The 72,089-nt window shown below is 33.8% G+C and overlaps 6 protein-coding genes and 1 pseudogene across 7 annotated transcripts; 5 read left to right on the forward strand and 2 right to left on the reverse strand.

Moving 5' to 3' along the window:
* The first annotated feature begins 25,611 nt into the window (after positions 1-25,611).
* LOC122593261 (scarecrow-like protein 33) lies at positions 25,612-29,095 on the forward strand. 2 transcript variants are annotated; one of them, XM_043765648.1, is made up of 3 exons: positions 25,612-25,675; positions 26,236-28,552; positions 28,692-29,095. In XM_043765648.1, the coding sequence occupies exon 2, from the start codon at positions 26,241-26,243 to the stop codon at positions 28,473-28,475; it is 2,235 nt and encodes a 744-aa protein (XP_043621583.1). In that variant the 5' UTR covers positions 25,612-25,675; positions 26,236-26,240; the 3' UTR covers positions 28,476-28,552; positions 28,692-29,095. The 2 variants fall into 2 exon arrangements, with proteins under 2 accessions (XP_043621583.1, XP_043621584.1); XM_043765649.1 differs by having other exon boundaries at positions 25,660-25,675; positions 26,241-28,552.
* A 4,620-nt stretch (positions 29,096-33,715) lies between these two features.
* LOC122594135 (uncharacterized protein C24B11.05-like) lies at positions 33,716-35,651 on the forward strand. Its single transcript, XM_043766608.1, has 7 exons — positions 33,716-33,837; positions 33,945-34,010; positions 34,349-34,484; positions 34,697-34,784; positions 34,878-35,147; positions 35,239-35,304; positions 35,389-35,651. The coding sequence occupies exons 1-7, from the start codon at positions 33,774-33,776 to the stop codon at positions 35,548-35,550; spliced, it is 852 nt and encodes a 283-aa protein (XP_043622543.1). The 5' UTR covers positions 33,716-33,773; the 3' UTR covers positions 35,551-35,651.
* Positions 35,652-38,059: 2,408 nt separating this feature from the next.
* Positions 38,060-42,254, forward strand: LOC122591377 (scarecrow-like protein 14). The gene is made up of 3 exons (XM_043763648.1): positions 38,060-38,125; positions 39,413-41,716; positions 41,931-42,254. Exons 1-2 carry the CDS (start codon positions 38,060-38,062, stop codon positions 41,615-41,617), a joined length of 2,271 nt encoding a protein of 756 aa, XP_043619583.1. The 3' UTR covers positions 41,618-41,716; positions 41,931-42,254.
* A 7,596-nt stretch (positions 42,255-49,850) lies between these two features.
* LOC122592973 (uncharacterized protein C24B11.05-like) lies at positions 49,851-52,328 on the forward strand. Its single transcript, XM_043765306.1, has 8 exons — positions 49,851-49,955; positions 50,777-50,849; positions 50,960-51,025; positions 51,155-51,290; positions 51,374-51,461; positions 51,579-51,830; positions 51,920-51,985; positions 52,073-52,328. Exons 2-8 carry the CDS (start codon positions 50,798-50,800, stop codon positions 52,226-52,228), a joined length of 816 nt encoding a protein of 271 aa, XP_043621241.1. The 5' UTR covers positions 49,851-49,955; positions 50,777-50,797; the 3' UTR covers positions 52,229-52,328.
* Positions 52,329-53,388: 1,060 nt separating this feature from the next.
* On the reverse strand, positions 53,389-53,569 carry LOC122594714 (annotated as a pseudogene).
* A 394-nt stretch (positions 53,570-53,963) lies between these two features.
* Positions 53,964-56,217, reverse strand: LOC122594078 (uncharacterized protein C24B11.05-like). The gene is made up of 9 exons (XM_043766551.1): positions 56,113-56,217; positions 55,487-55,570; positions 55,284-55,349; positions 55,074-55,171; positions 54,951-54,988; positions 54,774-54,861; positions 54,416-54,682; positions 54,267-54,332; positions 53,964-54,181 (listed from the first exon to the last, which is right to left on the reverse strand). Exons 2-9 carry the CDS (start codon positions 55,548-55,550, stop codon positions 54,026-54,028), a joined length of 843 nt encoding a protein of 280 aa, XP_043622486.1. The 5' UTR covers positions 55,551-55,570; positions 56,113-56,217; the 3' UTR covers positions 53,964-54,025.
* Positions 56,218-67,820: 11,603 nt separating this feature from the next.
* LOC122594327 lies at positions 67,821-68,665 on the forward strand. The gene is made up of 3 exons (XM_043766806.1): positions 67,821-68,108; positions 68,205-68,303; positions 68,406-68,665. Exons 1-3 carry the CDS (start codon positions 67,830-67,832, stop codon positions 68,463-68,465), a joined length of 438 nt encoding a protein of 145 aa, XP_043622741.1. The 5' UTR covers positions 67,821-67,829; the 3' UTR covers positions 68,466-68,665.
* Positions 68,666-72,089: the final 3,424 nt, after the last annotated feature.

Below are 72,089 nucleotides of genomic sequence, written 5' to 3' on the forward strand. Positions count from 1 at the left end.
CCAAACCCTAAGACCAGATTTCAATCTAATTAATTGACTCATATCATCAAAAATTCTTAGTTCCCGTTGACCCTAGAACATCGACATCTGTACGAATCTAGGTGTGTGAAATCCACCTGAATCCGTTCTTGAGGCTGTAATCATTCACACATAAACATAAAGAAATATATACGAACAGGAGATTGAAACATAGATGTAAAACTCATTATTCATTAGTCGACAAGATTACAAACACCAAATGAGTATACATCTAGGTGGGACGGGGTATAGATCTCTACCCCGTTTCGTGAATAGTTTCTGACTAGTCTAAAACCATTAAACTGAAACCCTAGACATATCTGACATATATATAACTAACTCATAATATATGGGCTGGACTTGGGCTTCAAGTACACGTATACTACATTATCATCTCAAAAAGATTAATGTAGCATAGATAGCATCTCATATAGATTAATGTAGTATAGATAGCATTTCATAGATTAATGTAATACAAACATCATCTTATACACAATGTCTCATACACGATGTAGTATAGACAATGTCTCATACACATCGTCTCATATATAAATAGACAATGTAGTACATCAACCTCTTAACATGAATTGCATTACAGCGGACAATAATAGGTGCACAGAAACTGCACCAACAGACTCCCCCTTTTCTGGTGCAATCAATTCTGTTGAACTCCAATATACATTAGTTATTGAAAACCTGCATCAACAAACTCCCCCTTAGCTAATGATATCGGGTCTTCTGTGTTGAAACTCGATCTTCTGACACTACATCCTGATCTTCAAACTGCAAAATCCTTGTACCTCTGTGACAACCAACTAACCCAACACGTCTCATCGTAGTCCTACCCCTCAACAGTAACCACCTCCGAATTAAACATTGCAATCTTCCACCCTTGGATATTGCCCGAGAAATTAATCACGTCTTGCTTAACCGACATATAATAGAGAAGTTGAATTTACAACAATCAACATAAAATCAATCAGCTCTCACAAAGATAAGAAACCCTGTAGTCCAAATCACAAAATGTAGTATCATAAACCCTGTCTCATTCTGTCTTGTACTTTCACAATTCTACCAATCACCCGAAGTCTTTCCTATCACATCTCCCCTTTTGTTATATAAACCTCCAAACTATATAAAGATCTTAATCTCGCAACCGATCCAGAGAAATTGCCTGATTATCATCTCTACATATTTGGAATATAAATAGGTCCAATCTTCAAATACTCAACAACAAATAACCAGCTTCATTGCTCCAATAGTTCGAAAGAGTTTCCACAGCCACTATATATAGAAGATTCTCTGTTGTATAGTCTCAATCAAATCCAAAAACACTATGATCTTCATTACTCGAGCATTCTGAAAGTATACACATCGTCAATTGTTAATCCGAATAGAATAACACTTTGACCACCAATTAAACTCGAGTATAACAGAGTTTTGCTCAGAAATCCGAATATTTTAATGTTTTATCCTCCCATTTCTCTGCAAAAAACTCTGAATAGTAGCTCATCATTTGTCTTCGGTTTCAGCTATCTCCCATTCTTTATTTCTTTCGAGCGGGTTCATAAATAAAACCTATCTTATTAATAAGTTCATTTAAACTTACAATCAATTAGGTTAACTTCATTCAATCTTGAAACCCATGTGTGAATGTAGAATATGATAAGGTAGTATAGGAAAAAGGATGTATATGATCGTGCAATAAAATTAAGGTTGTATAGGAACAAGGTCTTATAGGGAGGGTATATAGGTAATGTCCTATATGATAATGTCTTATAAGAAAGATAGGAACGAAATAATGGCTAATGTCTTATAGGATATTGTCTTATAGGAGAAGGTTTAATGTCTTATAGGATATTGTCTTATAGGAGAAGGTCTAATGTCTTATAGGAGAGGTTATTATATATCACGTAAAAATCTGACCAAAAATACAACCACTTATAGAAAGCCACCAGTCACGTATAGAAGGTAAATGGTTACCCACGTATAGAAGCTCAATGGATCGCATACATGACTATCCAATTGTATACGTGACTAATTAACCACGTATTTGATCTTTAACAACGCACCTTCATCTTCATCAACTACATCACAGCCTAATTCTCACAAACCGAACAAACAAGAATTTGGGTATACCGCCATGAAATCACAATTTTTAGATCTCGAATCTTGATACATAAAGCCTCCCTAGCTTTGATACCACTGTTAGGTCCCGTTGACCCTAGAACATCGAGATTTGTACGAATCCAGGTGTGCGAAATCCACCTGAATCCGTTCTTGAGGATGTAATCATTCACACATAAACATAAAGAAATATATACGAACAGGAGATTGAAACATAGATGTAAAACTCATTATTCATTAATCGGCAAGATTACAAACACCAAATGAGTATACATCTAGGTGGGACGGGGTATAGATCTCTACCCCGTTCCGTGAATAGTTTCTGACTAGTTTAAAACCATTAAACTGAAACCCTAGACATATCTGACATATATATAACTGACTCATAATATATGGGGGTTGGACTTGGTCTTCAAGTACACGTACACTACATTATCATCTCATAAGGTGCACAGAAACTGTACCAACAAAAATCAAAGGGAAATCATCTATATTACCTGTATATAATCACAAGGATGAAAGATCTTGATCAAACTTCAATCAAACACCAAGAAACGTAGGGTTTTGGAGGGAATTTGCTTTGGAAGAGAGGGAGGAGCGACTGGAGGGTTTCACACACACGTGAGATATGAATAATGGGAAATAGGGAAGCCTAATTAACTCTTAAACCCATGGCCATCACTTTCCTTTTGTTATCTTAAGCCCTTCAACTTCCTAAACATTGCATTCTAAGCTCAACTTACGAACCGAGACACTTATCAACCTAGCAAGCACTTGACTTTCTTAACTTTACTATTTAATTACTTTCATTTAACTTACTTTAATCATAACATATTAAACACATAAGCATTTAATCACATAATCCAATCAAGGCACATAACTTGTCGGCACCTATCGTTAACTAACGGATAAGTCAACAAGTCAAACATGAAAAGTTTGGAATGTTACAGTAATGATATGATGTGAAATGGGAAATGATTGAAATGTGTTTGGAGCCAAACATAATAATGGGTTGTGGTTATGGGTTGAGCTACTAATTTTGCTAGACAATGATAGTTGGTCTCATGAAATTATAGATTGATGAATTATAGGTGATTCATAGCAAAGCTTATTGTTAGGAGACCCTTGTATTGTGAAATTTGAAGTTTAGCCAAGGTGAGTACTGTATGCAATTGATGTGAGCTGTGGAGTCCTGGACTCCTTTGCTCGTTGTTCGATGTTATGGTGAGTCTTGGAGTCTTGGACTCTTATACTTTGAATGTGGGTGGCAAGTCATGGATGACGATTCATGGGCTTGCCAACGTATAAGGATCCTTATATGTGCTTTATATTATTTGAATGATATAATTTTTAAGGTGTTGATTGTATATTGTACTCACTAAGCGAAAGCAGCGAAAGCTTATACTTTAGTTGTTGCCCATTTTATTGTCGGAATTGGTGATCGTGGAAAAGACAAGACTTGAATAGGTGATTAAGACCCGAAAAAATTTTTGGTGAAGGTACTAGATTATGTTGGTTGTTTATGGATTACCATGTTTGTCATCCCGGTGATGCATTTGCTCATAGTAACACCCTTTTTGTTTTTAAAACGGGTCATATGGTCATTGTTTTGGTAAAAAATTACCCAAGATAATCACCTTTGAAGACTTAGATCAATAATGTAACTAAACTTTCGTTCGTGAGGTTGTGTGCTTAAAGATCTTGAAAGGTCAGTTTACTAAAATGTTAAAATAATTGCGAAAATGTAACGTATTTGTTGAATATTGAATAACAACAATGAATGTTTTTATCAAGATATGAATGCAAAAGTAAAGATCTACTTATAAAACTTAACAAATGATCAAATAGAGTGTCAAGATCTTGATTAAATAACGTTAAAACGTGATATTACTTAAGAATTCGTTGAGAAACAATATAAATGCATAAAATATGATTAGCTAAACTATTTGAAAGTGAATAAAATTATTACTTTGTAAAAGTTATTCAAAAGTAAACAAAATGTAAGATATGAGTGATAATTGTAAGCAAAACGTTATATATATAATATATATATATAAAGTAAAATGCATAAAAGGAGTAAGAACACCGTGATTTTTTGAAGAGGAAAGGACCTTAATCCTTCTGGATTTCCGGCATAAGAACCAGGGAGGAAGCAATCTTCCCTCCGTGCTACTTTTATTATTATAAATCAAAGTTAATTACAATTCGAGAGCGCAAGTGATTGATCTAAGTGTTATAATGATGAAAAGTGTTAGGTGAAATGTGTTTACAGAAAAAATTAGAGAGAAATATGTGTTTTTTCTGGCCTAAGACGAAGTGCCTAAGCCTGCAATTACTTGCCCCTTTTATAGAGAAATTATTCAACTAACTATCCTAAGACAATAGTAAGATTTCCACTTGGAGGTCTTGATCTCTAGTCCAAATGTCTTGATAATGACTAAACTTCAATAACTTTCATCGAAACCCTGCATTAAAGTAGTATATATATATATATATCCTGTGTCTAGGATTACAACGAGTGAGCCAAAATTAAGAGGGGAGACCCTTAATATCAACGGATCATTGCATTTGGGATGTTGGTATCCAAAGTCTGGAGGGTGTCCCAGTCCTTGAATATTAATGGGTGACGGTTAGCCAATTCTTGTGATTGAGTATTGGGTGGCGTGGTTAGCCAATTCGAGATATCGATGGTAACATCGAGAATCGGTAGAATTAATTTCGACGACCTTGGAATTTAACCCTTCAGCCATGAAATTAACAACGTGCAACTAGGGGCAAATTGAAAATCGATGGTCACATCGACAACCAACAGATTAATTTCTAAAACCTTGGAATTTTTAAGAACGTGCGACCGAGGCGATAAGGTGAAAACCTTAGACAAAAGTTGGCGTGAAAGCCAAAAGGTGAAGACCTTGTTCCATGATGATATGCTTGCTTTTGTTGGTAGTGATCACTCTTCAAGTTTAACCTGCAAAACTGGAGTTCGATAAATAGAAACTGTCGTTAGCCTGTTTGCTAATGCCACTCCGACGCTCAAGTCAATATTGTGATAGAAACTAATGAAATTTTATAAAATTAAAATCGATTAAAATAATAGGAATATTAATCTTAATTGAATATAAAGTTTCTATATAAATATGATTGCATGAATATAAGATCCAAGATCCTAAGGGTCTTGGATTGTCTCCAGTATCTTGGGGTTCAAAATCATGAAGTAAAAGATTGGAAATTTTCACAAGTTTTATTACTAAACATAATAATATATTTTTAATAACTAAGGAAATTTCAAAATAGAAATTAATCATGTATTTAAAGATTATTGAAATTGATATTCCAAGTCGATTGAAATCATATAATTCATTCCTCATATTAAGTTTCGCTTATTAACATCTAATAAATCAAGGTATAATGTCCCCTTGTGTAAATTTTAGTATGACATTTAATCTTGTTCTTTATATGTCTACCTCACTTGTAGAATTTTTTAATTTTATTTTATGTCAAAAATCATCACTAAAATTGTTTACAAATTTATTGATATATAGGATTCTATTATCGTTCTAGGATCATATTCTAAATCATAACATGCAGTCATCCTAATGGTGATATCTAGTTGCTATGTATTTTATAAGATATTAGCCTTTATATATTTAGCATGCACTTCAAATATGGCCTATCTTTTATAGAAGATATAAGTAACAATAAAGTAATATTTTCAAGAAGAGAATACTTGGTTTTCGCATATGATAAATTCTTATTGACGTTTGATGTTATTCACATAGAGATCACGCCTCATTTCTACTCAAGATCTCATTGAGGTATCCTTTGTTCACGAGAATTCTTAATTCTTTCCTTAAAGCAAGACAATCTTTAGTCATGTGGCCGAAATCCTCGTGAAAAGCGCACCAATCGGGTCTTCCGTTCCATTTATGACTTTTATTTTTAACTTTGGCCATCTCACTTTGTCACATTGCAAAAATTAGACCTGAAATGTCAACAGGAAAATCATAGTCATTTATCCTAGGATATTCCTCATTATCCTTATTTTAATCCACGCCATCGACTCTATGGTTGTGAGATCTTGAGTAAGGTTTAGTCCTAAAAGATTTGGAAGAAGTCTTCAATTTTCGGTTGGGATGATCATAAGGAGATTGTGGCTTTATCCTCATCATATCCTCCTCATCTACATATCTTGAACCTCAGATCCTTGCCTCCAACAAGCTCCTACATGGATTTTCTGAGAGATCATCATAGAATGGAGAATCGCTACGCAAACCCAAATGGAAAGCGTGTACCACCGAAGTGATCTCAAGATCTACGATAGGAAAAGACTTTTCATGAAACCTGCTAAGATAACTTCCAAGAGATTCATTAGGACCCGGAGTGATCTTATAAAGGTTTTTTTTTTATTAAATTTCTATAAAAATGATTATAAAACAAGTTAATCATACGACAGAATGAAGTAATTGAGTAGGGAGGAACACTTGGCAGTCATTCCAACACGGAACCCATAAGAGTAGATTTGAAACCTTTGCACAAGTATCCTTCCTTCAAATGCGCAGGAATAGGAAATTTTTGCATCTTTAAGACCTTTAGTACCATCATATAGCTTCAATTTGAGAAGCTGGATACATTTGGGGATCTCCATATCACACATCGAAGGAGCAAATCTGGAGATATAGCTTCTTGGTGGAACTTCTTCAGAACTGATTCCATGATCATGCAGATTGTTGGTGTCCATAAAGTAATAAGGGTTAAAAACACTATGACCTGGGTTCTGGTATGAAGATTCCAGAGTGACGTCAAGATCATGAGCTTTAAGATCCGAGTTTTAAGATCCCGAGTGACGTCCAGATCCCAATTTGGTAAGATCTTGACAGCCTGAGTTGGATGATGCATCACAAATGACGGCTGCCTTGTTAAAATGTCTCCTTGATATTTGCTTGAAGATTCCACGGCATCAGAATCCAAGATCCAGGGATGCAAAGATGTGGTTGTTCATCTAAACGGCTTTCTGGTCCTTGATCTTTGCATTTCTATCATCATTTGTACCTGTTCTTTAAATTGAAAAATCATAGAAACAAGATTTGGTTAGAATCAACAATGGGATTCAACGTAGTTATCCCGGATGTCAATATATATCTTGGCCGAATCACCATCTTCCTTCTCAGATGATTGGATATGAAGAGGAGAGCCATATGTCTCTGAAATTGAAGATGTTAAAAAAGAAGAAGAAGATCTGGATTGAAATGACATTTTCGCAATAAGTTTTGTAAGATAATGTAATCGCAAATTTAAAGAAAGGTTTGGGAAAAACACCACTTGCCCAACGGTGGCCGCCAAATTGTTTTGGGAAAAGTTACCTTTGAAGACTTAGATCAATAATGTAACAAGACTTTTCTTTCATGAGGTTGTGTGCTTAAAAATCTTGAAAGGTCAGTATACCGAAATGTTAAAATTATTGTGAAAATGTAACGTATTTGTTGAATATTGAATAACCACGTAAAATAATGCTAAAATGAAAGTTTTTATCAAGATATGACTTTAAAAGTAAAGATCTACTTATAAAACTTAACAAATGATCAAATAGAGTGTCAAGATCTTGAATAAATAACGTTAAAACGTGATAATACTTAAGAATTCGTTGAGAAACAATATAAATGCATAAAATATGATTAACTAAAGTATTTGAACGTGAATAGAAATATTAGTTTGTAAAAGTTATTCAAAAGTAAGCAAAATGTAAGATATAAACGATAATCATAAGAAAAACGTTATATATAATATATATATATATATACATAAAGTAAAATGCATAAAAGGAGTAAGAACAACGTGATTTGTTGACGAGGAAAAGCCCTTAATCCTCCTGGATTGCCGGCAAAAAACCCAAGGAGGAAGCAATCTTCCCTCCGTGCTACTTTTATTTGTATAAATTGAAGTTAATTACAATTCGAGAGCGCAAGTGATTGATCTAAGTGTTATAATAACGAAAAGTGTTATGTGAAATGTGTTTACAGAAGAAATTTGAGAGAAATATGTGTTTTTTCTGGTCTAAGACGAAGTGTCTAAGCCTGTAATCACTTGCCCCTTTTATAGAGAAAATATTTAGCCAACTATCCTAAAAATCTGGGATCTTGAGCAGATTCTTCTCTTTGACTTGATTACTTGGTAAATGAACGTTTTGGAGCCATTTTCACACGTTCTCAACTATAGATTCCGAATTTGAGGGCAAGTCTTCCGTTTTATTCGTTCCTATACCGCTAACTCAAAGAAATAACAGTCAAATATTTTATAGCCCCAAGATCTTGAACCAGGGAGATCTTGGACTACGAAGATCTTGTAGGTGAAAATCTCAGGCATAACAGTCATGATACGTTAGATTTAGTTGTTGTCAAGTTCATGCTATGGTCTTGGAAAAAAAATGATATTACGGTGAAGTTGGATATGTTAACTTGATTGTCGTTGTGTATTAATAATCAAATGGGTTAGATATGTTTAAAAAGGCATTTGGTCCATTTGTCTATTTTGTGTGAAAATGTCAAGTATAATGGGTTCATTATGTCTTTTATGGTATGTTAGAAAATTCTGCAAAATTTGGTTTGCATTCGAGGTCGTTTGGTTTGATAATGGTTAATAGCATTGTTTTAATGCGATATAAGTGAACATGGCCCATTTGGATCATCGCTAACTCGCTAAGTAAATTATGAGTTTGCTATGATATACATGATGTATAGTGAAAATCTGGACGTTTTGGTGTTTTGAAAATGAGTTTTGAGTATCCAATATAGTTTATTTGTGAGTTTCGACTAAAATAAATTTTGCAGGCCGGGCCATAAAGTTACGGCTGGGACCATGAAATTACGCTCAGTGTATATATAATGGACCGTAAATTTACGGTCTTAGACCATAAATTTACGGCCAATGTAATTTTGCGAAGCTTTAGGTGAGAGAGAGAAAAAATCCTAGACGCATTTTACGTCCAAATTTTTACGCTCAGTGTAAATGTTGAACCGTAAATTTACGGTGACCATAAATTTACGGCTAGTACAATTTTTGGACCGTAACTTTATGGTACTAGACCATAAATTTACGGCCAGTACAAATTTTCTGAAATGTTTTATGTAGTCTTTAAATACATAACTTCGGGTCGTGTAAGTTCATGATTACATATAAAGTTATTTTTATTTGAGTATTATGTATGTATATGTATATATATGTGTAAAAAAAAGTCTAAATTTTAACGGGTGTTTCATCAAGCGTATCAAAAGAATTATGTACTCTTTTTCCTTCACTAGAAATTTGTCCCATTAAGTTTATCTAATAAGGTTTTAACGAAGTATAATATCTTTAGTGGATGAACATCTAAGGGGGAGTGTTATAAATATATATTGAATGGATGTCCATATCTTTAGAAGATTTTTTTTTTTTATCAATAGTCATAGATTTATTATTTGGAGAAAACTCCACCATTGTAATATCTATATAAATATTAAAACAATAGGAATCCTAGCTTTTTAAAACCCCCTTTAATTTAAAACTATTTTTAAAATTTGTCACATAGAATTTTATCCTATGTGTCATCTCTATAATTTTTCACAATATTTATTTATTTATGCAATAAAAAATATTAAATATAAAATATATATTGGTATGTAAAAAATAAAATTATGAAATTAATAAAATTGATTTTGTTTCCTAAAAACCAACATTAGTTTCATATATAGATTACATAATTGTGTCGACACATCACACCATTGTCATATTTTTTTTTTAAAGTTGGTTTTTGATTTCATCTTCAAATTCTTTTCGACTTTTAATATGAAAAATAATTGGGTTGTTAAATTTTATGTGCTTTATACATCATTATATTTCTCAAAAAATTTATATGCTTTAATGTATTGTTATATATTAGTTCATGTTCATTTTTATTTTTTTTACGTAGGTTATTTTAAATAGCCGCACATCGTGTGGGTAAAAAACCTAGTATATATATATCTATATATGAGATGAATAATAGAATTCTCTATTATAATCTATTTTCTCAATTTTTCTTGTTTAGTTGTTTCTTTATTGTTTGGTTTCTTTAGTTTTATAATATGTATTTCGTTAAAAAACATTTATGGTTACTAAGCCATCCCTCACCGATATAGTCTTCAAGATCAGCCACTAAAAAAAAGTCAAACATAAACGTACTCTTGTCAAACATTGCCTTTCATTCGTAAACTATATTCGCAACTCAAAGGTATGAAAAGTTTTGGCTCTTTGAAAAAGAAATGTTAAATGAAAGTCTTACGGAATGAAATCCTATTTGACAATAAATATAATTTCTGATTAAGACATATATTATCCTATCTCATTTTATCAATTGTCTGCTACCTTAAAGGATTTTAAGTGACCATTGTTGTCAATGATGTCGATGCATATTTGTATTTAATTAATTAATTGCATGTGACTATACATTGAAGGATAATATCAAATTTTATTTATTTATATATGGAAAATGTCAAACAAAACCCTTACGGCATCATTTAACGTGTATTAAAAAATTGTACATTTCTATATTAAAAACTTACCTACTGAATTTTTGTGATAAGTGTAAAATTATATATTTATATATTGAATGGTGTTGATTACTCGCGAATATCAAGAAGTCTAGCATACGATATTTTAACCGGGTTCGCGTTAAAAAACTCTGTCATCAAATAGATCTCCAATTTACATATATCGATAAAAAAATATTTACGATAGAGATCCTTTAAAATTGATCAAACTTCAAGTTGAATCAATTTTAACCCTTAAGTTAAAATGAAAGCTCAATATTTAAAAATCAAATTTTAATTTTGACTATTAACTTTAAATCAATGGGTAAAATTGATCCAACTTAACTATAAAGTGTAGTCAACTTTAAAAGATCTTAATCCAAATCTTCTATATCTATATCTATAATCTCTTATAAAGCATACTGGATTAAGAAATTAAGCATTTTTTCATTATTCCCGAAATACCCTTAATTACTTTTTAACATTTTTTTATATTTTTTTTCCTAATACATATTCTAACGCATGATATACCATACATCATAGTCACAATACATCAATAACTTCTACTATTCACCGACGCCGTCGCCATCACCGCCGCTCACCACCACCACTTATCACCGCCGCCACCATTACATCATCATCACCGTCGGAACGTGCGGGTACCTTTCTTTTTATAAAATATATTGTTAGGTTCCTTTGACTCATTCAACGTTTGGTGCCTTTTTAAGTTACTATCTTGAAAGCAACTTCACATTACAAGATGTACAAAGAAATGGTCAATCAATAACGAACTAATAATAAAATATAGGAACATTGTTGTTAGATGCTTTAAAATTGAATCCACTCACTGTGTTAGAGTGCGATATATGTTTTTTAATCCAAATATCACCCATTTGATTCGATAAGATTTAGAATCTATTTATTTAAATAATTCATCAATTTAAAAGTTTTATTATCTTTGGACGATTCATTTATTTAGTTTGTTCGTATGTTAAATCTTTTGGCAAAATCTAACCTGCCCGGCTGTCAAGACCGTCGATCGATGATAATCTACAACCAGACGGAATCTCCATATTATAAGGGAAATAAGTAGTGGAAAAAAATTATTAATGCCATCTTCCAAATTACTATTTGGTGTATATGGAGGAAACGGAATGAGGTGGTGCATGAGCAAAGACTTTTTCTTCCGTTACCATATTTGAAGAAGTTAGATATATTTCATTTTTATGGATATCCAAAAGGGCGACAAGGGTGGTGATAGATTGACATAAATGGTGTAATTTTTTATTTTTGATGTAAAATATTGTAATTGTATTGCAAATTTGTACTCTTTGTACTCGATATTACTAGCATCTTGCTAGAGTTTGAAATGAAATCTAATTTTGTTGTTCAAAAAGTAATATATATTACTAGCATCTTGCTAGAGTTTGAAATGAAATCTAATTTTGTTGTTCAAAAAGTAATATATATATATATATATATATAGGTTCTAGGTAAAATAAAACAAATATTAAAGTAAAATAAATAAAACAATAGACTTTACATCAGTAGAAATCACTGTGCATCATAAATATCATCGTACATCAATTGCTTCGTGAATCTTCGTGCATCAATTTAACTATAATCTAAGGGTCAAGATCTTATCTTATTTGTTTTACTTTAATAGTTGTTTTACAATACCTAACCCTATATATATATATATATATATAGGAAAAATCATTAAAATGAAAACACAGTAAAAACACTTAAAAATATTATTTTAATGCATTAAAAGTTTTAAAACTAACATAGTGTAATTAATTATTATAATTTAAGTGTTTAACAACACATTGATTCGTCAAAATCGAGGAAATCATGTTTTTTATTTTGTGCATCTATTTTGATGAATATGCATCTAAGATGGATGCACAAAACAAAAAACATGATTTTCTCGATTTTGACAGATTAATGTGTTGTTATACACTTAAATAAAGATAATTAGTTATACACAATCTTAGTTTATGAACTTTTAATACATCAAAATGAAGTTTTTAATGTTCTCACCGTATTCTCATTTTAAGGGTGTTCTTATTTGATTGACTTATATATCTATATTATATTAAATTACACCACTTTATTTTAAAACGGCGTATTAGATGGTTATTGGTTCGAACTCTAACACTGACATCCAAGCATACAAGTATGTTGGAAGTTGGAACTCCTGGAGAACAAGGGTGCGATAACACGACCCGCACGTATTTGAAAAAATAAATGTCCGAAACCATGAGTAATTGAGATCCGATCCCTGGTCTCCAAGCCAACATCCCCTCCCCAGAATTCTCAAATAGGGCCCTAGGTGCGAGATTTAAGACCAAATGGTTACACCACTTTTGTTTGAAAAGTTATATTTTTAAAATAAAATAAGAAATGATATTTTTGGAATAAAATAAAAAATGATATTCTTGAAATAAAATAATTTACCATTATACTTTAACGCTTAAATTTATCATTATCTTATCTTTTAAGATATATATATATATATATATAGTATATATCCCCACTAACATTTACATTAATTTTGATCTAACATCACTTGACGTAATCACCATCACCAACATTTGTGATCACAGTCACCTTCGTTGTGATACCGTGCAAGTATTTCATTATCATCATAATTATAAAACTATTTCTTCTCTTTTTTAACATTCTAACGTTAAAATACTTAAAATACCTTTACTAATATAACTATCACTATTTATAAGCTTATTGAATACTCATTATATCTTTAATGAAATTAATTTATCAAATCTACGATTGTATATTATATTATGAAAAAATAAAATTTTTATTTTTGAAAATATCGAAGAGACGAAAAATATGTAATATTTTCACTTAGCACCGCTTTCTAGTATTTTTACATATACTACCCCTTACATTAATATACTACCCCTTACATTAATGATTAAATTACATTATCAATCATTTATCTTTTAATTAAATATTTTCAATAACGTACCCTTTACGTCAATTATTTTTGCATCAATTATTTACATCACTCGACGCCACATCCATCACCGACACTTTCACCCACCATCACACCGTTGCCACCACGATCACCGCCTGCACATTGTACAGCTACCGTGCTATATGTTAATTTGTGGTTTTGGCTATGTGGAACTAGCTAATGTTAAGGCTAGAGTAAGGCAGCGTGGTGTATATTTTCAATTCGACGATTTAAAATCTATGTATAGTATTTTGTGTTGGTCCAGTGAAATCTAGTTGCTACGCCTAAATAGCAGCTTGTTTGGACAATAGCAATTGGAATTATATAACTTTTCTTATCTTGCTTTTGAGATCAAAATTGTTTACAACTTTTTTGTTGGATTCATCTCTTGTGGGGCTTTACAATATAATCTCTACATAATTCCAGCCTAGTCCATTGGGGATAGACTTGTTAATGGGAAAACGTTGATCCTAAAAGAAGTTTTCTCCAGTTGTTATTATTTTTGCTTTTCATTAAATGAAAAGTAGACATTCTTCTCGAATAGTGATAATTACTAAATTGATTTGGACACGTAATCAAATATCAAGATATAATAACACTAAATTGATTTGGACACGTAATCAAGTAAATCGATAAATCGAGAACCATACATTTCTAATTTAGAAACAACTAGAATTGCAAAACAGTGGATTACTAATAATTTTACTACGCGTTGGCGTGAGCATGTTTTTTAGACATAAAAGTTTTAGATATGAATATGATAAACTCACTAACATATATACATAACTTGAGATTGTTATATATCATACAGTATATACAAAAATTACATATAACAAAAGTTATTTTACACTAACGTAAGATGCAGAAATTATGAAAATCACATTATAACAAAATGAACAAAAATAATCAAAAACTAAATATTAAACAAAAGGCAAGGGTAAAAATCATAACGTTATAAAGTTCGAGGGTGAGAAAGAAAAGCAAACAAACGAAAAACTATGGATAAAATCATAATATTTGAAAGCTTTTTGGTATAAATATAAAAACCCAAAAGTTTAATGTTACAAAAGAATTTAAATTGATGTAAAAAGTTAAAAGTAAAAATTGAAGGGGCTAGATTAAAATTTAATATTTTGATGATGTGTTGTATTTTATGCAACTTTGCTTAAAAGCAAAGTTGTTAGTATATAAATAAGAGAAATGATATAATTAAAAAAAAAAAATTTACTAACAATATTTACAAACTCATGTGGACCGATAGAAAAAGAAAAGCAAATCAAAACAAAGAGAAAATACATAGAATTTCATCGGTGGTTATTGATGTCACATGGATTTGTAATTTTTGTTTGTAAAATTTTGTTTGTAAATGTAGCATTGATTATAAATAATTATTAATTATATTCTATGATCTACAATCCTTCGTGAGGATAGTTGACTACTTAGCTCTTGGTTCGCTAGGCTTTGTTTTGGTTGATGTGTTGATAATGATGTACGAATAATGAAAGAATTGATATATGAGATACTAATTACTTCTCTTTTCATTTTGGTCAATGTCCTATGTATTAAAAGATTTTTAGTTTAATTAGTACATATAATTAAGAACACAATAGTCAATTAATTGTATTTAAAATTATAAAACATAAGCCTATATAATATAATTAAAAGAGGGAGTTGAGGGTACACTTGGCACCTTAATCTCCCTCCTTTAGCCTAATACTCTATCCTTATTAATCATCTACATTTTAAATATTTATTAAATAAATTGCCGACATTTAACAAAAAAATCTTATAAAAAAATCTTTATTATTATCTCTCTCTCTATATATATATATCACTTAGAAAAAACCGTCACATATTTAAAAAAAAAAAAAACCTACGACAAAAAAAAAAAAAACTACGATCGACTACCAAAAAGGTATTTTATTTATATATTTTCTTCATATTTAATCATTATTATTATTATTTAATATTGAATTATTATGTTATTGTTATTATTATGATCTCTTTTAATTTAGTTTGTTGTCCATTATAGGTTCATTATGGTTTTTTCTTCAACAACAAAAACTAAGACCACGTTAGTTCATCTTGAACATCTTAAGCCAACACGTGTTAACCATCATCTATGACTTCGTGTTGTGCATGTATGGACTATTTCGGAGTGGAACAACCTGAACAAAATCAAAACGTTCGAGATGGTCTTTGTTGATGAATTGATATGTATTTTTCAAATTATATGCTCTACACTTTTTGTTTCTCTTTTTATTTAACTAAAGTTTGAAAAAAAAGATAAACTGGAATCAATATTTATATGGAGTTAATTTTATATGTTTCTTCTTTAACTTTCGTATTGATTAAGTTGTGATATCAGTCATCTACTTTTTTTTCTCTTTTTATTTAACTAAAGTTGAAAAAAAAGGGTAAACATGAATCAATATTTATATGGAGTTAATCTTCATATATTTTTTTTAGCTTTCGTACTGATTAAGTTGTGATATTGGTCATACATTTTTTTTTCTCTTTTTATTTAACTAAAGTTGAAAAAAAGGGGTAAATTGGAATCAATATTTATATGGAGTTAATTTTCATATGTTTCTTCTTTAGCTTTCGTATGGATTAAGTTGTGATATTGGTCATAAACACTCGCTTATGACATCATTTGGATTAACTATAAATTAAAATCCTAATAAACATTATTTAAATATATTATTATTTCAGTATTTATATTAATTTGTAGAAAAGTATGTATGATAGGTCTTCCCCAAAAGATTAGTTTATTACGTATTACTTTTTTAACTTTTTGCCTTATTTGAATTGTTTTATGTTTTATTTTTAGGTATATTATTTTTATTCGGTATTGAATTCCAATTTTTTAGCTTTGATTAATATATTTTAAAACTACCCGTCCATTGGACGGGTCTGAGCCCTAGTATAATATAAATGTAAATAATCTCAAAAGATAATATAGTAGATACATGGAACTATTTAGATTGAAAGGATAAATTACGCGATCTCTTTGTCGTTTTTCACGAAGTGAAGCATCCCTATAACAATTTTATCACGCTAAACATTTCTGTAGTTGTCGTTTTTTCAAATACGTCTCTGAGGCTAACTTCGATCTTAATTAGTTTGGCATGACGAAGTAAAAACACAAATTTGATCCAAACCAAGTTTTATCGCAGTGGGTATTTAAGCGACGATTTTGTCCAGAGCCGGTGGCTTTGGCTACGAATGTTGTGTGGCTAATCATATTCAAACAATGGGGAGCCTTTTGTCATAAGAAAACCTCTAACAGCTGGGCATTAAAAATGTTGGCCATTAACAGAATTAGAGTTAATTACAAAATTGTCCATGTGATTTGTTAAAAATGCAGGTTTCATCTCACCTTTCATAAATTATGGTTAATTTCCCTAAATTTTGACTCAGTCCATTTTTTTTTTTTTCTCCAAAAGTCAACAAATTGTGGTCTACAAGTCAACATTTTTGGTCATAACTCAACACGTACTTTTGGATCAAAAATGTTGATGAAACTCTAAAGTCAGGTATTAAACCATAATTTTTTGAAATATATAGATAAAATTTGTAACTTTTGATAAACCACATGGACAATTTTTGTAAGTAACTCAAAAAAATTACTAAGGTTTGCCGGAACATGCCAGGGGAATTCAAGGATTCCGGTTTCGATTTATAATTTCTCCCACGCATGGTGAAGTAATTGTTTGATCACTATGTGTGGTTAGTAGTTATCTATTTATGTTACAGATGAGTATATAACTTTATGAGTCAATGTGGTCCATGTTTGTATGAACCAAATCTAAGACCCCTTTTTTTATGGTGGGTTGCTCTCTATTTCCGTCCTCTTCTGTTTGTCATGGGGCAGATGGGAACCAATATTAGTTTGGTAATGGTAGGTTATCGTATAACAATTGGAGTACATCGATCGTAGTTCTGAATGATACAAGGATGGTCCTAATGGATGGTTTCTATGTCAAAGTTCACAATCACTTTGCAACCATAAATTTGAAGTCGATATCTTCTATCTTTCACTCTCATTCTAGCATGGTACCCGTACAATGCGACAACGGCGGTGTAATGGGGCGATAGATGGTGTTGCTGTTGGCAACGTCAAATAGTGTAGTTAATTGATGTGAATGTGTTTAATTTAACAAGAGTGGTAGAAATATTTTATAATATAATGAAAGGGTTGATCAATTCATGTGTCATAATCTTCTTATATTTGCATAGGTAGTATAATTTTTATATAGTAGTATAGAAGTATATATAATAAAGTAACCCCTGCCTCCTTTATCAAATTGGTAGACGATATACCTAAATTGTCCACATCTTTTATTCACTAGTTTAAACATATCCACGTAATATACCATTAATACCTCTAATGAAATAATATACAACATAGACATATCAAACCATAAAATAACTACACTACCACTTTATCATCAATTGCATTTACATGCACCACTACACCAACACTGTTGCCGCCATTTGTCACCACCACTACTGTCGCCACTACCACATCGCCGTCGTTATCAGCATAGTGTAGTATCACGCGTGCATGCGTCTAGTTGTATATATTAAATGTCCTTTCAATTAGACGTCAGAGCTTAATACAATTACGATAAAAAAGGACTAATTGACTACAACGACCAAGAACTACGAGACCTCATAAATGGCTACAAACCCACGAATAGGACATCGAGACCATAGAGGGATAGATATCATTATCGTTTCCATACCGCCTTTATTGTCACACCCCGAATAAGGCGGAAAACTTAGGATGCGACGCATAGTACACGTGTCATGGATATTACATAGGAAGACTAAATGATTCCACAAAGTATTAAAATTCTTAGCATAGATTAACATAAGCATTCAACATAAATCCAACCACAAATAAAGCATAATTCAACTCCCACGCAGAGGATCAAAGGTTAGGCATAATGCCACACTAACATAAAAGAAAGCATAAGATAACATAGCAGCAACAAGGAATCCTAGAGTTCAAATTCTGCTATAAAGGCTCCATGTTACTCTCCTCAGCCACCTCTAACCTGTGCACCTAAAAGGATACTTAAAAACGTCAACACAAAGGTTGGTGAGTCGTGGGTTTGGTGTCTAGGTTGTCAGGTTAACTTGATGCATTTAAAGTACATTTAATGTTAACCATAATCACAATGTTGCCAAATCATAATGTTGCCATTGATTTCTCAATGTTGACAGCACTTACGGTACAAGGCTAATGTTGACTTTGAAGGGACTTAGGGTTCAACAACCAGCCATGCTCAAGAACATGTATCCAATGCATCCAAATGTATCCATAATGTAAATCAATAGATATCCAAATTGATGGTCCACGAATGCACTACTTGTGTTTGATTTACTAACTTATAAAGTAAATATGAAATAACAAGAATAGAGACGAGAAGTAAAGAATTTGTTTAGTTATATGTATTTCAAACTAAACGATGAAAACATGGATGATTGTTTTACAACAACAATAAACAGAAAAGATTTGTTAAGTTTTTGAACACACAAAAACTTAACAAATAAGCAAAGAAAATAAAGTAAAGACTGTGGAACACACCAACAAGATGGTGGCTAGGTCAAGTGATTCTTTTTATAGGCAGATAAGGAATCACATGACAACCCTAGTAGATGTTGACACATGAAGGTTGTCAACTATCTATTAGTGGATAATCCAGATCTGCAGAGATCTCTTTTCTTCATCTTGTTTGTTTACAAAAACGGTATGAAAGAGAAACTCTATTGCACAGAAATAGTACAAGGTCACATGGCTTCCTCTTAATCTTGCAACACGTGTGCTTGAGACCATTCTTCTTATCTTCAATTTTCCGCTCATATTTGACTTACAAATACTAGACGGTGAGTCATCGAACATATCCTTTAGACTTGAAGATAGATCGTGATTGCAGATGCAGACGCTCGCTGAGAGCTCACTGAACGAGCCACTCGCTGAGTCTCTCAACGAATCCATAACTCAACACAAATTATGCAATCATATACGTTATCCAAAACATGTTATCAAAATTATAGCTAAAATATGCTATCAAAAATGTAAACAAAATAGGTTGCCACAATATTATGTCAAGTAAATACAGTTTACAAGAAAACATTTTGTATCCTTTCAGCCCCATGAAAACATGTAAAAAAGGGACTACGAAACTTACATAAATGTTACCAACAAGATTAAGCTACACAAGATATCAGATTTCAAGTAATCAGCACGCAACAATTTGTTTCAAGTTATCACAATTAAATATTTGTTCATTATAGGTAAACGTGCTGATAACGTGTTGCCAAGTGTTGACGAAGTCGTCCAAAAGCTCACTAGTTTGACTTTGACCAAATTTTACAAGTTTGACCAATGTTGACCAAATCACTAGTTTGACTAATTGACCAAACCGACTAAAGTCGACCAAAATTGAATAAACCGACCAAAGGACCAAATCAACAAATGTCGACCAAGGTTGACCAAATCTTACCTTCGCGAGGTAGTAATTGAAATCTGGGGTCTTAATTGGAATCTGGGGTCTTAACTTAAACACAAGGTCTTAAATTGAAAACTGGGGTCTCAAATGGAAATGTGAGATCACAATTGAAAGTGTGAGGTCATAAATTGAATTACAAGGTCGCAAACTGAAATACAAGGTCACAAATGAATTACGAGATCGCAATCTGAAATGCGAAGTCACAAGTCGACGGGAACGCAAATTGAGCTATTCTTCCCCAAATTCATTCTAGAAAACCCTAATCGTTTCTTTCAATTTGAAACGTGTTTTTAACATCAGATTGTACTTTTAAACTCACAAAGATGATGGGAAAACAATACTAAACTTGGAAACTCGAAAACGAACACGAATCTCGAATAGCCATTTGACAAAGTTGGTCAGAAACTACAAAAAAAAGTATATGAAATATTTAGATTTTGTTAACGAAGTTATACCAAACTTTGAGGATAGTTTTATCTAATGTTTTTACAACTTTTGGACGTAATAAGTTTGATACTTGGGTGTGTAGTGTGTGTATTAAAAGAAGACCCAAAAATTCCAAAAAAGAAGAGCATAAAAGGGGATCTTGATTCTTATTTCAAAGCTGACCAAAATATATATTTGTGATGATGTTTAGATGGTAGAAACTTAGTTTTTTTGACACTAAATCTAAACAAAGTAAGGTTGGATTTCAATGAAACTTGATGTAAAGTGAGGTAGTAAAAGTAAAGGTATTAAAGATGATATAGCAAAGTGAGGTAGTAAAGGTTGGATTGACTATGTCCTTCCTTAACGACACTGATGGACCGCCGACAGACAATACCTGTTTCGGTCAAAAATTACCTAAGATAACTTTAGAAAGGTTTTTAAACAACTCAAGAACCAAAGATTTGTAAGTAGGGTTTAGTGTTCAAAGATCTTCAGTTAAAAGTAAAGTTTTCTTAATAATAACGACTAAAACTAGAAGAGTTTTGAGAAAGCCTTTGAGACAGAAATACTTTGAGTAATTAAGATAACTGTTGAAGATAAAAGTAAAGCACATGCGAATTAACGCTAGGATCTTAAAGAATAATATAAATGCACAACGACACAAGAATTTTGTTAACGAGGAAAAACCCTTAATCCAGTTAAGTGATCTTAGGTAAAAAACCTCAGGAGGATTCAAATTTTGATCCTACCTGTTGTTCTCTTATTATTATTGTTTGTGAATGATTACAATGAAATGAATAAATGAACGAATGAATAAGAAAACTACTAATTGCTAAGTAACTAATTTGTTGTTGTTGAATGAGTGAATGCTTTTGTGTAATGTATGCGATGTATCTGATGTCTTTGATTTTTCTTTCTTCTGGACGAGATCATCTTCTATTTATAAAGCTATACGTTGAACCATATCGCCGAAATATCTAGGATCTTTCTGGACTTGCTCTTTATGCTGAAGAAATGGCATAAATGACCGTTGAGTGTTATTCTTCACATGGTAAATCTGTTATCAATCCCGATTCTTGTGGTTGAAGTGACAAACTATCTGTTGAAACACGTTTTCTTCATGTAACACACTTTTAGTTTGATCTTGCATATAATATCTACTATACTAGACATACATTCGTTAGTAAAATCATGGATCCTGAAGATATCAAGATCCTGTTATATTAGGATAATAAAATAATATAGTCTGAACTAATAAACTAATCGTGATCAAGGATCCTTTAAAACTACACATTATTTAAGTGTTTATTGCGGAAGGACTAAAGTGTAAATTCCATTCAGGATCCTAGTAGCGAAAATTTTACCCTAAACAATACCCATCATGTCGGGTGTGAGCTTCCCTGTCTGGTTTTATGATCGCTTACACACAACCCCCACCTTTCCATGTGATATGTGAAAAATGTCACCAAAAGTGTAAAGTGAAAAGTGAAAGATAAAGTGAAAAGTGAACTTGAATGATGATAGACACAATTAGGACTGTAACTCCTATGATAATTAATGTAATGTGATGTGATGTTATGCAATGACTTGTAGTTTATGACGTGATATATTTAAATGTGATGTGAGATGACGTTTAATATGAGGTGATATGATGTTGTGCCATGACTTGTGCCTATACGAGTATAATGTAATCTTCAAAGATTGAAATGTACAAACACTTTGTAAACTATATATATTATTCTACTTAGCTAATACTTGTTCTTTTAAAATGTATTGTGTCCTAAGGTTCAACAAATAGATGTGAAAAGATGTGAGACTTGGGTAGATGCTTTTGTAGTTGAACTTAGTCACCCATAATAGCCTCATTATTTAGACATTTGTTATTATGTACAGATGCTACGACTTTGTCATTATGTTGACTTGATTGACATTTATGTTGGTGTCATTATGGATTTTCTTTTACTATTTTCATGATACGGATTAGTAACACCATTTTTAATAAATGATGACAATCCGGTAGGAATTGTAAAAGTTTTCCTTTAATGCTTTCGCTATGTTTTGACGTCATTAGGCAAAAATTTTGAAAGTCCATATTTTTAAACGACGGGGGTTACACTTGCCAAATTAAAGCGCTTGTTACATTCCCCTCTTTTTGAAAGAGCCGCTAAACAATCAGACCAAACAAGCGCAGTTAGCTTGACTGCCTTTCCCGTCATTTAAACACAAGCTAGAGACGTATTAGCCTGACAAACCATCATTCCTTTTTTTTCAACTTTCAGCCTTTCAAATACCTAAACTACTCATCCTCTTTATTTATTTATTTAAGTATATTCACATAGTATACCTATAATAACCTAATGAAATTAATTACAATATATATGTCTCAACTCTTAAATAACTACATTATCATCATTAAATCAAGGGTAAATTACAAAAATCATACCTTAGATTTGTTCAAAACTACAGTGGTCATACCTACAATTTAAAAATTACGCGAGCCATACCCATCGTTGTCAAAAATTTACACTGACCATACCTATCACTGACGGCCGTCAATTTGGCCGTTAAGTCAAGTCACGTGTTGTGCATGTGAGGTATCAAAACCGTAATTTCGTGTATATTTCAGGTATCATTTGTGTAATTCACCCTAATAAAAATTATTAAGATATTTATATTTATATTTCATTTATTAAAGTGGGTAGATATTCTATATTAAAATTCACACAAAAAACACACACATACACACACACATATTTTAAAAAAATCTATTTCAAAATAAAATTTTAAAAAATTATAAAAGAATGTCATCATACGATACAAGTTTAGGCTTAGAAATTCTAAGATTAGACTAACGATTAACCCTGAAACTTTAAACACAAAATACTGCAAATTGCTAACTTTGAGATATATTCTAAAACTATAACGAGTATTCGATATTGCTTTACCCCTCTAATTTGAGGGGGATGTCAACAAACCATACGAAAAAATTATATTGCTTTTTAAAATTATATTTTTTAAAATAGGTTTTTATAAATCATAAATAAATAATAATAATATAATAATAATAATATAAAAGTGAAAATTTTAGTAGTTTTGATGGTTCTCATTCTTGTTATATTCACTATACACATATAACAAAATAATAATGACATGTTTAATAATAAATGCATTTTTGTATCAACTATTTTTCTCGATATACTTTTCATTATAAAAATTATTGTTTAATAATATATGTCATATCTACCCAACTTAATAAATGAAGTATAAATAAAACTCTAAAATTCTTAATATTTATTTTTATAGTGAATTACAAGGATGGTATCTGAAGTATGCACGAAATTACAGTTTTGATACCTCACATGCATGACACGTGACTTGACTTAACCGTCAAATAGACGACCGTTAGCTATAGGTATGGTTAATGTAAGTTTTTGACAACGGTGGGTATGACTCGCGTAATTTTTAACTTATAAGTATGCCAAGTGTAGTTTCGAACAAACCTCAGATATGATTTTTATAATTTACCCTTAAATCAATTATTTTTACATTAATAATTACATTACTATCTCACCGCTACCACCAGTGCTACTGGTCGTCGTCACCATCGATACTCACTCACCACCGCCAGTGCATTATGCGAGGATCCTTATTATATTTGGTAACAATAAAGTGGAAGTTTTATAGCTACCTTATCTTTTCCTCCTCCATCCCCAACGTTCCAAATTACATTAAATCTTCGGCTTCTTACTTCTCTTATTCAAAACAATTCATTTGACTATAAATCTTTGTAGCTCCAGACTCTATTCAAATTAACTTTATTTTCCAATCTAACGAATATTCTCCAAATAATCTTGTCTATAGCTTCAACCAATTTAAAATCAAAGTTTGTAGTTTCAAACATTCCTCTCTTCCCATTATCAACGAAAATATCATGTTTCTCTTCCTCATGTACCGATGGTTGATAATTAGAGAAAAAATCAAACAATTTTCATACAAGATAACTTTATCTTTTCAACACAAGTTTAGCATAAGATTCGAATATCGCAATACAACGTACCCATGTGCTTGAAAACCACCGGTTAATTATTAAATAAGACAAATAAATCAATATCTCGTGATATTGATGCAAAAGATGATTGTAAAATTTGTACTTGAAATTATGTGGTTATTTTGCAAACATGTCGATAGTCGGAATAGATTCTGCAATATATTATCTTATATATTGTGTTAATTAAGTGTTTATTATGTGTTTGACCCATAAGATTATGTGGCTTTAATTAAGCTATAATTGACTCTTGTTTATGCAATGTGTCGATCGTGTCTATCAAACTAGCATTGGTAGATGTGCTTTCCTTGTAGTGTTAAGTCCTAACTTGAATCTTATTGATTATTTTTATATATTTATTCATGATTGTAGACTTGAAGTCTTGAGGATTTTTGTTTATCGACGAATACCATCGATCAAATTTTGATTATTTCATTAGATATGGTTAACTTTTATAAAAGACATTTCACAATCTTGATGCCAATTGTGTAGTATATATGATACAAATGAAATATAACCATATGTGTATAAAAGTACAAACTTTAGTTATTGTACATATAATAATTATTAAATCGTATAGTACACTCAAATTTCAAGACTAGTACTCCACATGTATATATCAATTCGTTAACATCTTGATAACAAAAAGTTGAAAAGCATATGATATTCTAGTTCTAGAAGCAAGACAAAGGCAAAAATACAAAATATTATATATTAAACATCATAACATCAAATTTCCCCTAGATAAGCACATGATGGGTCCTTATTTTTCAATCAATGCATTAAAAGTCTACGTGAAATAAAGATTTTGGTCATTCAAACTTATAAAAAGACACTACACTGAATTACACTGGCCTACCACTGTCAACCGCCTACAGCCGGTTACATCCAAGTATTTCTGACCTTAATTTCCGAACTTTCTTCATTTTAAGAACCCTATATCTTGTTAAACTCTCTGATCCCATTGCCTTCCATATTTCCCATAAGCAAAGTACACAACTGTTTTAAGGTACACTCATAGATTCCATCTTTTTGATATTTCCATCATCTCTTAATTATTAACTTTTTAAAAAAAGTTTTGTTTGTATACACAAATTACTCACCTTTATTGATTAAAAAACTTGCTTACTTTAAGCTAAATGTAAGGGTTTTATTATGAAATACTAATTTAGAATATCTTGATTTGTTAAACTTGTTCTCCTTTATCTGCCATGTTATTATTTTATCACATTTTATTAAGTATATAAAAAAAACTAGACATATATAGTATCATTTTATTTTTAACTCTATGTACTTTTTTTCTTTTGGATGATGCTTAAGGGTTTTGTTCTTGATGTTAGAGACAACCTCATGTGATAAATACAACCTATCATATCCTAAAAACCTTTATTTCAGTGTGGTGGTTATGTCTGGATTTCTGTTCAACTTTCTTGCCTAATTAACTTGTCATTTTATAATATTGGTATTAAAAGTATTTGATTCTTGCTTTCTCTTAATTGGGCTATTTATTTAGGTTTTCTTTTGAGACTCAAACTTTGTTTTTTTCTATTTCTTTTTCTTGTTCTCAAGGGTAGATGATCATGGAAGATCCTCGGTTTCATGAGTATACTAATGATTACGTCAATGATTTCTCATTAGATGATGGGAATAATGTGTTTCCAATCTTTGATCAATTTTCTAGTTATGCAACTAGAGGATATAGATTTAGAGATGAGCCTCTAGATCTCAGTTTCTTAGATGTTCCTTCTCCTGTAGCGAATCATGATTCGGTGAGAACCATGAATTCGCTACCAGGGATGGCGTCGCAGATAGATTCTGCGCACGAAGAGTATGACAATTCGGTTTTTAAGTTCTTAAACCATATTCTTGTGGAAGAGAATATGGAGGGTAAGCAAAGTGTGTATAATAATGATCCTTTTGCTTTACAAGCAACTGAAAATTCTTTTTATGAAGCACTTGGAAGTAGCAATCACCGAGAACCTCTTCGTCCGCCTCCTCTTATCCTTGTCCCGAATGTTCAAACTCCAGAAGAAATTGTTTGTGGGAGTTCAAGCGAGTATAGTACTTGTGGTAGCAATAACTCGGTTGATCCACGATGGGTTAGAAGTGATTCGTTTGACACCAATTCTTCGGTTACTCAAGCTAATTCACTTGAGTGCCTTCCTTTTAGGTCTAGTACCACTAGTGTCGTTAATGATGTTAACGACACAATGGATTCGATAAACACACATATGCTTCAACATATGTTCACTGATAGTGAATCTATCTTGCAATTCAAGAGAGGTATGGAGGAAGCAAGTAAATTTCTTCCTCCTAGTAGACCTCTAATTATCGATTTGGACAAGTACAATTTGCCATCCGGTTCACCTCCAGGAGTTCCAGTGAAGGTGGAGAGGGTCGATACGGAGAACTCACCAAACCCACTCAAGGGAAGAAAGCATTTTCCATTGGAAGATGAATATTTTGAAGATGAAAGAATTAGCAAACAGCCGTCCGCGGTGAATGAAGATGAAGAGGCCGAGTTGTGCAAAATGTTTGATCAAATTCTTCTTTGTACGAATGCAAAAGGGGAGCCTGTACCCGGTTTTGGTGATCATCTTCCAAGTCATAATAACATTAAGCATGTGTATAATGGTTGGAATGCTCCTTGGACAGGAAATCCAAGTGACAATATCGATATTAGAACGCTTTTAATCAAGTGTGCACAATCAATTGCTGATGATGATCACAGGATTGCAAGTGAGCAGTTAAAGAAGATAAGAAAACACACTTCACCTTCAGGCAATGCTTCCGAGAGGTTGGCTCATATTTTTGCTCTTGGCTTAGAAGCACGATTATCCGACACCAGTTCACAGCTTTACACATCTCAAAAAGCTACAAAAATCCCGGCTGCTGACAAGCTGAAACCGTTTCAGGCTTACTTGTCAGCCTGCCCTTTTGTAAAGAACGAGGTTTACTACGCTAACAAAATGATACTTGAAGCAGCTTGGACATCTTCAACTCTTCATATAGTAGACTTTGGTATTGCATATGGTTTTCAATGGCCAATCCTTATTAAACACTTGGCAGACCGACCTGGTGGGCCGCCTAAGTTGAGGATAACTGGAATCGAGTTTCCACAACCTGGTTTTAGGCCCGCGGAGATGGTAGAAGAAACAGGAAGGAGGTTGGCCATTTATTGTGAGCGGTTTAATGTCCCGTTTGAGTACAATGCTTTAGCAACTCAAAATTGGGAGATGATTAAACTTGAAGACCTTAAGCTTCATAGAAACGAGTTTCTTGTGGTGAATTCTCAGGCTCGGTTTGAGAACTTGCTTGATGAAGTAAATGGTACTACAGATAGTCCAAGAGATGGGGTTTTGAAGTTGATTAGAGATATGAAACCGGATTTTTTTGTTCATTCGGTTGTGAATGGATCTTATAGTTCGCCATTCTTTGTTACTCGTTTCAAGGAGGCCCTTTTCCACTACTCTTCCTTGTTTGATATGCTTGATACGATATTAGACCGTACAAATGAGCATAGACAGAATTTCGAGATGGAATTTTATGGGCGTCAAGTTATGAATGTGATTGCGTGTGAAGGTCCTCAAAGGGTGGAGAGACCCGAGACTTACAAGCAGTGGCAGGTCCGAACTTCCAGGGCTGGGTTCAAGCCTAGACGTGTGAACCGTGATATCGTTTCACAGTTGAAATGTAAGGTCAAGGTCGGTTATCACAGAGACTTTGTGCTTGATGAAGACGGAAAATGGATGCTTCAAGGATGGAAAGGCCGGATTCTGTATGCTGTTTCGTGTTGGGTACCTACCTAATTCGAGTCTTCAACTATCTTATTAGTTATAGCAAAAGGTGTCCTTTGGGCATGGATGTCCTTATAACTTGATTAAAGGTATGCCTTTTATTTTCTTACCCCCTATTCTACAATTTCTAATTAATTTACGCGAAAGACAGTTCATTAATTGTTTATAGAAGTTGTATGGGTTTTCATCACTATATGATCTGAATGTCATTATTTTGAAATGTGACAGATAACAGTTTGATGAAGAAATTACTCAAGTTGAGCCAGACTGTTATAGAAGCATGCATCACAATGGGATGTTAGTATTGCTGTCAAATTATGGCTGCAGGCGCGTCAATCTTTCTTGGATTAGAATGGTGAGCTAAGTTGTCTTTCAAGTTAGTAATTATACAATGTGAGAATTCAGATTCCAGCTAGCTATATGTTGCAATTGTTTCAAGGGAGTATAGATCCATTACTTTTTTAGAATATCAGTGCCTACATGTATATAAAAATGTAGTATCTGGCTAGGTAATTCATGTTTAATTAGTTAGTTTGTTGGATTTATTTGTTGTTAGCCTAGTTACATGTTTGTATTTTTCCTTGATTACATAGTTTTGTGGTTGTATGTAATTTGGTTGTTCAGTTTTGATATATGTCATCTAGCAAAAGATGTTTAGGTAAAACAACCAACAATCATAGTACCCGTATATGACTAAGGAGTTAAGGCAATTTGATCATATTTCTATACATATGGTGAACTACTTAACCAATATCTTGGTATATTGATTTGTCTCCTATACTGCTGGAAACATAGATCCTATATCATTGCAAATTAAAATGAACTAGTACTTTTCACAATATAATATATATATATATGTGCAGCATATATATATATAATTAGTATATTTACCATGCATTCTATTGAATCTTTGAATATCTTTCTTGGATGCTTCAAGAGTTCAAAAGACGTGCATGCTGCAAGCCTGAACCCTCCAAATACATATCTAATTAATTGGAATACCTTTCTTGATAATTGTATCGAAGAAAAGAATGTACAGATAAATGAATCAAGTACACAATACCATGTTTTTTTTATATATATAAAAATACAGAACTGGCAATACCCATTGAAACTGGCAATCCACGGAGAGGTTTTATCATGACAGTAAAATTATATCTTATGGTTAATGACCCTGTGCCAAGGATCGACCACATGAAATTTTTACCATGTATAAGACATATCTATATCTATATTTATACTATATTATAAAGCAGATTTTCCCTAGATTTTTAACATTGAACTTGATCTATACTATATTATAAAGCAGATTTTTTCTAGATTTTCAACATTGAACTTGAAATTTTCAATATTGATTTTAAGTACTTCCTCAAAATGTCTTTCATATCTATTCTATATTTATCTAAAATAACTATAATACCCTTTCTCTCTCGATCCTCAAATTTCAACCAATTATCTTTTTCTCTCTCCTCTATAAATCATTTATTCCTCCAATTCATTCAAAATCTTAAAAATCGTACATCGATAAATTATAAAAATTGTATGGGTGTTCTTAAAATTTCATGCTCTTTCATTAGAGATGTCATTCGATATACTTTCGACAAATTTTTAAATCCGAGGGCGGAGCCCGTACGGCTAAGGCATTTGACTATCATACTCTATGACATATCAACTCTTATAACCTATCATACTCTATGACCTAGGTATCACCCCCACTATCTCACTGTCGTAACGCGCGGGTAATTGCTCTCGTATAGACCAAAGAGTCAAGCTAGCTCAAGATCTAACATGTGATTTATTTTTACAAAAGTCCTTGACCAACAGAACAAGCTAGTCAATAAGCGGCTCAGGGCTGATATGTACATGTTGGTGAAGAATCCATTTGGTGGTATTAGTTTCATTTAACCAAATAATACATTTTTGCTGTTGTAAGAATCTCACTTGCATATAAGTTAATAAAAAAATGAATGCTAAGTGAGCTTATGCCCTCTAATCTATAAAGCTTAATTAACGGAAGTTGGGGAACTTGATCATCATATACAATGGCAAAATGAACCATGCTTGCTTCTAAGAAAAGATAGACAAACCAGAGACACTTTTGAAGAAATTGTTTTACTTTTTGAAATAATTGTTTTACTTTTCTTTGGTGAGATATGCAGGTTCAAATCGATTTTGGACACTTGCCAATAAAAGTTGGGGTAGTGGAGGATGAGTAGAATAACATTCAGCCGTTTTAAACATAAATAATAATAACTTTTTTTGTTGGAGAATAATTAGTTCTAAGAATTTTGTAGGATACTAGAATGTGAGGATGTTAAACTGTAATATTATTGTTGAAGGAGTTTGATTTTTTCTCCACAAAATACTCTTAAAAACGGCTCCTGGTTGCCATCCATAAAATACTTTTATGGACCTTTTGTATTGGGCCATGTACTTTGATGGGCTTAATGTTTGGCTCTAATAGAAGTCTAGGAGAAAACTTCTTGTGTTATATTTTTCGAAAGACTTGTCAAACTAATTTTTATTTAATTATCACTAAAAAAAAAAAACTCATTTGTTCACATTTGATAAAAAGTGTGAAAAAATTCGTGAATTTAATCACATATAAAAATGTATCGAAAAAATTTGCATTTAAAAGTGTGAATAAATTTCAAAAGTTAGAATTTTTTTCACATTTATAAATGTATAAACAAAATGTTAACACTAAAAGTATGAACAATTGTCAAATATTTTCACACTTATAAGTGTGAAAGTCAATTTGTTACACATGATTTCTTCACACTCTCCATGTGTGAAGAAAACAAATGTTACAAATTAACTTTCACACTCTTAAGTGTAAACAATTGATATACTTTTACACACTTTTAAGTGTGAACTTTTTTTTTCCCCACATGTATAAGTGTGTAAATATGATTATTTTTTGAATATCTTCACACTTTAAAATGTAAATGATTTATACACACTTTTAAATGTGATTAAATTAACAAAGTTCTTTACATTTTTTAGAAGTATAAAAAAACAAGTGTGAGGAAATGACATATTTGTTGTAGTGTATTTTAAAATTTTGGCCCATCCTAAACAAAACCCAAATTTATTTTATTTTATTTTATTTTTTGAAAAACACTAGACTTTAACAAACTAAATACAAATAAAACTTTACAAACTTAGGCCTGTGCTTATAGGTAGGGAGTCCTCAGGATTTCTTGCCTGCTGTGTCAGCATCACATTACTCAGGACTCTCCTCAGGACACTCGCTGCCTATAAGGACAACTTCTTCAGAACTTCTTCACCACATTATCAATTCTTTTAACATTTTTTATAACTATATATATATTTAACCAACATATTTATTATAAAACCACATTTTATTAATAAAACTAAATAACTATTTTTTCAATAGTAAAAAACATATTTAGATTACCAAAATCTAAAAAATAAAAATAAAAATAATAAATTAATTTTAGGGACTAAATTGATAACTTCTAAAACTCAAAAGTTATTTCATACATATATTATACTATAGGGGTAAAAATAAAAATTGTTTATTATTATATATGTATTACATATATGCATCTATCATCTTCCTCACCTGCAAATTACACATACCCACACACACTAAAACTACATATATATGAATATATCTATACCAGGTTATATATGTATATGAAGCAAAAAAGAAAAAGAAAAATGGAAGAAATAAACGCTGGCCCCACACTTACATCGTCTTCCAACTTCTTGGTGGAGAAGTTATTGAAGGACGCTAATGTAAGGACACTCACGGCCAATAGCTGTCCGCGTCTTGGGCATGGGAGGACGCTCGAGAAGACGGCCTATAAGCACCGGCTTTACAAACACATGTGGTATATGATATGGACCTGAAAGAAAGAAGAATGATAAAGAATAAAGTGATTTGATTAGTGAAATATGTGTTTGTAAACTCTTGTTTGTATTTAGTCTATAAATCTAGCATCTTTCTATTTTTTTTTTTTAACATTAATTAGTTTTTTACCCAATATATACTAAGGTGGTATTTGTTTATAACTTAATAAATTAAGTCATGACTTAATAAAAAATTTTAATCCATTAAGTCATCAAAAGTGTTTGTTTTCTTGACTTAATAAACAAAAAACAACTGTATTGACTTAATCCATACAAACGTTATTTATCCATCCAGTCACTTAATTAATTCAGCCACTTAATGGTTAAAAAAACCAAACAAAAAACACATACGACCCCATATTTTAACATTTCTACGAGAAGGTTAGTTTATTTTTAACTAACAAGGGCGTTTTAAAGAATATAATGACATTGGTGGCAATTTTCCAAAAATTTCGGCATACTACAGCAGTTACTTGACATCTCGTAATAGTTATTAGTTTTACAAATCTTCAAACTGGCCGCTTTTCCTTTTCTTCAACCACATACATCCCCACATTTTAACATTTCTACGTTTCACTTAATTTATTCATCATTCGTAAGTAACAATTTACATTGTAATATGTTCCGATGCATGCGTGATATCGTAATTGACTTATTATTGTTTTTTTTTTTTACGATTGTTTACTAATTCTGTTATGTGTTGTTTGGTAATTGATTAATTTTATCAAGGATATGTTTATCTTATATACATTTTGCATCTACTTTATTTGCGTGTCTAGAAAATTGTAGATTGAAAAAGCATATAATATATTCTTTGCTACTGTTTATTATACTATTCCATTCATTTTTCTAACATAAAATGCATGCAAACTCTAGAATAATATCATAATTATGATACGAATATTGTTTGGGCCTAGTATGTTTTTTTTTTTTTTTATTATTGATCAATGATTAAGATAAACGGATTTTACTTTATTCTCGGTTCATGAAATATCTAAGTATCTGTTCAAATATATACATACACTTCTTTTGCAATTGTCAATTTGATAAATTACTGTTTTTTGCTATAAACAAAAAAATTAATTATCACCTTTTGTACGTGTTACTATATATACATGGTCCTCTCGAAACCAAAAGTATAGTAGGAGTAGGCAAAGTAATTCTTGTCATTTGTTTAATATGCAATGCTTGAAGAATGTGATCAATTTGTTTAGGAGGCCATAGACTTATTTTTTTGGCCCATATATGTAATATATAAACGAGAATTTATGGGGGAACAGCGCACTACTGCCCGGTTCCATCATAGTGCTGCCTATATCGACTATGTATTTGTTCTTAAGGCTATAATTTTTTAAATTACGCGCAGTATTCACTAATTTCTTAATCCATCGAGGATCGCATGGTTTCACAGGTTTGTCACTTTAGTTTAAAATGGAATCCGATAAGGGATACGAGCAACAGACCCAACAATCAAAATATGAATGTCTTCTGTTTGGTAAGCCTCATAATGTAGTAAAATAGTTTTAGAATAAGATTTCATCTTGTATTTGATAAAGATTTTCCAAACATGAACTCTGAAATCTTCTTTTGTGGTACATTTAGATGTTGATGATACCCTTTATCCTTTAAATTGTGGATTATCAGCAGAGTGCACCAAAAACATCACTGGTACATATATTGCATTTTCATTTGTTACATAGGGTATGTTTGGTACAAAAGTTTGGAGCTGAGGCTATAGTTAAGGGCTTGAGGTTGGGGCTTTTTTTTCAACTCTCTTCCTACGAGCTTTTATTTTAAAGACCTTTTGGGGCTTTTAGGAGTTTTTCGAGACTAGGGCTTTTGATTTCTTATATATAACCAAACAGGGCTATAATTTTCAAAGGAGCTTATTTTTAAAAGCTAAGGGCTTTTAAGCCCTTAAAAGCTCATAAAATCCCCTTGCCAAACTGATAGTGTATACAAAGTGAACTTTTGATTGTTTTTACGTGAATGCATTAATTGTGTAGAGTATATGGTGAATAAGCTTGCTATTGAAGAAAGCAAAGTGCCAGAAATGTGTGTTCAACTCTACGGTGATTACGGGACAACAATGGCTGGTCTCCGGGCTCTTGGCTATGATTTTGACTATGATGACTACCATAGGTACTTAGCCGTTTGGTTCCCAGAATTTTAGAGTTCGGTGTAATGGAATTTAAAATTTTCTATGCTAACCGAACATGACAAGAAAGAAAATTAGAATTTCATTCCACCAAATTCTTATACATTCTAGGAACCAAACGACCCCTAATCTTTCCAATTCTTTTTAATCATGCAATATAGAACCCTCAAAACCCGATGTTATTGGTGATTTGCAGTTTTGTCCATGGAAGATTACCCTATGAGTATCTCAAACCCGACCCTCTTCTGAAAAATCTTTTGCATAGCTTGCCCTTAAGGAAAGTGGTAAGTTTTAAGCAATTTTAAACTAATTACACTGCTAATGATTTCTGTAGAAATTTTTTTTTTGTATTATCATCTCATTGTTTATTTTGTCAGATTTTTTCAAATGCAAATGAGGCGCACGTGGCTGAAGTCCTTGGCCGTCTTGGATTGGAGGACTGTTTTGATGATGTGATATGTTTCGAGACTCTGAATCCTAAAGGGCAAGACATCGATGACGACAATGATGCTACCAAAAGTTCTGTTATTGGAGATGCCAACAATGAACCTGTTGCTGTACTACCTAAGACTCCTATTGTCTGCAAACCTTTTGAAAACGCTTTCCAACAGGCATTTCTGATTGCAGAAATTAATCCTGAGAAATCTGTAAGTTATATTAGATAATGTCGTTGGATGGACATACCAAATAGGTATCCCTATCATGTTTAATCCTACTATTTTCATTTTGTTATTTCAGTTATTCTTTGATGATAGCATACGCAATATCCAGACTGCAAAACTCTTGGGACTCAGCACTGTGCTGGTAAAATTGGTTTTGTTACGGATATAGACGATGATAGTTGTTTTTACTTAGATTATATGATGTTTTCTCCTTTCTTGCAAGCAGGTCGGGTCATCACAACGTAAACAAGGGGCGGACTATGCATTAGAAAGCATCCACAACATAAGGGACGCGTTGCCGGAGCTATGGGAATCTGTCAATGAGTCAAAAGATGTCGCTGGTTCGCAAAAGGTTGCAATTGAGACTCCTGTGAATGTGAATGCTTAGATGAACAACATTCTTATACTCCTAACATCATGGCTCTAATCTTTGTAATTGTCTTACTCAGTGAATGCAGTCTGGTTCTAACTACTGATTCATGTATATGTATGTATTGATATTGATTATTTTGTAAATAATAATTTATGACTCCAAAGTTTCAAAATGTGTCTAAAGAATTGTGCTTCAAGGTTGTTAGGAATTTATGAAGAACTTGACAAAAGCTTGGACCTTACATAAACTCTAGTGAATGATGCAGACATAATATAATAATAATAATTCAAAAAAACTCATCTTGCTAACAACCACAAAATTAACAAGTATGCTTACTAATTCAATCAATTCAGCACATGAACGGTCATGACCATAATCTCACGCATTTCCAACCATCCATTTTTTTCATTTTTCTCAGCTATCAATTCATGGCTAGCCATCTTACGCAAATCTACTCACCTTCTAATCCAAAGTCTTAGTTTGACTTTTACGAGTCAAGCTTTAAGTTCATACAAATATTAACCATTATGCTTATCTAATGATTTTCCTATAATCCAATTCAACCTTTTGTCGATGTCAACTCATAATAATAATGTCTCATTCAATTCTTGGTAAATCTTGTACATTGCTTTATGTTATTTATTGATGAAATTTGACCATAGAAAATACGATCGACTGATAACGTATCCGTTCCTTGTATTGACGGTAGTGGTTTGGAAATTTAAGACATTATATTATGGCAACGATCCCGCCATCCCGGTCTAATTTGGTGCCACTTTCTAGTACCATTTCAAGTGTCGCGGTTTCGAATCCCGCAAACTAACAGAAGTGGGCACTGGTGGATAACAATTGATATAGAAAAATAGAAGAATTATTATAATTAGATAGAAGACAATAAGTCTTTGAATGGCCTTTAAAAAACATATTGATATAGGACTACATTGTTGTAAATTGTGATCAAGAAATTACATTGAGCTACGTCCCTATTTATAAGAGAATTTGTAAACTAAATAAGGAAACTAAATCGCAGTCTAAAATCTCTTTACTTGGTGCATAAGTCGGTATCTTCTATTTTTGGAGATTATGATTTTGTTTTGATCCAATATTCTAACACTCTCCCTCAAGTTGAATAGTGAGATTTTCAATATTCAACTTGGATTGGTTTTGAGTTTGACTTGAGCTACCACGTTCAGACATGGAAGCCTTTGATTGATTATTGAGCTACCGTCTTCTTCAGACATGGTAGTTTTTTGATTTGGGCTACCGCTTTCTTCAGACATGGTAATTTTTAATTTGAGTTACCGTCTTCTTTAGAAATGGTAGCTTTTTATTTGAGCTATCATCTTCTTCAGATATGGTAGCTTTTGATTTGAGCTACCGCCTTCTTCAGACATGGTAGACTTGATTTGAGCTACCGTCTTCAACATGGTAGTCTCACAATTTTGTTCGTGAGATACCTCCTTTGGACATGGTATCTTTTGGTTTGTGTTGCCGCCTTTAGACATAACATACGTTGATTTTGAGTTGCCGCCTTCAGACATGGTAGCTTTTGGTTTAATTGGCTGAGCCACCGTCGTGAGACATGGTGGTTTGATTTGTGTGGTGGTTTTAATATAATATCATCCTATACTCCCCCTAAAAAAAATAGAGGGTATCATGTGATTTGTTTGGTTGGTTTGCTTGTTTTGGGGTTTTGATTTGAGCTATTGAGCTACCGCTTTTTTAGACATGATAACTTTTGGTTTTGAGCTACCGCCTTCCGACATGGTAACACTAGTCCGGTCCCACTTGGAATTCAACCAGAGATAGAACCAAGATTAAATGTGACCCGTAACACAATTTTTTTCACTGATCTCATATCGGCGTAAAATATTGATAACGTCTAGATTGTTACGGTTTTTAACATTTTTTGGTTATTTCTATTTTTTGACGGGTGTAAAGACATTTTCTTAAGAAAATTTTTTGAAAGTTTAAAGTTAATTAGACTAACCGGTATCACATATTTATTTGATCCATAGCCCGGGTTATATTTCCTTTTAATGTGGTTCCACAATTGAATTCAGACCATTTTTTGATATGGAAATCAAGACAGTATCTATCCCACCATCCTGGTCCTGTACCGATGGTACCATTTCCAGAAAACAACAGAACTTCGTAACTATCCTGGTCCTATATGAACCCGTATTCATACAATACCGGTATTTCTTGACGTTTGCGTAATTTTCTCGGTACCGTAGTAGTACCAATTCCCAAAACGATCAAAAACTGGTAACAAGGACTAGGGATGGCAACGGGCCGGGTATGGTCCGGGTTTAAATCCCCGTCCCAAACCCGGACCCAGACCCGATGGGTACCCGTTTACCTACTAACCATTGGGTAACGGGTTTCCCCACGGGTAATCGGGGATCCGTTAAGATACCCACTTTCACTTCTCCTTCAACAGTGATATCACAAATCTTGACAAAGTAGTTTACTGAGCATGCACCATTTAAAATGCATTAGCTTTATTCTGTAACACATATACATGAGGCTTTTGTGTGATGTTACTGGTCGAAGTCCATTTGGGCTGTTAGTATTTTTGCTCTTTTCGGTAGGTAAGTATTTTAATAGGTGGAACAGTACATATTACATTTTACGTTACATAATAAATATTTTTATACTTATAATGGGTTTCTTATATATACGAGACGAGGCGGGTATATGGGTTCGGGGCGGGTTTCGGGTATACGGGTCGGGTATGCGGGTTTTCATTATAAACTGCCCCCGGACCCGGACCCGGGAAAAAGTATAAAACTATCCCCATACCCGTTCCAAGACACGCATACCCGAACTTGGACCTGGACCAAAAATGTCAGGTTTCGATTTTTCCCATCGGGTACGGGCTTTTTTGCCATCCCTAACAAGGACTCGTCGTCATTTCTCAAACGAGGTTTTAAAATTATTTGATTATTCGTAATACCAGGAAGAGACCAGAACTTGTGAGATTATGCTCATCTAATCGAAAACTAGTCGTTTTTTTTTGAAAAGTAATCGAAAACTAGTCTTAAAACAAAGATATCGGTCGGTCGTTGTAATAAAGACTCTGTATGCGCGTGACCCCATCCATTTGCAACTTTTCCAAGTCAACTCATAACTCATCGATGCGTCCAACCAGAATTCCAGAACCTTCTGTTTTATGCGATCCAGATATTGCCCCGTTTCTCATTCATTTCCCATTTACTTTTTTTTTCTTTCTTTCTTTCTTTCAACTTGTTCTCTCTTTCTTTCCGTATCCCAAACGCAACTATTTTCAAGGTACTCCTTCCTATATTCCTTCATTTCAATAAATATATCAAATATTCCTAATTTAATACACTTATTAATTATTGCTTGTTATTATCTGAGCTGAATCGAATCAAATAAATCATCTATCAATTATTTTGGAGTAATTTTCTGTTCTTCATCTCACTTAAAATTACTAATAATATTATCTTTATATTATTTTTTAAACTTTTATAGGGTTATTGTTGATGATAATAACTATGATTTTATTTTCTTGATATTTCAGCCTCATGTGATACAACTTATGTTATCTTTTTGGTTTTATCGTTGATTTGTTTCTATTTAGATTGTATGGAATATTTTCTTGCTTAAAAATTTAATTATTTTCGTTAAATTGCTTATCTCGTTATTATTATTATTATTATTATTATTAGCTAGTTAGTTACCATGTTGAAAATTTTTACCTAATACTGTAATTAATTTTTTGTGTGTCTTAATTTAGGCGTAGTTACTACGAACGAAAAGTTAAGATTCTCGGCCCACGGATAAATTATAGTTTTTTCATGCTTGTTAAGCTTGAGTTAGGATTGGGTATTTTTGGCGAAAATTAGTTTAGTTGGTCATGGAGCAAAGTTATCATGAGTATACGGATTATATTCACGATTACTCGTTGGATAACGAGTATAGCTTACCCGTATTCGATCAGTTTTCATCTCATACCAATGGATACAGGTTCAGAGATGAACCTGTCGATCTTAGCTTCTTAGATGGTTCGTCTACGGTTACACCCACTCTTGATCCTGTATATTCGTTTCCGTTTGTGGGTACAGCCCCACAGGCGGATTCTCCGGATGAGTATGATGATTCCGTTTCTAAGTACTTAAACCAGATTCTCGTGGAAGAGGATATGGAAAGTAAGCAGAGTATGTTTTACGACCCGTTTGCTTTACAAGCCACCGAGAAATCTTTTTATGAAGCTCTTGGTAATAACAACCAACTGCCGAATTTTAATTTTGGCCCGAATGCTGATAGCCCAGAAGAGATTACTTACGGAAGCTCAAGTGAGTATAGTCCACATAGCAGTATAAGTGGAAGCAATAACTCGGGTGATCCTCAGTGGGTTAGAAGTGATTCGTTTGAGGCTAAATCGTCGGTTACACAAACTCCTTCACTTGAGTACCCTCCTTTAGTTTCTACTACCAATGTGGGTAATGATATTAATGACTCGTTGGACTCGATAAACAAACACATGATTCAGAATATGTTTACGGATCGTGAATCTATCTTGCAGTTCAGGAAAGGTATGGAGGAAGCGAATAAATTCCTTCCTCCTAGCAAACCGCTAGTTATTGATCTGGATAAATATAACTTGCCGTCAGATACACCTCGAGATGTTGTTGTGAAATCAGAGAGGGTCGAGATGGATAACACGCCACTGGTATTAAAGGGAAGAAAACATTTTGAATTGGATGTCGATGATTATAATGAAGAAAGAGTTAAGAAGCAGTCTGCGGTTTATGAGGACGAAGAGGCCGAGCTGTCTGATTTGTTTGATCAAATTCTTCTTTGTACTAATGCTAAAGGTGAGTCTATACCTTGGTGTGGAGACATTCCTGCTCAAACTAAACCTCAAAAGACGTATTGGAATGCTCCTGCTTGGAGACCAGGAAATACGAGTGACAGTGTCGATGTTAGAACTCTGCTGATCAATTGTGCACAATCCGTGGCAGCTGATGATTATAAGATGGCATATGAACAATTAAAGCAGATAAGACAACATACTTCTCCTTCTGGCAATGCTTTAGAAAGGTTGGCTCATATATTCGCCCTTGGTTTAGAGGCACGCTTGTCTGGAACTGGTTCACAGATCTATGCAGCTCAAAAGGCCTGCAGAATCTCGGCTGCTGAGAAGTTGAGAGCATATCAGGCTTACTTGTCAGCTTGCCCTTTTAAAAAGAATGAGATTTACTTTGCCAACAAAACGATCTATGACGCATCTTTATCTGCTTCTACCCTTCATATAGTGGACTTCGGTATTTGTTATGGTTTTCAGTGGCCGATCCTTATTAAACACCTGGCGGAAAGACCAGGTGGGCCACCTAAATTGAGGATTACAGGAATAGAGTTTCCCCAACCTGGTTTTCGGCCAGAGGAACGTGTAGAGGAAACAGGTCGGCGGTTGGCTACTTATTGTCAACGTTTCAAGGTTCCTTTTGAGTACAACGCTATAGCGATTCAAAATTGGGAGAGGATTACAGTCGAAGATCTCAAGCTTCAGAGAAACGAGTTTCTTGCTGTCAATGCTCCTACTCGATTCGAGAACTTGCTTGATGAGACGGTTGTTTCAGATAGCAGTCCAAGGGATGGCGTTTTGAAGTTGATTAGGGATATGAAACCAGATATTTTTCTACATTCAATCGTCAATGGGTCTTATAGTGCACCATTCTTTGTTACTCGTTTTAGGGAGGCTTTGTTTCACTACTCTGCTTTGTTTGATCTGCTTGATACAACATTAGAACGCGAAAATGAGCAACGGCGGAATTTTGAGATGGAGTTTTGTGGGCGTGAAGTTATGAATGTTATTGCTTGTGAAGGTCTTCAGAGGGTGGAGAGACCCGAGACTTACAAACAGTGGCAGGTCCGAATCTCACGGGCTGGGTTCAAGACTAGAAATATGGATCAGGACCTTATGTCAGAACTTAAATGTCGGGTGAAGGCTGGGTATCACAAAGATTTTGTGTTTGATGAAGATGGCAAATGGATGCTACAGGGATGGAAGGGTCGGATTTTATACGCCAGTTCATGTTGGGTACCAGCCTAGGAAGCCTATATTTTTATGTAACTCTAGCCAGGGAATTTTTTGCATAGCTGCGGCTCTCAGACTTCTTCTGGCATGGACGTCTTATAAATTTGATCAAAGGTTTGCTTTTCTTTTAGTTATCTTTTTAACTAGAATCTTAAAATTTGATTTTGTTATTATGTTATAAAAGTTGTAAATCGATTCAATGGTACTTAAAGTAGACACTCCGGAAATTCTATTTGTTAAATGAAATCAAAATTTGTATATTGCGTCTAAGAAACTTAACAGTTATTATCTTCTGTATCTATTACTTAGATGAATGTCATGTTCACAGAATATAACAGATAGCGGTTGGATGGTGGAACTCACTCATCATTAGAGGGTGGCTGAATATCTTGACGTTGTTTTGGTGAGGTAATATGTGGTATAAGTCGGTTGCACGTTACTTGCCTGTATGCAGATGGCAGATTGGCAGCCATGCTGGCATGTTTTAGTTGAATATAGATCCATTAGATCTATAAAACGCTATGGTTTGTAATCTGTATGTACATAAAAAAAAAGAAGTTGTATGACAGTAGGTACTCTGCGCAAATATTTCGGATTTGTTTATTAGTGTGTTAGGGTGGAAAGTGTTAACATAGTTATCTGTTTGAAAGTTTTCTCGGTGTTGTGGTTCTGTTTGGTTTTTGTTGATTTGGTTTTGGTCAGTGGCAGATCTAGGAATGAAAATCACGTGTGTCCGAATTTAGTTTAGGTGAAAAATACTTTTGGTTGCTTCAGAACTTTCAAGCTGGTCAACTAGAAGTGTTCTGTTTTCATAATTCTATTCTACTCCACGCAATTTAACCCTGATTTATTCTCACAAATTATAGTCTATTGGCGTGGTAAACACAGGTTATCTGAAAGTTCGTAAATATTTAACCTCCTGGATAGTTATGGATATCCGATATCCCCAATGAAATGTTGAAATCGAGTTGTTTCAATCTGAAACTTATAGTCTTTAGTTCTTGTTTCAACTTATTTGTCAACTCAACCCTTGTTTGAACTCAATCCAAGCTGAAGTACACTTTTGGTGGTGCAATAGTTTCGACAAACTAACATGGGCAAGAGGAAGTGTTAATTTGGTTTGGCCGTTAAGGGCGAGATTTATTTCAGTTATAACTATATTTATTTAAGAGCTTGACTTTGTTAAGTGTTGACACCCCTGGCACTTTAGTCACCCATGGCCACTTCCATCAGGAACATTTTGAATTTATTTGGCCCTCTAGCTGCCGTCTCCACCGCGTGTCAGTTTTCCAGTTTCTTGAAATGTATATACCAAATTCATCAAGAGCTTTCTACCATTGTGAGTTTGTGACGCCCTTAGAGCGTCTTAAATAAAGTTTTTAGTCCAAGATTCAACCCATCATCAAGAATCTTCACAAGTTTCATTTTTTGGATGTTTAATGTTCATCTACAGATCTACACACCTATGCTTCCAGCAATGGCCTTATATATCTTTTTCTGGCATCATTAAACATCAGTCATCGTGATTGGTGGCTGACATAACCCTTGCCCTTCCCGGTGACCTTGTTATATCCTTATTTCCCCCGCTATCCCGAAGACGTTCATCATCACCTTTTTCCGAGTCCGATTGCTTTCTATTACGAGTACTTTCATTTTTTTCATTGAGCCTTTCACATTCAGTGGTCATCATCAGACCATGAGCTGCATTAATAGTTCAATACAGGTAAAAAGTAAGTTGTTAAATCAACTTTTTGCAGGTGGGTTTTTTCGTTTCGTGTTTGCTTTAATTCTTATGGTTAGAATAGGCATGATGTTGGAGATAAATGCGGTTGTTGGTACAATGGTACTTGGCAATACACAAGCTTTCTGATTTGATTTACATTATATGTTTGGACTTCACACTATGTCAGATTTTTCTGGATATCTACAAGTATAAGAAATTGAAAATGTCAACATTTTTTTTATAAAATCATAATGTAAGACTCGAAAAACATTAACTGCGTTTTAAAACAAGAATTTATAAATAGAAAGGGATTAATATATGGGAAAATGTTATATAAAAACTTTTAATTTTCTAAACACGAGATGGATACCCGCGTAATGCAGCGGCGGTGGCAGCAACGGGTGGTGCTAGTGGCTGTGGTGGTAACGATGTTGCTATTAATCTAAAAGTAATTGACGTAAATAGTGGTATAGTGATATTATGGTTAAGGGATATATCTTTGTAAATAACTTTATTAAAAATATTATAGTCTATAGAGATATTAAGTGGAAATATTTAAATTATTTAATAAAGAAGATAGATAGTTTATATAAATATGGGTGTAAAATATTGTATGGATATATTGGGTAATAGTATGTGAGTTATAAATGTGTTAAAAATTAAGGGTTTTTAGGTATTTTAAAGGTAGAGGGTTGAAATGAAGGGAAAGTAGTTTGTTTATTATTATAGTATAGATATAGATAATGAATCTCGTAATGTATAGCATGTTTTTGTCAATTTTGTAATAACAATAATTCTTAAAGCTATGTCTACAAAATCTAACAAACAATAACTCTATTGTAAGATATGGTTAAATTTCATATTTCTATCTTAATCTTGTAACTTGCTTTTAAAATTCTATTTCAATGACACCTCAATTATAAAAAAGTTGCATCTAGTTCTAGTCGATACAATGTCATCCAACTGTATACCAACATTTACCAAAACACAATAATTTCTAAACAACATTATTGGTACATTATACAACAATATCCTGTCTGTTATTTAGTATAGTTGTGTGTAGTATTTTGCCAATATAAGATCACATACATACGAAACAATTTATGTGTGACAAGATATGTATAAAGGGGTGATTGAGTGAACCAGTGGCAGAGTCGCAGAGATAACAGCCTCCCCAATAAGCCAGTTACAATTTCCTTTTTGAACATTCAGTCAGTATACAACATCAGAGAAACCTTACCGTATAATGGTGAAGTCTTATACATACCTTAAACAACAAGATATTGACTATGAGCCCTTAAAATTATTCGGAGGGAAAAACCTCAAGATTTGTCATCCCTAAAGATCAAACTCAATACCTTAGATAAAACCGAGACCAGTTAAGCTATACATGATTGGCTAAGCCCAGTTACAATTGACATTATGTGGTCCGATGTGTCATTAATAGAGATGACCGTTCCTAATACCAAGAAATTTTAGAAGCCCAAGTGGAATTCATTTGCTTATATGAACAGAAATTGTGTCCGATCCGAGATTCCGAGAATCCGAGGTAGCTTTTTTTTAAGTGGGGAGGTGGTATAAAATTTGATTTCCATAAACAAAAAGTATAACCTATTTATGTATTTATGCATAATGTATAAGTACAAATTAATAATGTTTTGTATATGAGATAATATTACCTTATATCACATTCCTTTTATTCGATGTAAACATATGTACTGAATATTTCTAGTTTTATTAAATAAATTCTCTGTCTTTTAAATCTAGAATATCCTAATTGAATTCTCATTGGAAAGTAACGGGCAACTGGGCAAGAGTGTAATCGCGTTTTTTTTCGGTTTTTTTCATCGGCACATTTCAACACTTCTGTTGCCTTACACCATCTTCTCCGGCACAAACAAAATGGTAAATAACATCGGTTATATATATCGGCTCTATGGTGCCGATGCTTGTAAACATTGAGAGCGTGCTATGTGACAATATTCTTCTCGGTTGTAGTGCTAAGCAAGTTTTCGTCAAAAACCTAATTTATAAATTGCGGTTTTCGATTTTGAGGTCAATACTGTGTTTTCAGGGCTTCTATTGCCGTAATCGATACCAGAACCGATTTGTCGATTCTCCTCTATGGATACCCTTACTATTCCGACGAGATTTGAAACCCTTTTGTACTTTTCCAGTGAACCATGTTTTCACTATTTGGGAGTTTTCAAGGTGGTTTGTTTTGGAGGTTTGCATCTTCTTGCATCCGTTCACATCTCCTTGTTTGGAGGTTTCATTTCATTGTCGGCTACTCCTACTGCTTTATGTTAATATTTTTCGGTGGCCATTTTTTTTAGGTTTCCGGTAACTGCTGCTACTATATGTTATTGCTAGTGCTTTTATATGCTTATATGTTAGTGTTTATGCATATTTGTTGCTTAATATTGTTGTTAATTACTATGTCATTAACTTGGTAGTGTTAATATTGCGTTGGCATTGCCAGAATCTTTATTCCCATCTAGTTGCCGTTTTTTTTCCATTAAAGCAATAGTGACCGGAAAACATGGTGTTACTGCCGGTGATGATATCGTTGAACAATTAAGTTGTCGGTTTTATGTTGAATAGGCGTTGATGATAAATATGTTCGTAAAAATGGGACTCGAACGTATCTTGGCGGGGTGGACCTTCGGGGTTAGCAGTCATGGTGTCTTCGACTTCCGAATTCTTGATCCCCAATTTTAGAGCCCAAAGTTGTTTACAAAAATATTTTTACGTTTATGCTTTCCGATAACTTTAACAAATTTTGTTCATGTTTTGATATTTCCGATTTAAATAGTTTTGGTAAGCTTTGGCACCACTGAAAAGTTTTGGCACATTTTTGCTTTATTGTGTATACATGGCGCATTTTGATTGGTCAAAATTCCTTATCAAATTTTGTCAACTAACCCCTAAACTTATCGATCAACAAGATTAGACACTACACCTTTGTTCATAAGATAATTTATATATAATACTAATACTTTGAACTAAATAAAAACAAAAACCTAGTGACAAAAATATCACAATGGTTAAAATAATTAAAAATACTCTGTTCGTTAAAAAGTAAATGCCTCATTGAAAAAACACACACAAAGTTTCGAGGAATGCTTAGACTGTGAGGTATATCTCATCCCATTCCCTTTTTTCAGCCAGAACACCCCTTATCGGCCCCGGGGGGATATAAACGTGTGCCCAGTCCCAAATGGAACGCTCCAGCCTTCTTGTCCTTTTCCTATTTTTTTTGACCGTTTGCTTATTATTTATTAATTTATTTATTTTTAAACCCTAAAATCTATAAAAATAAAAAATAAAAAATAACCACTTTACTTCATTTTCTTCTCCTCGTTCTTATTTCCTTCATTCTTTCTTTCATTTTATACTCCCAACCGAAAATGGCTTGGACTAGATATGAGGAAATGAATTTAGCCAAAGTTTGGCTCGAGGTGACGGAAGACCCGAATGTAGCGAATTACCAACAACAAAGAACATTTTGGACAGGATAAGGGAAGTGTTTGTTAATCTAGAGAACCAACCGGATGTGCAAAGGAACAGTGATAGTTTGTGTGCAAAATGGCACCATATGCACAGATCAATTTACTCTTTCAACCAAATCTTCACTCGTATGAACAATGGAGCCAACGAGGCGCAAATTGAAGATGCTTTAAATGAGTATAGACATATGTATGGTAAACTTTTTCACTACATCACAGAGTGGGACTTGTTACGAACAAGTCCAAAACTTATGTGACTTTATCGAAGATGTTTTAATGATTTTATCTATATATGTTTTAGTTATTTTATATAATATATCTATGTTTTAGCTATTTTTTTTTAATATATATGTATTTTAGTTATTTTAAAACATTACATTTAATTGAAAACATTACATTCAACTGAAAACATTACAGAAAATTAAAACATTATATAAAACTTAAACATTAGGACAAATTAAAACTTAAATAAAAATAATTAACGCCAACCATAAACGAAATCGGTCGATGAAATGTTACTGTCACCGTCATTACGGCGCTGGTATTCATAGTAATAATCACCTGATTCCGTTTCAAATTTGTTTGCGTATTCTTCACCGAGATCGGTCTCATATCTTTCGGGTCTGCCGTCCGATTGAATTCGGGTCTTACCTGGAGCACATGGCCTTAGTCCGTTTTGGGTTTGAGCCATGGTAGAATCCTATACCTCGTTCGATCAATTCTTTGTCAGTTAAGTCGTTTGGCTGTTGCAAGTGCGGGTGGATTGAAAATCCTATTGACAGGTTGAATTCGAGACGACGTGGATGCAATGGTTGATGTTGAGGTTGCGGTTGACTACTTGCTTGGCCTTGTCTTCCTCGTCCAAGTAGCGACCGGATGGGAGAACGAATTGCTTGGCCGCGTGCTCTGCCTCGTCCTCTGCCTCGTGCGGATTGTGATTGTTCGATAGGACGGATTGCTTGATCGTGTGCTCTTCCTCGTCCAGAGTTCATTGCTTGAGTTGTGTGTGTGTTTTCTGGAATTTGAGAATTGTGTAGTGTGTTTTTGAAATGAGGGAATGAAAATATTTACAAGGAAAAAAGAAGATTTTGAAAACTAGCCGTTACTATTCAAAAATATTTGTTAATATTCAAATTTTGTATTTATCTTTATGTTTATTTAGATTGTTTATATATAAAGATTAAAAGAAAAAAAGAGGAATGCCTTATAATGAAAAAATATCTGTTAATATTCAAATTTTGTATTTATCATTATGTTTATTTAGATTGTTTATATATAAAGATTTAAAAAAAAAAGAGGAATGCCTTATAAAGAAATGTCCTACTTTAAGAGAATGGGGGAATTTCCCTCATGTAAGTGGGGTATTCTCTTAACCTTCTACTTCTACTAGTCTTAACAATATCTTCTTGGTTTTCTTAAAAGATAGTAAAATTGTTATGCTATTTTGAAAGTTAGAAATGTATGAATACACATGAAAATGTATGATAATATTTGACTACAGTCTAGTCGTAGGCGACAGCCTTCAAATGTGTCAAAGTGCCTCTGCTTGAATTGAATCATAAGACTTCCAAAGGTCCAATCTCAACATCCTATCCTTCCAGATTATTTGTTAATTAGAATTTAGAAGACCTGATCTTAATCGATTTTTTTGGGTAGGTAGAACAAGACTGCAAAGTTGTTTGATTGGGTTAGAAATATTTGTTTGTTAATATAATAGCATATAAATAATATTAATCTCATAATATAAAGAACTTAGGTAAAATAAAATAAAGTATTAAAGTAAAACAAATAAAAGAATAGGTTTTTGTATACTGAAAATCACCGTGCATCATGAAAATCATTGTAAATCAAATGTTTTGTGAATCTTTGTGCATCAGTTTATTCATAATCTAAGGATGAAGATTTTATTCTATTTATTTTTCTTCAATACTTGTTTTATAATACCCAACCTCATGATATAAATTAGTTATGAGTCATGAAAATGAGATATATATTAGTATGCTCCTCACATGTAATTTGTTTTTTATGTTTATGTAAAAGTAGTTGAATGCATCAATGATATGTCTCATTGTCAAACCTCCACGTGTGTGGACATGAATAGTCATCATGCTAACAAATGCGAGTGCACAAAAGAAATTTTGACTATTTTTTGTTCCTTTTTTATTACTCTATATATAAAAGAGTCGTACTATATTTCTATTCAAGAAACACACGTTATATATAAAAAATGAAAATTTCACGCTATTCAGTAAAGAGCGTATAACGTGTTGCTCAAAAAGAAAAGAATAAAAGTCACTCTGTGATGCCAATGAGGTTTAGATACTTTGGATCTGAGTCAATAATAATAACCTAAATAGAAAAACTTTTATTTTAAAAAAAAGTATATTATTAGTTTGATCAATGTAACCACTCGGTTAAAACCTCTTATGCGGGGCCCCGGGGAGTTTACCTTAAGGTCTTGAGTTCGAGCCTTGGTAGATTCTCATCGACGGTATTTTCCAATTAAGGAGGTGGTATGATGGAAAAGACTATTTAAGATCCGCTTAGTGCGAAACCCTTTCATTGTGCGATTAACACACATCGTCTGAGGTAAAATTCACTTGAAAAAAAAAAAAAAAAGAAGTTTGATTAATGTAATCGATTATGAGTGTCATTCATTTATGAGTTAAAGGTTATTCCAAAGTACTGAACAACTAATAACCCATTAATGATAGTTAGGGGTTTCATCCGATTTTTATTTCTTTCTAGTTATTAAAGTTGTAACTTATGTAAGAAAAATACTTGTAATAGTACTATCAATGTAAGAAAAATGGTGTCGATCAAAATTAATAAGCTTCCAGAAGTCTCGGCACGTTACAGCGAGAGAGTTCGTGTCGCTTTCCTTTCCTTTGATTTAATATAGTTGCCTTCCTCCATTATTTAAACATCAAACCTTTCTTTCTTTCTTTTTCTGCCTTTATTTGATTCTGTTGTAACCCAATATAAATACTCCATTACCCACCTTTCACATTATTCTCATTCGCCTTCTTCTTCTTCTTCTTCTTCTTCTTCCTTTTTACATTACATTACAAAAAACCCACATTCATACGTTTCGCTTCATTATTTTCTCGATCTCTTGCAAGTAAGTTCATCTTATCTTATAATCTTTTTCATGTATACATGATTATTATATTTTGATAATTTGACATGAATGATATGAATGTAGTGTTAGTGGTGTTGTTTGAAATTACTGTTAAACATAAATGCAAGTAAGTTGGATTCAATGTTTTATCATATACATATGGGAAATGTTAAAGGGCTGTATTTAACGTGCATAAAAAAAACTTATACCTTCCATATTAAAAGTCCGTCCCTGATTTTCATGGTAAATGTATAAACGCACTAGCAAACCCCTATATGTATATATGTTTTGTAACTATCTACTCTATGGTCAAATCCAATAAAATGGGAATATGTTAGGGAGAGTGGTAAATGACATAAGGTTTCCTTAATCTTGGTTTCTTATTTTCATGGCCTGGTTGGATCAAATGGATTTTTTTTTTTTTTTTTTTAAGCTTATGTCAAATTTCTTGTTATCACCTTTGCTCTTGGAAATTACTTTTTAAGTATTTGTCACATTACTAAAAAGGGTGGGTCTAGCAGGCTTATGATCCATCAATCAATCAAGAGGTTGTGGTGACCAAATATAAAGAGGTTACTTGTGGTTTTAGTTTTGAGTTCAGACAAAATTATAAATATATTTTGATATGAAAACAAAAGAAAAGGCCATCTTTTTTGGATTGTTATTTGAGAGGCAATGTATACTTTTGTATTCCATTTGTATGTTCTGTACTTCTATATACATCTTGAGTGTATTTCTGCAGTCAAAAAAATCTCCCCCTTTATTTTTTGGTTATGTTCGAATTCCTAATTATTGATTATTTTTTGTTTGACTTTTCATAGATTTTTTCAAGTAAGTTCATAATGGAATTCGAACAACAGTTTCAAGAATCCAAATATGAATGCCTTCTCTTCGGTAAGGCTATAATTTTTCAAATGTGTTAATTTTAGATGTTTATGACCCTAAATATATCGGTCAAGTTTTGTAAATTGCACTAACCTTGCCATACGTTTTTGGCCTTTTAGATGTCGATGATACTCTCTATCCTTTTAGCTCTGGGTTGTCTGCACAATGCACCAAGAACATCATTGGTATCGAATTACTGCTTTGTTTTTCATTTATGTACTTTTATTTTATTTTTTGGTATCATCTTGTATTTGTTAGAGTGTACAACTAAAGGGAATTAACTTTTCTTGCTTGTTACTCAAATGTGATTTTAGAGTATATGGTGAATAAGCTTAATGTCGAGGAAAGCAAAGTTCCGGATATGTGTGCTCAACTCTATAGGGACTATGGGACAACAATGGCTGGTCTTCGGGCTATTGGCTATGAATTCGACCATGATGACTATCATAGGTACTTAATCTTCTATTTTCCTTTTAATCATGTTATACAAAAGCCACAAACTCTGATGTTATTATATACATTGTGAATGATAGTTTTGTCCATGGGAGATTGCCTTATGAATATCTCAAGCCTGATCATGTTCTCAGAAGTCTTTTACATAGTTTGCCCATTAGGAAAGTGGTAAGTTTTCAACTACCTTTTGGACTTATAAGTTATAACACACACACACACACACACACACTTGAATGTTTTCTGCAAAAAGCTGATTTTATTAACGTGCCGTCGTGTGTTTCACAGATTTTCTCAAATGCAAACGAGGCACATGTGGCTGAAGTTCTCGGCCGGCTTGGATTGGAAGATTGCTTTGATGATGTTATTTGTTTCGAGTCTTTGAACCCTAAACCCACTGATACTCCTAAAAGTTCTGCTATAGGAGATAATGACAATGAAACCGTTGCTTTACTACCAAAGAGTCCTATTGTCTGCAAACCATTTGAAAACGCTTTTGAACAGGCTTTCCAGATGGCAAATATTAACCCTCATAAAACCGTAAGTTCTCTTTGAAGAAATTTTAAAATGGTCATAATTAGGGAGTCATTTTTTCTTGTTGATCTCACAATTAAATACTTGTATTTCAGTTATTCTTTGATGACAGTTTACGCAATTTACAAACTGCAAAACTCACGGGTCTCAGTACTGTGTTGGTAAGTTGCTTCTGCTATAAATATAAAACCTGATATATAGTTGCTGTTGCTAACATCTTTTGTCGTGTTTCGTGTGGGTGCAAACAGATTGGGTCATCACAGCGTAAAAAAGGGGTAGACTATGCTTTAGAGAGCATTCACAACATAAGGGAAGCATTGCCAGAACTATGGGAGTCGGTCAACAAGTCAACATATGTTCCTCGTGCACAAAAAGTTGCAATCGAGACTCCTGTTAATGCCTAGATCCATAACTGTGTTATACTTCTAACCTCATATGGTTCAACATTTCGAATCTTCACGTGTAACTGTATTTTCTTCAATGATACAACTCTGGTTCTTACTCTTTGTGTTGACTTATTAGTTGTTTAAATTATAGTTTTGAGTTAAGAATACATAAAATGTAGCCTGAATTTGTTTAGGTTGTGTTGGCTCAGCGTTTGGGGCCGAAAAGGGATCCTTGAATCATGGTTCTTTTTCTTTTCTACTTAAGATGGATATCTTGCATCAACAAAGCCTTTATAACCACTCCATCTGTATGCTTTTTAAAATTTTGTAAGTTTACTCAACAGAAGACTTCAAGCAAGTTATAATATCAAGAATTAAGTACGTCGTACTTAAGGTCACTTCCGACAACAGATAGTTTGGCGCGTTTGGAAGTGGTCTGAAAATAGTTGACTGATAGAAACATTTTAATGGGATCGGCTCATATTGTCTTTTTGGCAACTTTAACATTTTAGCATCTATATTGTCTTCAATTTTGCAGTTAATAGTCAAGAAATTATCAAATGGTAATATTTTGGTTTTGTAAAAAACGTTCAACTGGGAGCTAGTAACCTGCATCTGAATGTTAATTATACTGATTAAGCCGATAATTTGGGAATGATGGTAAAGTGGTCACTTAAAATATGAACTCAGAGACATATGTGGCTTGTAAAAGTTTATAAATTAAGTTAGGTTCGTCTATAAAGTTAACAATTCAAATCACAACAAAACTATACGAAAATAAGTAAAGTTTACATAGATATTTATTCCTCTTGATGAGGTCATATGAACTTATTAAAAAGAAAAAAGGTAAGGGGCTACCTAGAGTGTGCACACCGCATATAACTCATACGGTTACTCATCATTTTCACACATGGTCCACAAGATATAATTTCTCCACTTGCCTTTGGTAAGTTTCAAAACTGTGGCATACAACCTTCATTACTGGTGGACTAATGTGGTCACATGATGGCGGTACAACTGGGGTTCATTGGTGGTCATATGAACTTATTGGACACTTCAGCATAACCTTTAAGCCATTTTTCTTGTTCATGATTTTTGCCACATCGGAATTCAATACAGGTTAGGTTCAAATTAATGAAATCTAAACAAGATGGGCAACTAAAAAAAAACTAATAGTGGAGGGGAACGCCAAGCCAAGACAGTAGTGCAACACCAAGGCGACGCCCAAAGAACCCAGTAGGCGGTAGCAAGCTATTCTGATGGGCCTCTCCCCATAAAAAATAAGATTATGTTAGGTGAGGCATCAGATACTAAGGACACTACTACACTTGATCTTGGCCAAAAGGCCGAGAAAGGTATGCTTTACATCTTCATAGGCCTTGCATCTTGGTGCTACTCACCAGTTCTCTTTTTTCTTCTTCCTTGTGCCTATGTGAAACACATCTAAATAATTTTCTCTGCTGGTCGCACGCTCCTACCAATGGATGCAATTCAGAAGATCTTATATTATGAATTTTGACTTTAAGATTATGAACAATTGAAGTATGCCATGGATAAAACTTTTATTATAGATAGTTAGATACAGGTAACAATTAACATAAAAAGTTCTTTGTTACCATTATACCATTGGAGCTAGTAACACAATTTTGAACCATTTTGAAATATATGACTTACACATACCGACTTATAGAGTCATGACTATAATTTAAACATATTGAGCTTTTAATGTGGGTACTACAATTTACACAACAAATATAGTAAGAACTAGACTTGAATTATTGATATGGACTATTACACATGAAAACAAAAGTACAGTTATGCTTCCACAGGAGTCTCGATTGCAATCTTTTGTGATAATCCAACGTCTCTGGACTTGTTAACCGGTTCCCATAGCTCTGGCAGTGCTTCCCTGATATTGTGGATGCTCTCTAAAGCGTAATCCACCCCTTGTTTACGTTGTGACGACCCAACCTGTTTACATCAACAAGAAGTAGTAAATACGATATTCGGCTATGGTAAGTATCAAAACTTTATGCTTATATCAGAATTGACTTACTAACACAGTGCTGAGGCCCATGAGTTTTGATGTTTGTATATTGCGTATACTGTCATCAAAGAACAACTGAAATGGAAATAAGTAAAGGTGTGAGATAATTGTTCTGCCCATTTGATGATTTCAGTTTGTGTGCCATTAAGATAACTTACAGTTTTATGAGGGTTAATGTTTGCGATGCGGAAGGCCTGCTGAAAAGCATTTTCAAATGGCTTACAAACAATAGGACTCTCGGGAAGTGAAACAGTCGGTTCACTATCATTGTCATCTCCGATAACAATATTCTTAGGAGCATCAGTGTCATTTACTTGGTTTTTAGGATTTAGAGTCTCAAAACATATGACATCATCAAAGCAGTCCTCCAATCTAAGACGTTTAAGGACTTCGGCGACGTGGGCCTCATTTGCATTTGAGAAAATCTGTCAAAGACAATACAGCATTTTGATACATAGTCTCTACAAAAACACCATAAAGGGCTTTATCAATCGAAAAAAAGACCCAAAAGCTTACCACTTTCCTTATGGGCAAGCTATGTAAAAGACTTCTAAGAACTGGGTCGGGTTTAAGATATTCATAGGGCAATCTTCCATGGACAATACTGTAAAATCACCAATATCATAATACTATCAGATTTTAAAGTTACTTTAAAGAAGCAAAAAATTTTAAAAAGTGAAGATTTATAAGTACCTATGGTACTCATCATAGTCGAAATTATAGCCAAAAGCCTGCACAGATAACAATTTGTTGGTTTAATTTTAAAGACACAATACTATATTACGAAAGGTTCATGCTTTAACATAAATACCATACCCGAAGACCAGCCATAGTTGTCCCGTAATCTCTGTAGAGTTGAGCACAGACTTCCGGGACTTTACTTTCATCGATATCCAGATGCTTCACCATGTACTCTATATATGTATGTATGTAACAGCGGTAAGATGTTTATTCTGTATACTTTCTATCAATTATGTATATCGATAAAATGTCAAATAAATAAAGGTTCACACATATAGGTAATACCTCTGATATTTTTGGTGCATTGTGTAGACAACCCAGAGCTAAAAGGATACAGGGTATCATCAACATCTAAGAATTCATACAAGGACAGTTCCATTGAAGATTAGTACAATATGAAAAATCTTGATTAATTTTAGGAAATACGATTCGTCTAAAAAATTAAAATGATTCGTCTAAAAAATTAAAATGATGTATAGAGGTTTTACCAAAGAGGAGGCATTCATATTTTGACACTGAGATCTGTTGCTGGTATCCATTTTCGTATTCCATTTTGAATAAATGTGTCAAACCTGCACAAGCATATCAGTGATGAAATACTTAACAGTCCAAAATGTAAATGTTTTATTTGTTGTTATAACTAAGCAGTATTATGTTGTCTATGAAAAAGCCAAAAAATTCCCCACATATATCTACAACATCTTTTAGCCATCTACAACAAAAATACATATTTTACTGCGCAGTGTACAATTGTGTGAAGCACGCATTGTTGTAGATAACCAAAAATTGTTGTAGATATATCACTCCCCATATACAGAGCACTCAATCTGATTAATCATCAAGAAACCAAAACTAAAATTTTTAAATCAATAGACAACCCAAGTAAATCATTTTGACTGCTTTTTGTGCTCTGAAAAGGAACTCGTATATAAACTAAAAGTATACCCAAACTCATTCATCTTGAGTTAATAATCTAAAAAGAAATTATTCGCGTCGACGAGTAAACTCAAAGTTTATCAAATAAATGTAACGAGTAAATTTATAATCTAACAACAGTTTATCGTAATCGTTAAACAAAAATCCTAAACATGAAACTCAATAAACATGTACTTACGGGGACCAAAGATTAGAAATGTGGGTACGGAAAACGGATTAAGAGGATGAATGAATGAAACTGAGAGTTGAAATGGGGATTGTATTTATAGAAAGTGTTTGGGAACTGAAGAAAGAAGTTGCAACGCGGTAAAATGTGTTATGCAAGCTCTATATTTTAATGGGCGGCTCAACACGAGTAGTCGATTTGGGTTGGCTAGCTCCCTCTTAATAATACTGCAAAACATAAATTAGTCAGTTATTTGTTTCTTATATTTTCTTTATGTATAAAAAAATTACACTACTCTCATTTCATCTTAAATAATGCTACTGAGAAGAATTGACATTTCTATTTTTTTTTTAAGTTCAATGTGATTTATCTAAAAATATATGTACTACTTAACATCATTATAAGATGGGTTAATGACCTGTGGATATAGTGAACTATGACAAATATCTATGTTGTGTATTGATCTAATCGGAGGTCTATGTTATGTAACGAACTTACCAAAACTGTCTAAGGGATGCATGTTACAGGCTAAAGCTGGTCACCAATTTTTTAATCTTAATAATTAATTTATTCATTTAACATATCTATACTTCTATACTCCCTATTAAAAGTTATATGGGGTGTTGAAAAGTTTACAAGTTTGGGACATGCGATTTTACTCTTTTACCCTTTCCCTTAAAACAAAACATAAATATCCTCATTCTATCTTTCACTCTCCAAAACAACACACACAAAATATTCTTTCTTATGGTATACCAAAACAATACACACCCCCTTTATTTCTGTGAATAACCACCGTTGTCGTCCATCATCACCAATACCCGGCCACCGTCGTCCATGATATCCGTCGCAACGTACGGGTACCATGCTCGTATAAATAAATATAAGTTATGGAAACATATATGTATATAAGTTATGTAATTATATAAAAACTGTAAACACCTTCTATCTTCTGGTCGCCACCAACTCCCCCATTTTTCCGATCAACCCTAACACAATCATATACCAAAAAATCAAAGATCTCAAAAATTAAAATCGCATTTGAAGATTACGATCTCTTATAAGGTCAAGAACCTGAAACCAATCACTACATATATTCTCAAACATATACACATTGACACACAAATCTAAGGGTATATATATACAAACCACACAAACAAACAATGAGAGACTAGGGGACGTATTCTTACATGGCTTTTTGAAGCATAACTTAGAATTGAAATGGGAAAGAATAACTAATTGCTAGATTTTAGTTAAAGCAACAAAACAACAAACTTAGAAGAACGCATTACAAGCCTAAAGTTGAAAAGATCAAATCCCCTTGACCTCAGAATTCATCATTTCTCTTTTCGGGATATTAATAAATAACTAAATGGAAACAAGCAAATACCAGTTCTCAAATACTCGGGAGGAGTTGGAAACAATAAATAACATTCATCACTTAGACAGTTTTGGTAAGTTCATTACATAACATAGACCCCCGATTAGATCAATACATAACATAAACATTTTGTCATAGTTCACTACATTCACAGGTTATTATCCCTTTGGATGGTAACCGGCTACCTGTAGATTACCCGGTAACATGCATCACTTAGACAGTTTTGGTAAGTTCGTTACACCCCCGATTAAATCAATACATAACATAAACATTTTGTCATAGTTCACTACATCCACAGGTCATTATCCCTTATAAGATATCTATATCAAATTTAAGTCTTCTATATACACAGCAAAAAAAATCAAAATTTTCTGAAAAGTATACCCAATATTAAGTACGGCCATACACAAAATTTTTAAAGGATGTTACAAATTAAACATTTAAATTTTATAAATACATAATAATGCCCCTTGAATATTATTTATGCAGTCCCCAACATATGTATTGCCCACTATACATATGTTATCCCCATATACTATGGGGAAATGATGGATACAGTAGTTGTACCCAATATTAAGTACTCCCGGCCATACACAAAATTTTTAAAGAATGTTACAAATTAAACCTTTAAATTTTATAAATACACAATAATGCCCCATGAATATTATCTATGCAGTACCCAACATATATACCGCCAACTGTACATATGTTATCCCCATATATTATATATATCTCTATTTTACATTTACATCTTCATTTTTGAGTTTCTTCAACATGTAATAAACTCAATGGCGCGAGTGTTTTCTCTCGTTAGTTGTAACATGTGTAGTAGTAAATGAGTTCTTAAGATTATCTAAATCACTTACGTAAATCAAATGTATTTATTTTCACTCATTTTTAAATAAATTAGAGAAATAAATTGATTTATGGAGTAGAGAGAAAAATGAGTGGTTAAGATTTGAAGATAAAGCGAAAAATGAGTGGTTGAAATCTCTTATAAGGATATTATGAATAAGTGACAGGGGTATCTTCAGGTTTTCAACTATAAAATTGAAGTAAAATACATTATACACATTAGCTAAATCATACTAGCTAGAGTCGTCAACACTTTAACTTTAGTACTTCAATTAATAAATATTATTGTATTATATATGCTCTTGGAGAAACATGCCAAAATCTAAATAATCGATCGAATTTTTTAATATACAACACTTGATGTTCTCACAGTACCAAACATTTCAAACCGAAAGCGAGTTGAAGAAACTAATAGCTGAGGTTGATGATATATTTGACACCTTTTAAAATTCTTTTTTAAGCTTAAAACTCTCTCTTATTTATTCTAGCTTTCTCATTTTTTTTATATTATCAAAAAAATTTATTTGCTTATTAAATAGATAACTATATTTAAAACTATATCATAAATCTTTTTCTATAAAAAAAAATCTTTTTAAATTTTTTAAAGATATATAGTATCATTAAACTTTCCTAATAAATATATATACAATTACCATTCAATTACCCTTCTTTAAAAACTATTATACATACAACCAAAAATTTTATTAATCATTCTCATTGATATTGCTCCTCTCCTTCCTATCTTTAATAACAAATCAAGTTCCATAAATTTTTCGCTAAATAAATACGCTTTTTTTATATCACATTAATTTTATTTTTGATATTTTATTCGTATTTGTTTATTATTTATATTGAATTGTTATGTTATTGTCATTTTTCATCTTTTTTAGTTTAGTTTATTGTCAATTGTAATTTGATTATTACTTCTTTTTCTTCTACGAAAAAGTTTATTCTTTTAAATTTGTTTTGTTCATGTTTTGTTATTTTTCACTTGTCTTTTTATTTATTATTTTGACATTTACCTTTGATATATGTATATTTTAAGACTTCCATTGGACGGGTCTGAAAACTAGTTGTATTATATATACTCTTGAAGAAAACATGCCAAAATCTAAATAATCGATCGTTTTTAATATATGACACTTGATGTTCGCTTAAAGTACCACACTTTTCGAGCCTTGATAGGTTCTCCTCGACGATATTTTCTAATAAAGGAAGTGGTATGGTGAGAAAGACTATTTAAGATCCGCTTAGTGCGGGACCCTTTCGTTATGCGATCAGGATACATTATATGCGTCTGAGGTAAAATTCACTTGTAAAAAAAAAGGTACGAGTAATATATAAAAGCATCTCCAATGATAACTTTAAAAAGTGTTTTTATGATAAAGGTGTAATAATGTGTAACAGATTTTTTTTAATAAAAATTCTTTACCTCCAATGATAAAAATATATTGAAAGATATAAAAATAAGTTTCAATGGGAAACTATATGTTGATAGATATCAAGCTTTTCATCAAATTTATCATATTATATATCATTACTTAATTTAAATTTGAGCTTTTAAAAGCTTTTACCATCGGGTGTAAATTTTTTTTTTACAAACTAGACTGGTGCATGTGTGTTACAACGGTAGAACGATGATGACAATATAAAACATGTGAGATGAAGCGACATCGATAAATTATAGAAACATGAGAAAACAATCATAATAACATTTGAACATAGGCTTATAACACCACAAGATATCAAATAGTAATAGTTCTCGTATTAGGGAAACATAAAGTGGCAAAATTATTAAAGCTACTTGGCCTACCACACTTTTTGAGCCTTAGTAGGTTCTCCTCGACGATATTTTCCAATAAAGGAGGTGGTATGGTGAGAAAGACTATTTAAGATCCGCTTAGTGCGGGACCCTTTCGTTGTGCGATCAGCACACATCATACGTGTCTGAAGTAAAATTCACTTATCAAAAAAAAAGGTACGAGTAATATATAAGAGTATCTCCAATGATAACTTTAAAAAATGTTTTTATGATAAAGGTGTAATAACGTGTATCAGATTTTATAATCAAAATTCGTTACCTCCAATGATAAAAATTTATTGAAAGATACAAAAATAAGTATCAATGGGAAACTATATGTTGATAGATATCAAGCTTTTCATCAAATTTATCATATTATACATCATTACTTTATTTAAATTTGAGCTTTTAAAAGCTTTTACCATTGGGTGTAAATCTTTTTCTTACAAACTAGACTGATGCTCGTGCGTTACAGCGGTAGAACGCTGATGACAATATAAAACATGCGAGGTGAAGCGACGACGTTATATTATAGAAACAGGAGAAAACAATTATAATAACATTTGAACATAGGCATAGGCTTATAACACCAGAAGATATCAAAATATATAGTAATAGTTCTCGTAACAGGGAAACATAAAGTGGCAAAATTATTAAAGCTACTTGGCCTAAAAAAAAAAACGCGGGACATCGTAGGAAGAAGCATAAAGCAGTGCCTATTGCAACTTTTGTAAATTGTGAAAAGGATAAAATTGTTTTTTAATGTTGTATTGTATTAAAGTAGTATAAATATAGAGGGTATATTTGGTATTTCAAAGATAGAATAGTTAAAATGGGGAGGGGACAGTTTACTTTATTATGAAAGTAAAAGAAAACTTAAACACATTTCTAACAAAATAGTCTTTTAAAAGCCACAATATAGATGCCTTAGATCTTGATACGTCAAATAAAATGTATTTGTATTCTATCCAATATCCATGTATCTTGATATTTTTCTGTACCAATATTTATCGTTTAACGTGTCATGTGCTAGGCTGGTCCTTTTAGGGGAATCCTCCCCGTATCTGACGACGTCTGACGCCAAGGCCGGGGAGGACGCTATTAGCACGCCTCGCGTCTTCGCTGTGTCCGAGTCGTTGCTTCCAATGTTAGATATGCGTTTGTGGTGTGTTGTGGGGCCCGTTTGCTTGTGTGCTGTTGCTAAAAAAAGAATTTTTTTAATCTTTTTTTCAAAACCAACGGCTAGTTGGTTAATTTTCTTCTTCTTCTTCTTTAAAAAATTTTCTATTCCTATTTATACCACTTCCACACTACTATTTCAAATCACAACCTAAATATACATATTTCTATCATTTTCAAAGCATTTCAATCACACACCACTACAAAAAATATCTACTTCATCATCATCCTTTAGCGACGATTACGAATCAGTCAATTGGACTGTTACGTAATTGAATGCAGTTTTCAATCCCGAGGCCATAGACGCTTGTATTAGCGTTATCTTTGACGAAGAAGAAAACCAGAGCCAAGAAGTGTCAAGTTCTTCAAGACCAAAGTTTACTAGAAGGGTGATCCAGCGAGATTACGTCGATGCCGCAAAGCTTTTATACGATCATTACTTTGCGCCTGAACCAACTTACCCACCCGACATGTTTTGTAGAAGGTTTCGAATGTGAAAGGAAAAGTTTCTCCGCATAGCGCAAGATATAAACTCCTTTGACAGCGTTTAACCGCTACCGAAGCACTTTCAGTTTTCCCACAAAGGCGCGACAAATGCTACTGGTCGTCCCGGTTTTAACATTTTCCAGAAATGCACTTCTGCCATATGCCAGTTAGCGTATAGCTTTAAGGCTGATGCTTTAGATGAATACTTGCAAATGGCGCAAGATACGGGCTACCAGTGTTTAGACTAGTTCGATAAGGGACATCCAACAATCATGCTTGAAGCGGTTGCTTCATATGATTTGTGGATCTGACATGCTTACTTTGGCCTTGTTGGTTCGAACAACGACATCAACGCCTTCAACGAATCAGATTTGTTTGACAATTTGCTTCAAGACAAGGCTCTTAGAGCAGAGTTTTCGTTTAATGGCCAGCAGTTTGGTAAGAGATATTACCTAGCAGATGGTATTTATTCTTAATGAGCCATTCTTGTGAAGTCTTCAAGTGCCCGATGGACCTGCAAAACCTCCAAGTTCAAAAGATACCAAGAAGCTGCAAGAAAGAATGTCGAGCGAGCATTCGGGGTACTTCAAGGTCGTTGGTAGACTATTGAACAACAAACGTGGCCATACAGTGTGAACAAGATAAAATGTATCATGTTATGTTATGTTGTGTTGTGTGATTCTGCACAACATGATCGTTGAAGATAACGGACACGCAATCACATAGTTTAAAGAAGAGTTGATAGTTAATATTGTCCTCCCAACCCGTACGTGGACTGAAAGGTGTTCAACACAGCTTCGTAAGTACGGGGAGTTGCGCGATAGAAGGGCTCATCATGAACTCCACAATGCTCTGATTGAACATGTTTGGAACCTCCCGGAACACGATCGTCAACATTGATGTGTAGTTTTTATTTTCATAATAATGTCATTTTTAATAATTTATTTAATTTCTATTTTTTGTGTAATGTTTAATTTTATAATAAATGTAATGTGTTTGTTTAATAATAAAATGTGTTTTAATTATAATAAAATATGTTTGTTTAGTTTTGTGAAAAAGAAAAATGAAATAATAAAATAATGGATGAAGAGTGGAAGTTGTGGGGAAGAAGTAGATAGTATAAGGAGGGGCCTTTTGTGTCATGAAGTGAAAACCAATAGCTTAACCATTATTGATGGGGTTTTTTCTCGTGTATTAATTGACTCGACTTTAAAAAGTTATAAATTGTATTAATTGACTCGACTTTAAAAAGTTACAAGAATTTGTTTACCACCGCATATTATGATAGCTACAGTAAATACAAAATCATAATAAACACCTAATTACTTTAACTTCAGATGTTAGTATATCAACGAGTATTATTATTATTTCTTAAAGTAACATGTCAAAAATCTAAATAATCGATCGATTATAATACTTAATGTTAGCATAAAGTACCACATGATTCAAGCCGGATGCGTGTTAAAGGTGGCTAGGTTTTTTAACACATTATATTTAATCATGACATTGACGATTACTTTCACTCCTATTACATAAGAGTAATAATAGATAGGCATGGTTGTAATATCTATTTTACCATTTATCATCTCATCATATATTAATTTTTTTAACTTAATTTTAAACCTATAAATTAAACATATCAATCGTTGATCTATTACAATCAAGCAAGGGACATGAGTTTGAGTAATGCGTATATTATATTTGAACCAGATTTTATATCCTTACCAAAAAAATAAAAACTTTCGTTCGCACACAACTAAAAATAGTGATACCAACCATATATTATACACAAAACCTCTTGTTTATTGCATAAGTAATTGATGTTTGGTTTTCATAATTAACAAATGGCTATCACGTGTCAATGTCCTTCATTCAGCAATTTTTATGAAAGACTTTTTCGTTCGATAAAAAAAAAAAGACTTTCAAGCTTAAGTAAAGTCTCATTATTATTATTCCTTAATAAATTAATCATTTCATACTACATGATTATTCTGAAGGCAATATTATAACTTTATTTAGGAGGTAAACAGTTTGTTAGAATTATTTAATGCATTTCACATTATGAGCTAGTGGGCTAAATTTTGTCGCCAATATGATTAATTGGCCTTTCATTTATGATTTGATAAATCATGCTTGTTAGGCCTATACTTATAACAACCCACTTCTAACCCTATTCATTACTTCTAGATATACCAAGAATACCCCCTTCTTATAACTCCCACTTCTAACACTATTCATCTATTATTATATTATTTACTTTTAATTTTTCATAAAACTAAACAAACCCATTTTATTAAAATTAAAACACTTTTTATTATTAAAAAACATTAAACACTTAAAAATAAAACATAGAACACAATGAAAATTAAAAAAAAAAAAAACATGAAACACATTAAACTGAAAAAAAATAAAAATCATAACAAACAAACTAGATATCCTTAAAAAACGGCATGTATTTCTCGAAGAGGTTTTTACGCGTAGCCCATATTTGCTCCAGCTCGTCTTCATCTATGCCAGTAGGGATTGGCTGCTGCAGAAGTGCGAAAGCCGCCCTGACCTTTTTGCGGAAGCGCTCATCCGCTCTCAATTGCCGCTCCTCCTCTACTTTCCTCCTATCCTCATCAATTTTTTTGGCCTGCTCTACTTGCAACATGAGCATTCGATCAAGGGTATGCAAGGCCTGTTCAGACCCACTCGAACCACCACGGCTAGAAGTGGCATCCGAACTACTTGACATTTTCCGGGCAACATTACGACCCATAGATCGTCGAATTGGGTCGTCCCCAAACAACCGCTCTGTCGCTGCATCCGGGTTTTAGGTCGACTAGCCCAACTCTACAAAATCACCCAAATCAACATACTCACTCACGCCTCTTCTCGGAATACTATGATCTTGCCAAAAGGCAGGACAATCTTTCAACACCTTGTAACATGGCTCAAACTAATACCTGGGTGGTCCATGAACCCCCACGTACTCAATGTGAGCTTGGTTGTACACTTGCTTATCATCGGCGCCGCTCTGTCGCCCCTGCTCTTGCAGCCTCTTCATAATTGCTCCAAACTTCTTTAGTGGTACTTTTGATCTTGTTCCACTTTCCTTGTAACTGGCTTTTATTGCGTTCTCCGGCTGGGGGGTCTTGGTTGTGCCATTCGATCACTTTACGCCAAAACATTGTCTCGTCTTGGCTAATACCAACTCTTGAGTCCTGTGAAGCATGTGTCCACGCCCTGCACAACAATACACACTCGTCCATGGACCACTTCGCCTTCTCAGCTGCAGCCACCCCTTTTTTTGTCACTCGCTTGGGTGGTGCAGGAACCTCTTGAACTTCGTCTTCTTCAGCAGATGCGACACTAGTTCGTGCCGGTTGTGAAGAAGTCTCACCTACAGGCCTCTGGATGGGCCCACCTGCAGCCTGAAGTGCGTTAAAGTGTTGCAACATCAGGAACTGCTGCCACTGTTCGTTTATCGATGGTGTACCTAACAAGCTCGTGAGCGATTGGTTCATCGCACCCAAGCTGCTAGACGCCCCCGCCATATTAGATGACGACATGGAGGAGGGGGGGATCCCATTTGTGAAAAGGGTGCAAAACCTAGAAGAGAATCAACCTCATCAATCACATTTTGATATTGGGCAGGGTTTTGGTTTATGTTTGTGTTTGATTTTGGTTTGCAACATTCTTGTTTTTCCTAGGCATTTTGGTTGATGAATTCTTGAAAGAAATGTGTGTTTTTGAGTAAGAAAATGTAAGAATGTGAAGAAATGATGGTGAAATGGTTGTGGCTAAATAGAAAGGAAAAAATAAAAAAAAAAAATTTTAAAAAGGGGGAGCGGGGTCTTCTACTAGCCGTTGCTAGTTTATGTTCAAATTTTTTGTTTTTTTATTTTTATTTTCGCATGAAACAACGAATTTGGGCCCCACAAGTTCCAACCGACGCGCGTTCAAAATCGGAAGTAGGATCCAGACGCAGCCACAAGACGAACCCATGCTAATAACGTCCGCCGTGTCTGGTGCGTCCGACGCCGAGCGGACGCGATAGCGTTGACAAAGTTTTAAGAACTCTCTCAGGTCTGATAATCCAATGACTTAAAATTTCAAATTTCGATACGATGGTATTATTTGTAACATCAAAATATATATATATATATATATATATATATGGGGATATATTCCCTGCAAATGTATGTAGTAAATTTCTCTACGTTACCATCTTAAAAATACGAAGCGCGTAACCCGACCAGGGAGAAAAGTGTAACCCGACCACCCACTATTAGCGGCGACGTCGCCGCTAATAGTGGGTCCCAGAGTCACATGCGTCTGTAACGTTTGACCGTATCAGGTGGTGGTGGTCCCCACCATTAGCGGCGATGTCGCCGCTAATAGTGGGTCCCCCACTGGCAGATTTTCGATATAAACAATGCAATCCATTCGTTCCTCTTCTCCTCCTCTTCTCCGGAATACTTCTCCTCCTCCTTAAGAATTTTCGTCCTCCTCCATTCTTTCTGCAGGAAAATCCTTTTTACTCCATTCTTATAACTCACAAATCCGGCCATCTATCCCCTCATCATCGTTATCAACATTCCTTTTTACACTATCTACCTTTTCCGGCTTCCCGGAGTCCTTTTTCAGGCGTATTTTTAGCGGCGACATTTTTCCGGCGAAAATTTATTCCGGCCTACCAGTTTTGCGGGGAACGTATTTTCCACCACTGACGTATGGGAAAACAGTTTTTATAGTTTTCCGGCGACTATTATTTTTTCCGGCCAGCCAGATAGTCCGTTTTTTGCTATACATATTTTTCCAGTAAACTATTTTTCAGACGAGGTAACACTCATTTACCTTTTAAATACTTGTTTTTATTTGAATATATAATAATGTTATCAAATATTTATTTCTTATAGAAATTATTAGTTATAGAATTGTTATATATTTTTGTTAGAAAATATATGTTGAAAAAAAAGTTAGAAAAAATATGGGTTAGAAAATACGTGTTAGAAAATATTAGTTATATAAATGTTATAGTTTAATGTTATATAAAAAATATGTTAGGAACAAGTGTTAGTAATTATATGTTAGAAAGTATTAGTTATAGAAATGTTATAGTTTTATAGTTAGGAAAGATTACTTATGTTATTATAGTTAGGAATGATATGATTTTTAGAAATTAATTAATTTTTAGGAAAACATTTGTAGTTATAATTATTGTTTATTATAGTTCAAAGTATGATTCTTAGTTAGAAAAACACTTTTTAGTATAATTGTAATTGTTAATATAGTTGTTATTAGGTTAGTATTAATGTTATAAACGAATGTTTGAAAAAAAGTTGCAAAAAAGTGGTCATTTTAGGTATAATAATTTTGGAAAACAATTTTGTGTCGAAAATATGTTAATTTAGGTCGCACCTTTTTTATGACTTTTATGTTTGTTTATGTTATTTTATAAATTGAGACGGTTGATGTAGGTTAAAATGGCTGCACTTCACGGCGGAGATGGTGGCAACGACCCTCCAAACTGGGGGTGGAATCCCGAATGGGGTTGTAGGCGTACGGGTGGTAAGTATATATTAATGTACGTTGCATATAAATATATGGTACATATGTATATATATTTGTTATTTTATTTTGTTTTGCAGGTATTAGCACAGGGAGAGCTGCTGCTGCTAACAACGATCTGGAGCGCGAGTTTCAGAATTCGGGACGCCGAATCTCGCTTATGTTAAATAACGATCTCAGTAGGTGGCAGGCAATCGGGGACCACGCCAAGTGGTACAAGAGCTATTTGGGGACCTATGTCGCTACCGTCCCACATAATTACGAGTCGTGGGATCAGGTGCCCCAGCCCATCAAGGATGGACTTACTGACTGGCTTATGGTATAAAACTAATTTTTTTTACTTTTTAAATACTTTATTTAAAAAATATGGTAGATGCTAACTTTTACTTGGTACTATTGCAGAGACGGTTCTACTTAGAACCCTATCTAGGTCACCCAGACAATCACCCGTTACGAGAGGCCGTGACCAGGATGATACGTCAGGATGCCCTGAAGATCTACAGGGATAAAAAAGCAAAATTCAAGAAGACTTGGTTCACTAACAGGGGTGGGTCCCAAAGGCTGGCAGAACTGGAGGGTCAACCTCCGTATGGGATGCCTCCACAGGCATGGAGTTATCTACTGGGTTACTGGACCAGCGAGCCCCGGATGATTGCTGCCCAAAGAAACACGACAAACAGGCAGCAACAAAATAATTTTGTCAGTACTCACGGTCGGCAGTCATACGCTCAGCGTGAATGGCGTTACGCTGTAAGTTATACGTAATTATTTATACCCACGTATGTAAACATATATCTATACAGAGATACACATACAAATATATAACTTTGATTAATGTATATACAGGAAGATAATGACGGGCGACGTGAGGACCCGCCCGAGTTTTATTTGCGGGCCCACACGAGACGAGATGGGATGGTGCAGGACGCAGTTATGCCCATTTATGTAAGATCTTGCACAAATCCGGGAAAAAGATATTTTTTTGTATATACAGGAAGATAATAACTAATTTTTAGTTATTCTTAACTTAATTTTCATGTGCTACAGGAGCAGCTTCTTGATACCCACCAAAGACTTTCCCAAGTGCCCAATACCCCGCCTACGTAGACATATGTGGACGCTTTAGGGACACGATCGGGACATACTCGTATGGTTGGGCGTGTGGTTAGGGGAACACGTGGACTGAATGTCCCCCTCCCAGAGGATATAGAGCAACCCTTCCCAGCCCAGCAGTCACCGTCCTATAACGTCAATGATATGTTCGCCCAGGGTAGCCCTTGGACCCGGTCACCATTCAAAGACGGACCTAGCACGTCATCATCCCATGCTGGGCCTAGCACGTCACGGGCCCCCACACATCGGTTGGGTAGTGATAGTGATAGTGATAGTGATGATGAAAGTGATTAGTTTTCCCTTTTTTTAATTGTTTGTATTCATCGTTTAACGGAAGTGTAATTTCCTTTTGTAATCTTGACTTGCGTGAAAATTTCATTTGTATTTTTTTATGTTTTTATACATTTGTTGATAAAAAAATAATTGGAATCAAATTTAGAAAAGTATTATAAAATCAATGTATGTACAACAGAAAAATATGAGAAATTAGTAGATTTAAAACATTTAACGAATTTAATCATTTATTACAATAGGAGGGCCTGGTGGTACTCTTGGCATGTTTGCGTACAACCAATTTTGATACGCATCTTCTTGATTTGCGTACGTTATTGCTAGTCGACGTGCAGGATCGGTTGCGTGAAATTCCCATTCCGGATTCTTGTAGGCCATTGGGTAGTCGCCTGCTAATTTCACTGCAACAAAATGGGTTTCGTTGTTTATCAGCGCAATACTTATCGGTTGTTTGAATAACAGCTGATCTAAGCCGTGATGCATCGGAAATACTGTTCGGGGGTCACGTAGGCTAACGCAGTTGACTATTATACCCAGCTTATTGGCCGGAAGGATATGGAACCACACTTTACTCATCCAATGATGCATGGGTCGGCTTCGTCCATAATAAGATGTTCGCAGCGCCGTCAACATTCGGTTGCCCTCTGTTTGCCCAAACATTTGCATGTACCCTTCGAGGTCAGATTCAAACTCCGCTAGTATCTGCGTACGAACCCACTCTGCACCCATCTCCTCATCTAGCCCCAAAGCTACAGCGGTAGCTCGAAATCCACAGTTACCGTCTCCTTTAACATTTTGTGCGCCTATAACGTACGGCCTTAAGTACGATGGTATCTCACCTAGTACCCAAGCGTAATTTTTGGAAAGACTGGCGTTATACGGTTCCGCAACATACCCAACCCAACTGGCCGATGACTGTGCCTCTGACTCCGGATCCGAAACCTGCGCCTGCCTTGATTCATATATGGGTGCATTTCTAGATTGTGTAGGTGGTGGCCCGAAGATGTCATCTACTAACTTCGAATATGGTTGGTCATAGTTGAGCCAATGGTCTTGGGACGTATCGCCGAATGCATATAATTTTTGTGTCACATATGGTGTATCCCCGACCCCGTAGGATTGGGACGGGTCCCCCCACGTATATATATCATCAAGACCTGGATATGGGTGCAGGTTTCCGAAAATGTCAGGATTATCTTTGACCCATTCTGATTCAGGGTGGGATTGATCGTCGAACAATTTTCGGTTATCGGGATAACGACAGGACTGGGACGGCTCGTACGTACTGTGTCTGGCGGGCTGCGCAGGTGGGGGTTTGTTCAAATCTGGCACCTTGTATTCCCTCGGTCGACTGGACTTGGATTTTCGTAGCCCAGGTGGGTTGGTGTTGAGATCCGGCACCTAGACCATTAGTAAGAATCAGTTTCCTTAACTGAGGTAGTTATATATACTATAAATTTTTGAATAATAAAAATATTTTTTTAGATGTATTATGTATACCTTTGGCGGCTTTTGTTTCGAGCCGACTGGTCTTCCGCGTGTGGTCTTTTGAACAAGAGGATCTTTCACTTGTGTCTTACCAGGCTTAAACATGTCTTTAATTTTTGACAACCAATGTTTCTTTTGAGCCTTGGGTTGCTGATCCAAGAAATTCGTAATACCATCAACAACTTTATGAACATCGTCTTCTTCGTCTTCGTCTTCTACGCATGTCCACGGTGTTAAGTCAAGCTTTTGCCAAAACGGGTCTATGACATGAGGCTGTATTCGAGTCCCTGCATTTTTTTTATATAAATAAGTGTATGAAATTATGTCCTTTTGATGAAAAAATACAAGTAATAAATCGTACTAACCGCGCTGCATGTACTCGGCAATCTTGCAAGCACATGGTAGCCCGCAACTGGACTGAACCTTGCACCCACATTTGTTAACCTGTCTTTTAAGGACTTTGTCTAAGCGTACAATTTCATCAGCCATGATGTCCAAAGCTTTAAGTGAAACCTTTCCCAACAGGTCCTTCATACAGTTGTAATTATGTTTCCCCTTCCGGGTCCCGTAGCTATACCCCAGTTGGCCCCTTATTTCTGCTTCTTGACTGATCAAGACAGAATCAACACATTGGAGGATTCTAGTAAATGTGCATTTCCCCCTCAATTCTTCCTTCAGTAAATGGTGCTCGGCCTCCACTCTGTTTGTGGTGTGGTTTTGGTAGTTGAGGTGTTCATCGACCCAACAGGACCAAACTGCTCTCGGTATGGGGACAACCAATTATCGGTCAGGTACTTGTAGACGCCTGGAAAACCCGCAAGTTTTTCCTTTAACTCCTTCTCATTTGACTTAAACTCATCAAAAGTCCGAGACTGATATACTTTTTTCCACCAAACGTTAAGCCTGTCAATGTTAACATCTTTCTTCATACGCAATGCCGGTTCGCAGTGCTTGATTATGTTTTGCCATATATGGTACCTACACAGTAGATCTTTCGAATCCGGCATAACAACCTTCAAAGCTCTCATCAGGGCCAGCTCCCTGTCAGTAAGAACGACACGAACGGCAAAGCTATCATCAAGGGTGGACCGAAGACATCGTAAAACCCATTGATAATTTACCTCCCGCTCGTTTACGATAAACGCATACGCTAAACTGAAGGTCTTCCCCGTTGAAGTCACGCCGACGATCTCAACTAGCGGCATGTTGTAGATGTTAGTTTTGTAAGTGGAGTCTATTTCAATAACCCAGGGAAATGCGCGCCATAGGGTCATTGATGTTGGATGAATGAAAAATAGGTTCTCCAAGCGTTCATTTTTGTTATTTGTGGTGAACTGGTAAAAGTACCTTTTCTCTTGCAACAATGAAAACATAACCTGCGATTAATGACCAAGATAGAGTAAATAAGTCAATTCCAACTACGTAGTACAATAAAATATTTAATGTTTGTACCTGCATTGGAGTGCGCCCTGCTTGCCCCGACCTTCTTCTCGCTTTTAGGAAGTTCGTAATGTCTCCTTTGCGAGTCAAGTTTCCTGGAAATTCAAGTTTGAGGTTTACCAGGATCTGATGTGGGTACAAACCGCGATCCGATTGGGTTCCCACAAATTCCTTTTCTTCATCCGTCATCCGTCTGGCGTATGCATTCCCTTGCAGATTAGTAGTTGGATCATGATTGTGTCTCCAATCCTGGACAGTTAACCTCCAACCACCATCACGCCCAGAGCGGCCTATTAAAGTGAAAGGACAACCTATCTTACTTGACCGTTTAGGTGGACCAATTAACCTTGCATCGCGCGCTCCACCGTGGTGACATATAAGTGTCACTTTATTGACCAC

The sequence above is a fragment of the Erigeron canadensis genome, chromosome 3 (genome assembly GCF_010389155.1).
Source record: "Erigeron canadensis isolate Cc75 chromosome 3, C_canadensis_v1, whole genome shotgun sequence".
NCBI classification, from domain to species: Eukaryota; Viridiplantae; Streptophyta; class Magnoliopsida; order Asterales; family Asteraceae; genus Erigeron; species Erigeron canadensis.

What these genes read in the sequence shown, in the direction of transcription:
- LOC122593261 (XM_043765648.1), top strand. Translation starts at nt 26,241, where the DNA reads ATGATCATGGAAGATCCTCGGTTTCATGAGTATACTAATGATTACGTC.
- LOC122592973 (XM_043765306.1), top strand. Translation starts at nt 50,798, where the DNA reads ATGGAATTCGAACAACAGTTTCAAGAATCCAAATATGAATGCCTTCTC. An exon ending in ATGCACCAAGAACATCATTG is followed by an intron (nt 51,026 to 51,154) that starts GTATCGAATTAC and finishes ATGTGATTTTAG; the next exon opens with AGTATATGGTGAATAAGCTT. An exon ending in CGGGTCTCAGTACTGTGTTG is followed by an intron (nt 51,986 to 52,072) that starts GTAAGTTGCTTC and finishes GGGTGCAAACAG; the next exon opens with ATTGGGTCATCACAGCGTAA.
- LOC122591377 (XM_043763648.1), top strand. Translation starts at nt 38,060, where the DNA reads ATGAGGCTTTTGTGTGATGTTACTGGTCGAAGTCCATTTGGGCTGTTA. An exon ending in TAGTATTTTTGCTCTTTTCG is followed by an intron (nt 38,126 to 39,412) that starts GTAGGTAAGTAT and finishes AAATTAGTTTAG; the next exon opens with TTGGTCATGGAGCAAAGTTA.
- LOC122594327 (XM_043766806.1), top strand. Translation starts at nt 67,830, where the DNA reads ATGATACGTCAGGATGCCCTGAAGATCTACAGGGATAAAAAAGCAAAA. An exon ending in AGCGTGAATGGCGTTACGCT is followed by an intron (nt 68,109 to 68,204) that starts GTAAGTTATACG and finishes ATGTATATACAG; the next exon opens with GAAGATAATGACGGGCGACG. An exon ending in ACGCAGTTATGCCCATTTAT is followed by an intron (nt 68,304 to 68,405) that starts GTAAGATCTTGC and finishes CATGTGCTACAG; the next exon opens with GAGCAGCTTCTTGATACCCA.
- LOC122594078 (XM_043766551.1), bottom strand. Translation starts at nt 55,550, where the DNA reads ATGGAATACGAAAATGGATACCAGCAACAGATCTCAGTGTCAAAATAT. An exon ending in GACTATGATGAGTACCATAG is followed by an intron (nt 54,862 to 54,950) that starts GTACTTATAAAT and finishes GTGATTTTACAG; the next exon opens with TATTGTCCATGGAAGATTGC. An exon ending in ACATTAACCCTCATAAAACT is followed by an intron (nt 54,333 to 54,415) that starts GTAAGTTATCTT and finishes TTTCCATTTCAG; the next exon opens with TTGTTCTTTGATGACAGTAT.
- LOC122594135 (XM_043766608.1), top strand. Translation starts at nt 33,774, where the DNA reads ATGGAATCCGATAAGGGATACGAGCAACAGACCCAACAATCAAAATAT. An exon ending in ATATGAATGTCTTCTGTTTG is followed by an intron (nt 33,838 to 33,944) that starts GTAAGCCTCATA and finishes TGGTACATTTAG; the next exon opens with ATGTTGATGATACCCTTTAT. An exon ending in GTGCACCAAAAACATCACTG is followed by an intron (nt 34,011 to 34,348) that starts GTACATATATTG and finishes TTAATTGTGTAG; the next exon opens with AGTATATGGTGAATAAGCTT.